The 72,089-nt window shown below is 42.0% G+C and overlaps 1 pseudogene; it reads left to right on the top strand.

Moving 5' to 3' along the window:
- Nucleotides 1–30,846: 30,846 nt before the first annotated feature.
- Nucleotides 30,847–65,996, top strand: LOC136357018 (uncharacterized; annotated as a pseudogene).
- Nucleotides 65,997–72,089: the final 6,093 nt, after the last annotated feature.

The following is a 72,089-nucleotide window of genomic DNA, read 5'->3' as shown; positions in this document are numbered from 1 at the left end:
TGTGTGTGTGTGTATATATATATATATATATATATATATATATATATATATATATATATATATATATATATATATATATATATATATATATATATATATATATATATGTTGTTGAGTACAACCTGTTTTGAAAACGATTAATGTATCCAACTTATAGCCCCTTCAAACGATTAATGTATAAAACTTATGGTTCCATGTTTAGCTGTACTATATGTCGTTCTCAATTTATATGGTTGAATAATTAAGATGTGGTTTGATCAATATACAAGCGATTTAATTAGATGCGATTGAAATTCATTTGTGGTTAAATAATTATATTTCTATGGTTGAATAATTTATTGGCATTAATCATATGGATGAATAATTATATTGATTAATTAATTAAGTTGTGGTTTATTAACTATAACCCTATTTAGTTATAGTTAAAGAATTATGGTTAAATAATTTATGGGTTTAATTAACTATAACTATATTTAATTTGTTGTTGAATAATTATATTGATTAATTAACTATATTTAGATGGGATTTATTAATTTATCTGCATTTATTTTTGCGTGCGGGTGGCTTAAGCCGCCCGCACGAAATAATATCATCCCGTGCGGGCTACTTAAACTGCCCGCATGGGAATATCGATTATCCGCAGGCGATAATATGGTTACATAAGCACCGGGCGGGCGGGCGAAATTAACACCGACGCTGCCCAGTTGTTTGCCGCCGCCGCCGCCGCCTCCTCGCTGAGCCCCAAACGCCGCCGGTGGCCTCCTCGCCTCACCAGCCTCCACCTCTGCCGCCGGCTCCTCTCGTCCTCGCCCTTCATGCTGGCGACGTCCTCTCCGGCCACCACCGATGCCTCCTCCTCTACTCCTCTCCTCCTCTCGCCATCAAGATCTAGGCCGCTGCTGCCTCCTCTCCTCCTCGCCCTCACGCCGGCCTCCCCGACCTCCGCCACGGCCGTCGTCCTCCCGAAACAACCAGCCTCCCCAACCTTTGCCGCCGCCGACCTCCTCCCCAAGCCGCTGGCCTTACCGACCTCTGCCGCCGGCCACCTCCTTCCCAAGCTGCCGGCTTCCCCAAAATCCGCCGCCGGCCACCTCCACCCCAAGCCGCTAGCGGTAAGCGTGTTTTAGGTTTTTTGTGAAAATTTGTGATATGTGCAATTTGTGATATGTGAAATTTGGGACTTAGGGTGATATTTGTGAAATTTGTGAAATGACAATTTGTCAATTTTGTGCGATGTCAATTTTTATTAAAAAATGTAGATGCAATTTTTTTATATGTCAATTTTGTGATTTTTGGGACTTAGGATATGTGGTAGATATGTAATTTTTTTTTATAATTATTCATTTATATATGGATTTAGTTCCTAGGTTATTAAATCATCACAGAATATGAGGTGCTCTAGGTGCCATCTTGGTTTCGTCGAGTTAGTGCATTGACGGAGCCAACCAAGACACCTTGGGGCGCCGAGGATCATATTATGTCTTTTATAGGAAATATATATGTTTACGGTTTTTTAGGGGTTTAGTGCAAGTATGAAATTGGGCTCGAATAATTTATATGTAACTTTACAATTCTAAAACACACACACAAAAAAAAGGTTAAAGTGCGTAGATATTTCCAAACGGCTAGCATGATTAATTGAGTTACAATTATTACAAAGATAGAAATAGATTTATCTAATATTTTTAAACAACTTCTATATAAAAAAATTTCACATTAAGTATTTTAAAATTTTGTTAACATAAATCGGGGTAAAACCAAAGAGTGGGGCAGCAGTCGTTACATGGGCTACAACGACTAGTACAATGCAGAACTATTAGTTGCTATTTCCTTGCTAGCTAGACCTCACTTCACCATGTTTGTTCTGACAATAGGTATAGGTGCAACTGTACAAGCTAGTGCAATAAGCATGGTCCGCATGCCTGCATGTCCCTGCATTATATCCATCTACATAATCCAAGGAAGCAAATTTGTATAGGTGATAATATATATGCATGAGATATGCATACACATATTATATTATCATCGATCAGAGAGCTAGCACTTAGATATTTTTATAATATAATTTAATTAGTCTATTCTTTACATCACTCAGCTGATAGTACTTATCTGATCACAATCACATGCAGCGAGATCACTCTACGTACCATTCGATCATTGACCTATCACGTGCCGACCGACTCTGATATACTGACGAACCTAATTGTATGGTTTGTACACCATTAGTGTATCATCCCACAAAATTAGTCTATCATTCATATAATAAATACCTATGAAAATGAAAAATCCATGGCTCAAATCTATTATCAATACACACCAATAAACTAACACATACATTCAATTGAATGCCTATAAATTAATTTATGCATATATTCATGCATTCATTTTTCAACTTAAAATTTTGAATAACACCTATATATCTGAAAAATTCTAAGAGCTTGAAGCAAGTTACATACAAGAACCAATACAAGCCTAAAATCCCACATTGGGAGGCCTAAAATTTGGGGGAAAAACGAAGTTTTTAGGGTTACTCTCTGATCTCTAAATATTTGACCAATTAAACGAAAAAAAAGAGGAATGGTGTAGTATATGCTGCTCTTCAACTTCCATGAGAAATTCCGAGAAAAATAGGTCCAAATCGACTGGAATTGAGGAGGAGAGGAGAGGGAAGGGAGAACTGCTCCTATTCGGGCACGGACTGGGGGGAAGGAGGGAGGGCGCACGTGACTAAGTCCTATTCGGATAGTGGTAATGATGCTGGTGCTGCAAGAGAGGAAGGGCGCCAATGAGGTTGATGCCAAAAAGGGTCTATTCCAGCAATTAGTTTGTGAAGGGGTCTACATAATTATCCTCTACCTCAACTCTGGTCATCACTGACCAGCTCATGAGCTACACTGTATTCTGGCTTCTCAAGTCCTTGCCAGTAATTTTCGCATGTGGTCCTCTTTAGACCTTGCCAGTAATTTAACATTTTTTTGCAGGCGAGGACTTAAGACGTTCGCCAGTAAATATAGGAGCGGCTTAAAAAAATTGGATCACAACCAACGAGCGCACCTTGCCCCTCCCACACCCTAACTGCTCGACCTCTCAGCCCCTCACCCATCTCAGCTCTCTCCCTCACCTTTTCCACTTCCCTTTCCACCACAGCCCCTCCACTCTCTTCCTAATCTGGCCAAAGGGGCAGAAGCTGGCGGCGGCTGCACTCCCTTTCCCTCCCTGTCCTTGATCTAGTTGGAGGGAAGGAGGGCGTCAGTGGCATCGACTAGATGCAGCTAATTAGGTGTAACCCCAACTATGTGATTAGATGAACAAACTAAACATATAGTCAAAGAGCAAATAAATCAACCAGCCGAGTGGTTTTATTAAAAAAAATTAAAGCATATGTGGTGTCAAATCTGACTTAACAATACTCATAATCACTCATACAAAATATCAAATAGGTGTTGCCACTATAGGTAACGGAAGTGATTAAACCGGCACCTATAGTGCTTTTCCCACCTTCATAAAATGAAAAAAAAAATAAAACTAACACCTTTAAACGAAGATAGGTGTCAGTTTTACAGAAAAACCGGCACCTATATTTTAGGTGTCGGTTCACCTATAATTAATTATAAGTGCCGGTTTTTAAAAAAACCGAAACCGATAAAATCGAGCCGAACCAGCCAGGGGAGATATTTTTCCTCCAGATGGGGCCCACACCCACACCGGCAGGAGATAAGGACGAGCCCTTCTCTCGGCTTCTCCTCTCTCTCTGCGGCAGCGGTGGGAGAGGTAGCAACGCTTCTCCTCTCTCTCTGTGTCTCTCTCTCTCTCTGCGGCAGCGGCAGGAGAGGTAGCGACGCCCTCCCGTCAACTAGATCGGGGGGAGGGGAGGTGCAGCGGCGGCGGACGACATGGAGGCGGCGGCCCGGACCCCCCCTCCCCCCGCCAGATCGAGCGAGAGAAGAGGTGTAGCGGTGGTGGCGGGTTGGACCTCGCCTCCGCCAGATCCGGTGGCGTGGAGGCAGCAAGTTCACACTAACTTCACTCAGACCATCACACAATAGCATCATATACGAATAGAAACCATCTAGAAGTCATATCCATAAAGCACTGTAGAAATCCCATGAAAACAATCCGAAACTGACTCCTACCTGGAGTCTGCTAATCTGACCGTTGGGCAACCCGGTTAGACCGGTCCAACACCACTGGTCTGACCGGCAGTCCCCGCCTGGTCTGACCAGCCACCAAGAGCCGACTACCGAAAACACTATTCACTGTATTTTCACAAAGCACTCACCTTTGACAATTGTTCATCACCACGATTAAATCATCACATGATTCTACACATATCTAGAGAGAGGAGGCAAGAGAAGGCAATAATATATGTTGGTAAGGACATAGCTACAGTGACAGAAAGTGATGATGAACTCCATCGGTATCGTTAGATTTGTGCTGATGTATATGTTTCTTTTTTCACAACAGCTTAGTGCCGTTTTCTTTTGATATGTCCTCCACGTGTGTTGTTGCTGTCAAGTGGCCATCGACTTAAATTTGCTAGTGTGTGAAATAATCACTGCTAGTATACAACATTAACTGGCAGCAGTACTATTATCGATTGGATACATGCGATTCTAAAATTTGGGTGTTGTAAACAGCTATACCCATAGGTTAGCCTAATGTGTAGTAGCGACATTTTTTTTAGTAAAATTTTTAACAGCCACCTAGCTACGAGGCCAGTACTACTAGCTATAGATGCTAGTAAGGCAGAAGATGCCATGTGATTAAGCTTCTATTTCTCATCACGTTCACCACATGGGCAGCAAAAGTTTTGCATGAAATGGGATCAGTTGCAGTCTACAGAACACAGTACACACTCGGTCTTCTATATTTCGCTGGATGATAGCAGGTAAGCATGTACCAAGCCATCCATATACATGTGTCATGCAATAAAGTAGCTTGGTCTCTAAACAAACAAATACAGAGAACATATCACCAATATAACTATTGTGAATTAAAATAACATAATCATCTCTATCATGCGGGTGCAGCTTGGGCATGATGTTGGCTTCAGCTATAAATAGACGTGTCGCACTCTCCAATCAGATGCACAACCACAAGACCAAGAAAGCAGTAGCCTTTCAGCCCTCTTGCTTTAGTTTGTTGATCCGCGACTAAATCTCATTGGAAAACAAGCTAGAAAGCATGGAAGGAGTGAAGAGTTTGATCATGTGTATGCTAGTGCTAGGCTTAGTCCTGCAACAAGAGAAGATCCAGGTGGAAGCAAAGAGTTGTTGCCCATCCACCACAGCAAGAAACGTCTATAACTCATGCCGTTTCGCGGGTGGCTCAAGAGACACCTGTGCTAAACTTTCTGGCTGCAAAATTGTTGATGGGAACTGCAAGCCTCCTTACGTTCACCATACCCTTCACCCAGAAGCTGGTAAATTAGAAACATTAGCTCTCCTTGTCTATATTTCTATCTTGCATTCACCACGCCCTTCACCCCAGCTAACCTAGGCAAATTAAAACATATTAACTCCCTTTGTGTAAACTTTTGGGCTATTAATTTTGTAATATCTATTGGTACAAGCATTTATTCATGCATATACATGATTTTGCAGAGGAATCGGAGGTAGTTGACTTCTGCAAGCTGGGATGTGCTTCGTCTGTGTGCAGCACCATGAGCACTCGTAAGCGAGAAAAAACATCAAGCTAAATTACCATTGATTTGCAACCAAAAAAATAAATATTCTTTGTTCTATATAGCTAATGTATAGATTGAAACGTTTGTTTTCCTTTTCAGTTTTTGGCAATGAAGAAGCCAATCATGCCGTCGATCGTTGCAACGAAGCATGCCGCCGCTTCTGTACCAAGGAAGCTGAGACTGTCACCGTTGTTTCCTAAGCAAGTGCAACATGCAAGCATAAGGGGCTTCACACATGGAAGCCCATGGTAGGCTATGCCACCCTGGAGTAGTCATAAATAAAATGGATATCATGATATCCAATCCAGTGTGCCATCGATCTCTCTTGATTTCTGTCACGTTGTATTTCCAATAAGCTATGATAATCACGATCTGCCATCATATATTATCTTTTCTTGAGGATGTGAGCATATGTAGAGTGATGATATCATTGCCTAAGAAATAAATCTTGTCATCGGGATGGATCCCTTTTGTTAAAGTTATATAATGCATGCTACATATATCGGAACTGAGGTAGCACTGAATATACATGATCAATTGAGCTAGATAGTCCAATACAGGTTTTATGAACATATACATGATGAAGAAAATAAATAATTTTCCTTCCTTAATTAAAAGGATACGTGACCAAAACACAATGAATGTTTAATTATTATCAATTGACCTCAGGAACAGAAGATTAAAAACACAGTTAATAATGTATAATGACTTACTATTCTATATGCTTGAGGACCATCCAAAATATTCCAAAGTTTTCTTGGCCACAACACAATGAGCTCAATAATTACCAGTACCAGGTAACCATATTTATATTCACCATGAGAACTTACAGATCCAACCTCTTGTTTATTACTGTATGCCTAAGGCCTCCTTGGGAGCATTATTATAAAACTATTACACTTACAAACCAGCAATGAACTTACACCTGTATTTAGATATACTCCTAAGGTTGCTCAGTACAAGCCATGTTGATGGATGTACTGATGCTTATTACCTTGAAGAACAGTATATACAGACATTATTTAATTGTTTTTTGTACTGCTTGTTTGGGTAACTCTTGTTCAGCGCTTCTCAATCGTGCTTGGCAGCTGGTAGGTATTTTGCTATAACCTCAAAACTAGGGATGGGGTCGATGTATGTTCAGCCCGACTGACTTCGTCCTGACTCCGAGCAACACTAGAACAAGATGATGGCAGGGATGTGACTGCCATTGGAGCTACGTGAAAGATGAGCAGAAACTACTATGAGAGATGTTGGTGTGGGGGGCTGGGCTTTGCAGTAAAAAGAAAAAGAAACAGGCCAGAACTTCATGTGAGGAAAGATGATGAATTTTAAAATCCTCATTAAAAGACTATTGCAGCTGAAAATTGAGGAAATTGTCAAACGCAATATCTTCGGTCTTGCTTTGGGGCTGTTAACAAATATGCAAAAGAGGTTTGTCATTCCTATTAGATGTTTTGATGAAGATCTGCAAGTAATTGTTAACTCGCTGCCTTGTAAGGTGAAGGACTTCCCTTGCAAAAGTGGTACAGTAGAGAAGCCTTCTAAAGCGGACTTTCTATCCCTTATTGACACAGTTGCTGATGACATACTCTCTTTGTGGAAGACCTCACTCATAAACAGGGCCAGTCGCTTAGTTACGGTGAAAGAAGTGCTCTCAACTATACCGATTTATCACCTTCTAAAATAGGTGACCAAACCTATAGACAAGAGGAGCGGCTTCTCACGGTCAGAGCAAGAGAAGGCCAATGGTAGCAATTGTTTGGTCGATTGGAATAGAGTGTGCCGACCCCACGCTTATGGTAGCTTAGGAGTTCTTAATTTAGAGTATATATATAGGTTGGGCTCTTCAAATTCGTTGCATCTGGTTGTAGAAGACAAACAATACATGGACTTGGCATGGATTACTGGAACAAGTGTCCGCGCGTCGCGTGAGTTATTCAATATGGTAGTAGAGATTGACATGTATTGGGGATGGCCTGAAGGCGGTTGTGGCTGGGCTGGGCCAGGCATTGTTTGGCCGAACCCTGGGCAGCCTCCCTGGCCCAGCACTTCCTCCTGGGATCTGGCAGGGAGTCTCTCCGTTCGCTTGTATGGTGAATGGGCCCAATTGTAGGTGTTTTGTTAGGTTTGTGGACCAAGACTCCATAGGCTTGGATATGAGTTTGATTCTCCTCCTTCTTTATGTATATTTCGCCTCAACTTTGATGGTTTATTACCTGCATTCAAATATACACCAATACTGTAGGAATCGTTAGAATTAAACCCTACCACTATGTTGGATGTTTTATCTTTTTATATTTATGCAGGTATTGACGGCGTAAATTTGGAAATTAATAACCGTCAAAAAACCCCGACACTTAGCTCTTTACTCGTCCCATTAAGGATTATTGTGGAATAAAATTCTTCAAGGTATATACATGTATACAATCTATTCTAAGCCATATATGTACCTGTGAACTTTGCGGTGTGTATCTTACAATCTTGGGCGATTGATGAATGAAACGGTCGTGACTCAAGTCGTTCCTTTTCCCCTGATACTCACTTGGGTTTTTCATATATTTTCACAAACTAACTATATTCCTTAGATGACTCTCTTGAATCACTCTTTTTTTATTTCTGGAACCTCACTGTAGGGTCCCAAATACTATAAGAATCTATTTAATCTGTGACGAAATTTGACGAAATTTTCATGATGTTTTTCAGAGATCGTCACGGATATGCAACAATGGATACAAGGCCCATAATACCATGACATTTTATCGATTTCGTCATAAACCGGCCAAAAACCTGTGACGTTATAGCAATTTCGTCGCAATTTACAAATATAATATTAAATACATCAAAACGATATAAGAGATATGTAAATTTTGTGAACAATGTTGCTATCACTTTATCGGATGAAGAAATGACCAAAATAAAAGTTATATATATTGATGATTTATACAACTTTGATGTTGATGACTTTTTCAGTTGAAATCATTTAGTATTTGAAAATGTTCTCTGAAGTTGTCATAATTTGAAATTCAAATTCAAATTATTAAAATAGAGTCCTATAGCAAAATGACCAAAACAAAAGTTGTGGATATGATGATTTATACAACTTTGTTGTTGATGACTTTTTCAGTTGAAATCATTTAGTATTAGAAAATGTTGTTTGAAGTTGTCATAATTTGAAATTTGAATTAAAATTATTGAAATAGAATCATATAGCGAAAGGACCAAAACAAAAGTTGTAGATATTGATGATTTATACAACTTTGTTGTTGATGACTTTTTTAGTTGAAATTATTTAGTATTCGAAAATGTTGTTTGAAGTTGTCATAATTTGAAATTGAAATTCAAATTATTGAAACAGAGTCGTATAGAAAAATGATCAAAATAAAAGTTGTAGATATTGATGATTTAAACAACTTTGTTGTTGATGACCATTTGAGTTGAAATCATGTAGTTTTTGAAAATGTTGTTCGAAGTTGTCATAATTTGAAATTCAAATATTATATAGGCTAATCAAACTCAGATGGACAAATAACCAAAACAAAATTGGTAGATCTCGATTTTTGTGTGTTACTTCACAATGGTAAAAAAAATAAAAGAAAAAAAAAGGTTAAACATAGATGGTATGAAACAAGGCCTGTTATGGGCCAGCCCTTTTGCTCTTCCCTCACCGAGAAGTCTATTTTGCCTCCATCCTTTCAATTAATTTCAAAATATTAAAACTTAGAATCGAGTTTTATCATACTAAATGAACTTGTGTGAAAAAGTTGTCAAAAACAAAGTTGTATAACTGATTGAGATCTACCTATTTTATTTTGGTTATTTCTCCATCTGAGTTTGATTGACCTATATAAAATTTGAATTTCAAATTATGAAAACTTTAAATAACATTTTTAAATACTAAATAATTTCAATTGAAAAAGTTATCGACAACAAAGTTGTATAACTCATCAATATCAACAAGTTTTGTTTTGGTCATTTTGCTATAAGACTTTGTTTCAATAATTTGAATTTGAATTTCAAATTATGGCAACTTCAAACAACATTTTCAAATATTAAATGATTTCAACTGAAAAAGTCATCAATAACAAAGTCGTATATCTCATCAAAATCTATAATTTTTATTTGTGTCATCTCTTCATCTGACGAAGCGATTTATAACATTGTTCACAAAATATACGTATCTCTTATATAGTTATAAACTATAATAGAGATATGTAAAATAAAGAAATGACCAAAACAAAGTCATATTTTGTTTTGAAGTTGTCATAATTTGAAATTCAAATTCAAACTGTTCAAACAAAATCATATAGAAAATTGACCAATACAAAAGTTGTAGATCTTGATAAGCTATACAACTTTGTTGTTGATGACTTTTTCATTTGAATTCATTTACTACCTGAAAAAATATTTGAATTTCTTATATTTTAAAATTCAAATTTTATATAGTTCAATCAAACTCGGATGGAGAAATGTCCAAAAGAAAAGTTATAGATCTCAATGATTTATATAACTTTGTTTTTAAGAAATTTTTCACGTAAGTTCATTTAGTATCTTAAAATTCAACTCGAAGTTCATTTATTATCAAATTAATATTTTTAATAATTATTTTCCTCCTCTTTCTCTTTCGCTCCTCCTTACTTCAAATTTTTTTCACCACCCCTCCTCTCTCTCTCCCAACAGATATTAACTCCCTCTCTTTTTTCATTTCCTCTCCTCTCAATCTCTCCCTTTCTCTCCTCTCAGTCGGGCAATGGTCGGGCGGCTCGGTGGCCGAGAGCAAGCGGCGGCAAGCGACGGCGGCCGGGGGGCTCAGCGGCACCGTGGCGGCCAGGCGAGGGTGGCGGCAGATCGTGTCACGCCCGGAATTTCTATCCAAAATTCCAAACGCTTACATGTGTGTGAACCCTCGTCCAGGAATCAACCGAGGCACACAATAACAAATTGATAATAGAGTACAAATATTACTCTAATTAATAAGCGAATAAAATGTCATTACAGAGGTAGATAGTTCCTCTCAATCAATAAAGATCTAAGCAGCGGAAAATAAATAAACGGCGCAGACGGCTCCACTCCACAGGCAGCTTGACCAAGGCTACACCTAATCCTCCACACCATCAGCCTCATTGTAGAACTCTTCCTCTGATGAATGATTGCAAGGTGAGTATATGACATACTCAGCAAGCCACGCAGCAAATATGCAAGTGCACAGGATAACAAAGGATGGCATAATAGGGTTGCATTTGCAAAAGCAGCATTTAGCAAACATTTGAGAATTTGATAAATCAGTTAAGTAATTAAACAATATTAATCCAACGCTATACAACATACCCTGTTGTATAGGCCCAACCATTCTGAACAACCACCCCGGCTGCACAGTTCTATCTCCAAACCAGGAATATACCATTCCAAACCAGGAGCTAATCAAATTATTACCAGTTAAAGCATCTTTTATAATGATCAGAGGTGTGAGACTAATCACGAAAGACATTGTTAGACCCGCCCATAACCGCGGGCACGGCTATTCGAATAGTTTTACTCTGGCCAGAGGTGTACCACTGTACCCACAAGACACAACCCCACATCATGTCACCATGTGCCTCAATACCACCACGGTATCTCGGAAAGGAGTTGTGACAATACCCCTCGCATAACACAATCCATTGCAGCGCACCTTCCTGGATCATAATCACCCCCTTATAAACAAGGCATGGACTCCCCAGCGACCCCCGTGGGCTTATCTCCGCCACTTCTCAGTCTGGTGCCCCGCAATGAACCATGCTATACAAAAGATAAATCCGTTGCCCATGCTGGCTTGTGGTTGGCACGATAAATGTTTCACAACCGAAACTCGTGAACCGGTCCTTAATTGTCATGAGCACGACCATCAAAACCATGTGCTCACAACCCACCATTACCAGGTTTTAGTTGGCACATTAATTAATTAACTAATCACGATTGACCATCGTGAACTATCAATAAGCCATCATGAAATATTAGTGAGTCATTAGTTATCCCGAATGTGTACTAATGTTTCTAAGCAGGGCTAAGCAATTATATCTAATATCTAGTTGAACCAATATAAATAAAGCTCAACTAGTCAAATTGTAATAACCCAAGGTATCAAGGAATAGAGTAATCAATGCAAACAGGCCATAACAAAGGAACAGGTTCACACCACCCGGTGACATTCGAAAATAAATGCACAGTTGAAATAAATAGAGAATTTAAATATAGGATCAACATGCTCAAAGGATTGTGTTTAGGATCTGTGTGACTTGCCTTGCTGGCCTTGGAACTCTTCAAACTCTTCTTCTGCGAAAACGGACTCTCCGGAAACGACGGAATCTAAGCAGAAAAGAGCAAAATCACCAAAACAGCACATAAACAAGCATGAACAGTACATGTGGATATTTTTAAAGTGTAAATCTCAATTTTAGAAAAATTTAGAGACTTGAACCAACTAAATCGGAGCTAAGATGAATTAGTTATGAATTTTTAAAGATTAAATCGGATTAAAACACTTAAATCGGTTTAAATTGAATTATGACGCAATAATGAATTATTTTTGAAAAGGAAAAGGGGATTTATTGCGTCAGCGGGCTAGGGTTTGGTGGACCGGGCGCACGGGCGGCGGTTCACGCGAACGGACGGCCGAGATCTAACCGATCCAAGATGGACGGCCGAGATCGATCGGGTCCACGGCGGTTCACGGCGGACGACCCTGATGACGTCAGCGGTGACGTCACCGACAGCGGCGGCGGCTCGGCAGAGGAGACGGCTCGGGCGGCGCACGCTCGCCGGCGAACGGCGGCGCCAGGACGCAAACGGAGGGCACCAAGACGTAGAGGACAACACGGCGAACTCACCGGTGACCTAAACGGCGGCGGAAGACCAACGGACGGCGACGGCGACGAGGAGGAAGCGGCGGGAACCTTCGGGTCAACGACGGCGAAGCTGCTCCGGTGATCTCCGGCGACGGCGAAGGGGCGGACGAGGACGGCGACGACTTGGCGAGCACGACGGTGGTCTTCCCGAGCGACGGCGACGGCTGAAACGACGGCGGCGCACGGCTGGAGCGGCGGCGGTGACGGCAAAGCTAGGGCACACGGCGCTAGAGCTCTTCCGGCGACGAGAGGTGAAGGCGAGGGTGGCGGCGAAAAGAGAAGACTCCGGGGATCCTTTTAAAGGGGCTCGGAGGCGGCGGCGAAGGCCCACGGCGACGGCAACGGCGAAGGAAACCTCGGCTTGGAGAGAAAGAAAACCGATCCGAATCGAACTCGATCCCAAAGCTTTCCAAAGCGATTTAACCGATGATTCCAAAGGAGAAAAGGTAGAGGAGATCACGGAGATTGTTTCCCCTCTTTTGATTCGACCGGAGAAGGAAAGAAACGGCCGGATTGGAAGGAAACAGCGGCGGTGGCTCGGCGGCGGCGCGCTAGGGTTTCGGCCCGAGGAAGACGACGGGCCTGACAGGTGGGACCCACCTGTCAGCGACCGAACGCGCGCGCGCGCGGGCGGCTGCGGACTGGGCCGGCTGGGCCGAGGAGAGAGAGAAGAGAGGTTTTGGGCCGACTTTCGGCCCAAAGCCAAAAGAAGACTTTTTAAAACCTTTTTCAATTTAAATTATTTCTTAAATGCAATTCCATTTATTAAAATACTTCCTTAGCTCAAATAAATCCCAGAAAAATCTAGGAATTATAGAATTAAGCAAAGTATTTAATGAAATTTTATCTGGCCACTTTTTATATTGGATTTTATTAATTAGAACTATATCTTCTTTTCAAGACTTTTTTTTAAAATAAATTCTAGAAATTCCAATTAAACAACAATTTATATAATTTGAATTTTTAGGGTGTGACAAACCTACCCCCCTTAAACAGAATCTCGTCCTCGAGATTCGGAAGAACTGGCAAACAGGTGCGGATGAGCTGACTTCAATTCATCTTCTCGTTCCCAAGTTGATTCTTCTTCCGAGTGATTACTCCATTGAACTTTGCAGAAACGGATAACTCGATTCCTGGTTCTTCTCTCATTTGTTTCCAGTATACGGATTGGTTTCTCAACATAAGTCAAATCCTCTTGGACTTCTATCTGCTCAATATTAGCTTCTTCGGTAGGTACCCTTAAACACTTTTTCAATTGCGACACATGGAACACATTATGGACTCCTGCCAAAGATTGAGGTAATTCTAACTGATAAGCAACCTCTCCTCTTCTACTGGCAATCTTATAAGGTCCCACAAAACGCGGTGCCAATTTTCCTTTGGTGTGAAAACGATGAACCCCTCGAAGAGGCGTGACACGAAGATACACATAGTCTCCTTCTTCAAAACTCAAATCTCTACGGCGATTGTCGGCATAACTCTTATGTCGAGACTGAGCCACTCGCAATCTTTCTTGAATGACCTTTACCTTTTCTTCTGCTTCCCTTAGGATATCCGTCCCGAAAACCTGACGTTCTCCCGTTTGATCCCACAAAAGCGGAGTGCGGCACTTCCGACCATACAGTGCTTCGTAAGGAGCCATCTGTAGACTAGCTTGATAACTGTTGTTGTATGAAAATTCTGCATAAGGTAGATTCTTATCCCAACTTCCACCGAAATCTAAAGCACAAGCTCTCAACATGTCTTCCAAAATCTGATTCACCCTTTCGGTTTGTCCGTCTGTCTGCGGATGGTAAGCAGTGCTAAAGTTCAGCTTAGAACCCATCTCTTCCTAAAGTTTCTTCCAAAAATTTGAAGTAAACTGACTGCCTCGATCAGACACTATCTTCTTAGGGACGCCATGCAAACACACTTGAAAACCCTTCTTTGGATCAGGCAAAATCAAAATAGGAGCTGATATTAAGCGACTTTTCAACTCTTGAAAACTCTGCTCACATTCTTCCGACCACTTGTACTTCACATCTTTCTGAAGCAGTCGTGTCATGGGCTTAGCAATCTTGGAAAAATTCTCTATAAACCTCCGATAATATCCTGCGAGGCCTAGGAAACTGCGAATCTCTGAAACTGTCTTTGGTTGCTTCCAATTGGTTACGGATTCCACGTTACTAGGATCGACGGCAACTCCTCCGGCTGAGATGACGTGACCAAGGAATTTCACTTCGGACAACCAAAATTCACACTTGCTAAACTTAGCATACAGTTGATGTTCTCGTAGCTTCTCCAATGCAAGGCGAAGATGTTCCTCATGCTCTTCTTTGGTTCGAGAGTATATAAGAATATCATCAATAAAGACCACCACGAACTTGTCTAGGTATTCCATAAACACCTTATTCATCAAGTTCATGAAGAAAGCAGGGGCATTGGTAAGTCCAAAAGACATAACAGTACATTCGAACAACCCATACCTAGTGGTAAAAGCTGTCTTAGGTATATCTTCCTCTTTGATTCTCAACTGATGATACCCTGATCGAAGATCTATCTTGGAGAAAACAGTGGCACCTTTAAGCTGATCAAACAAATCATCAATCCTGGGTAGTGGATACTTATTCTTGATAGTCACATCGTTTAGTGCACGATAGTCCACACACATTCTCTGAGTATGGTCTTTCTTTTCCACAAAAATAACCGGAGCTCCCCATGGTGATGAACTCGGTCTGATGTATCCTTTCTGTAGCAAATCATCTACTTGCCTCTTAACTTCTGCCAACTCATTGGCTGCCATTCGATAAGGTCTCTTATGGATCAGAGTTGTTCCAGGTACCAAATCTATTCTGAACTCTATATCCCTTTTAGGCGGCATACCAGGTAAATCATCTGGGAACACATCAGGATACTCCCGGACTATAGGAATCTCTTCCAAAGTTATTTGGTTCAGTCTTGACCTTAAAGACTCAGATGACAATGCATGAACAGTTACAACTCGACCATCATAGCTGTTGAGAGTTACTTTTCTGTTGGCACAGTCTATCACACCTTTATGTCTGGCTAACCAGTCCATCCCTAGGATGACATCAAGGTCTTTGGATTTTAACAAGATAAGATTGGCCAGAAATGGTACTCCTTGAATTTCTATTTTGACAGAGGGGCTACGTTGCAAAGAGAGTGCTTGATTGCTTGGGGTACTAACCATCAAAGGACGTCTAAGATCTTCTACTTCCATCCCATGATTTCCCGCAAAACTCATAGATAGGAATGAATGTGTAGCACCAGAATCGAAAAGTACTATTGCAGGAACTGAGTTAACAAGGAACGTACCCAAAATCACATCTGGAGCATCTTGAGCTTCTGCAGCAGCGACATGATTTACACGAGCCTTGGATGCTGGTACAGCAGAGTTATTCTGGGCAGGGACAACCTTCACGCGTCGGGGCTTCGGACACTTGTCAGCATAATGTCCTGGATCTCCACAGTTGAAACACACCACGGGCTTGTTGCCTTGCTCCCTCTTAGCAGGTTGTTGCTGTGGTGGAGCTGCAACAGGACGTGGAGCTTGATTACGGATGTTGTTGCCAGCATTGTTGTTGAAGAACTGACGTTGCGGACGAACAACAGACGAAGAACCTCCCTGTGGCATAGACTGGGGTCCTAAAGTAAGACGTGGCTTCTGATTATTTCCCTGTTGTGTCTTGAATTGAGCAATCCGACGTTTCTTCTGCTCCATGCGATTGTACTTGTCCTCCTGACGAATAGCCTTATCCACTAATTTCTGGAAATCAGGATAATCTCCAACCATGAGTGGGTAAGAAAGCTCATCATTAAGTCCTCCCAAAAACTTCTCCTGGCACTCTTCATCATTGCGCACATCTTCCGGAGCATAACGAGCAAGACGATTGAATTCGTGCAGATACTCCATAACAGAGCGAGATCCCTGAGTAAGCGACCTGAACTCCTTCTTCTTGAGAGACACTACTCCCGATGGTATATGCGTCTTCCGAAAAGCAGCGGTGAATTCAAGCCAAGTGATAGGTTCAGCAGTAGTCCTGTTAAGGCGGAAGTGATCCCACCATTCAGAGGCAGGGCCATGCAACTGATGTGATGCAAATGAGACCTTCTCCTGATCAGTACACTGAAGTAAATCCAACTTCTTCTCTATGGCATGCAGCCAATCACTAGCTTCAACAGGATTAGTGGTACTAGAGAAAACAGGCGGCCTTACACGAAGAAATTCTGCTAACTTATTCTGTGGAGGTACATGATTATTTCCTTGGTTTTGCTGATTCTGAAATTGCTGCATCATCATGTTCATAAGCTGTGTCTGTTGAGCAAGAACTTGAGCAAGAGTGGGATTCTCTCCATTGTTGTTGTTATTGGGGTTGTTGGGACCATTCCCATTGCTGCGAGTGTTCACCATCTGGCATGGACAGGGCACAAGAAGAGAAACCGGGGAAACTACTTAGGACAGAGAATTACTTTAACTTTTATTGATCTTAACTGAGTTTCATTATTACAAACTGAAGACTCTCACACCACTAAACTCACCAACTTCCTAACACTCAAAAGCAAACAAACACATGCAATTACATCCCACCACTGATGTAAATCACATGCGAGACCCACACACACAAGCAAACTTTAAGCAAGCAAACTAACACAACGATCTAAGACAACGACTTAACTAGTCACTCTAGTTCTTCCAAGCATCGGAGGTCGATTGAAGGCTCGTCTTCATCATCTTGAGTTGCTACCCACTCAATCTTAGAATTGTTGCGCTAGGATTCTTCTTCTTCATCACTACTTATGATGATGACCGGAGGATCCGCTTGAGCTGGAGCAACTTCTTTCTCCACCACACGAACCTTTGGCGCCAGTTGATAGCGAGGGACAAATAGAGCTCTCTTCCTTGCGGTAAGACGAATCCTGGCCTTCTGCGGCGGTGCTTCTCCCTTCAATGCGGCTAATTCCTTCTCCAAACGATCCACCTTGTCTTCTAACTTGCAAATCTTACCACGATTCCGGTCTTCACGATCTTGAGCGGCTAACACAGTCTCTGCACGACTTTCATCCATAGCCCACAACATCTCAACCAAATGCCTTGTGGTAGCATCATTCTCAATTCCTTCAGTCTCAAGGTAACTGCCACGGTCACTTCCCTGTGGTTGGCGAGGATGGTAGCGATACTCAGTGTCGGCCAATTGATCACTGTAGCGATCACGGAGCTCTCCTATGGCGATCCTTGCCACCTCCTGACATGCATGGATATAGTTTCTTCCTCCAGCTTCAAACATCACTGAGGGGATATCTTCACTATTACTGTTCAAGGTGACTTTGACTCGGCACTTCTCTTCATGACGATCATGAGGAATCTGGGCATAAAAAGGAGCAGTCCCAAATCCAATGACAAAGGACATCGTACGCAACTCCTGGACAAAACCCTCAACACCAAACAGGTACTCAGGCTTGTAACGCGGCATCTAAAGACAAGTGAAAGGAGGGAGTTAAGACCTTTATCCAATTAATAGCACAAGTTTTTGGATTAATTTGAATAAAGTTTAGAAAATCAGAGTAAAAAGGTAAGTAAATAAAGTAAACCAAGCTTTGCGAGATAAGTTAAAACAGTTGGAAACGAGGTCACAAATTTTGTAATTTTGAATAACTGGTTTCAAAAGAAATGAAAGAAAATTATAAAATCAACATGCTAAATTTATTTTATTGCAGCAAGATTAAATAAAACAGTATTGTAAAACTTTTGCTGGTAAATGAGCCATTAGTACAGTAATAGATGTACAGTACTAATAACACTGGAATAAATTTTTAATGAGAACCATTAAAAGAGATTATGAAGTGCATGTGCCATTAGTTTGGTTTAATTAAAAGAGAAAGGGAGGAGAACAGTTCTACTTTTCCAATATTTTTCAGAGGGCTTCTATGGGTAACCATTTGGCATAACCTAGGGTCAAAGATGCTCTGATACCAACTTGTCACGCCCGGAATTTCTATCCAAAATTCCAAACGCTTACATGTGTGTGAACCCTCGTCCAGGAATCAACCGAGGCACACAATAACAAATTGATAATAGAGTACAAATATTACTCTAATTAATAAGCGAATAAAATGTCATTACAGAGGTAGATAGTTCCTCTCAATCAATAAAGATCTAAGCAGCGGAAAATAAATAAACGGCGCAGACGGCTCCACTCCATAGGCAGCTTGACCAACGCTACACCTAATCCTCCACACCATCAGCCTCATTGTAGAACTCTTCCTCTGATGAATGATTGCAAGGTGAGTATATGACATACTCAGCAAGCCACGCAGCAAATATGCAAGTGCACAGGATAACAAAGGATGGCATAATAGGGTTGCATTTGCAAAAGCAGCATTTAGCAAACATTTGAGAATTTGATAAATCAGTTAAGTAATTAAACAATATTAATCCAACGCTATACAACATACCCTGTTGTATAGGCCCAACCATTCTGAACAACCACCCCGGCTGCACAGTTCTATCTCCAAACCAGGAATATACCATTCCAAACCAGGAGCTAATCAAATTATTACCAGTTAAAGCATCTTTTATAATGATGAGAGGTGTGAGACTAATCACGAAAGACATTGTTAGACCCGCCCATAACCGCGGGCACGGCTATTCGAATAGTTTTACTCTGGCCAGAGGTGTACCACTGTACCCACAAGACACAACCCCACATCATGTCACCATGTGCCTCAATACCACCACGGTATCTCGGAAAGGAGTTGTGACAATACCCCTCGCATAACACAATCCATTGCAGCGCACCTTCCTGGATCATAATCACCCCCTTATAAACAAGGCATGGACTCCCCAGCGACCCCCGTGGGCTTATCTCCGCCACTTCTCAGTCTGGTGCCCCGCAATGAACCATGCTATACAAAAGATAAAGCCGTTGCCCATGCTGGCTTGTGGTTGGCACGATAAATGTTTCACAACCGAAACTCGTGAACCGGTCCTTAATTGTCATGAGCACGACCATCAAAACCATGTGCTCACAACCCACCATTACCAGGTTTTAGTTGGCACATTAATTAATTAACTAATCACGATTGACCATCGTGAACTATCAATAAGCCATCATGAAATATTAGTGAGTCATTAGTTATCCCGAATGTGTACTAATGTTTCTAAGCAGGGCTAAGCAATTATATCTAATATCTAGTTGAACCAATATAAATAAAGCTCAACTAGTCAAATTGTAATAACCCAAGGTATCAAGGAATAGAGTAATCAATGCAAACAGGCCATAACAAAGGAACAGGTTCACACCACCCGGTGACATTCGAAAATAAATGCACAGTTGAAATAAATAGAGAATTTAAATATAGGATCAACATGCTCAAAGGATTGTGTTTAGGATCTGTGTGACTTGCCTTGCTGGCCTTGGAACTCTTCAAACTCTTCTTCTGCGAAAACGGACTCTCCGGAAACGACGGAATCTAAGCAGAAAAGAGCAAAATCACCAAAACAGCACATAAACAAGCATGAACAGTACATGTGGATATTTTTAAAGTGTAAATCTCAATTTTAGAAAAATTTAGAGACTTGAACCAACTAAATCGGAGCTAAGATGAATTAGTTATGAATTTTTAAAGATTAAATCGGTTTAAATTGAATTATGACGCAATAATGAATTATTTTTGAAAAGGAAAAGGGGATTTATTGCGTCAGCGGGCTAGGGTTTGGTGGACCGGGCGCACGGGCGGCGGTTCACGCGAACGGACGGCCGAGATCTAACCGATCCAAGATGGACGGCCGAGATCGATCGGGTCCACGGCGGTTCACGGCGGACGACCCTGATGACGTCAGCGGTGACGTCACCGACAGCGGCGGCGGCTCGGCAGAGGAGACGGCTCGGGCGGCGCACGCTCGCCGGCGAACGGCGGCGCCAGGACGCAAACGGAGGGCACCAAGACGTAGAGGACAACACGGCGAACTCACCGGTGACCTAAACGGCGGCGGAAGACCAACGGACGGCGACGGCGACGAGGAGGAAGCGGCGGGAACCTTCGGGTCAACGACGGCGAAGCTGCTCCGGTGATCTCCGGCGACGGCGAAGGGGCGGACGAGGACGGCGACGACTTGGCGAGCACGACGGTGGTCTTCCCGAGCGACGGCGACGGCTGAAACGACGGCGGCGCACGGCTGGAGCGGCGGCGGCGACGGCAAAGCTAGGGCACACGGCGCTAGAGCTCTTCCGGCGACGAGAGGTGAAGGCGAGGGTGGCGGCGAAAAGAGAAGACTCCGGGGATCCTTTTAAAGGGGCTCGGAGGCGGCGGCGAAGGCCCACGGCGACGGCAACGGCGAAGGAAACCTCGGCTTGGAGAGAAAGAAAACCGATCCGAATCGAACTCGATCCCAAAGCTTTCCAAAGCGATTTAACCGATGATTCCAAAGGAGAAAAGGTAGAGGAGATCACGGAGATTGTTTCCCCTCTTTTGATTCGACCGGAGAAGGAAAGAAACGGCCGGATTGGAAGGAAACAGCGGCGGCGGCTCGGCGGCGGCGCGCTAGGGTTTCGGCCCGAGGAAGACGACGGGCCTGACAGGTGGGACCCACCTGTCAGCGACCGAACGCGCGCGCGCGCGGGCGGCTGCGGACTGGGCCGGCTGGGCCGAGGAGAGAGAGAAGAGAGGTTTTGGGCCGACTTTCGGCCCAAAGCCAAAAGAAGACTTTTTAAAACCTTTTTCAATTTAAACTATTTCTTAAATGCAATTCCATTTATTAAAATACTTCCTTAGCTCAAATAAATCCCAGAAAAATCTAGGAATTATAGAATTAAGCAAAGTATTTAATGAAATTTTATCTGGCCACTTTTTATATTGGATTTTATTAATTAGAACTATATCTTCTTTTCAAGACTTTTTTTTAAAATAAATTCTAGAAATTCCAATTAAACAACAATTTATATAATTTGAATTTTTAGGGTGTGACAGATCGCGGCTGGGAGCGAGCGGCGCCAGATGGGAGCGGGCGACGAGCGACGGCCGAGCGGCGCGGATCCGGCGCAGGGGGCCCTCCCTCGCGCGGATCCGGCGGCGGCTCCATCCCCGACGACGACGACAACGCGGGTGGTGGCGGCGGCGGCAACCCCGACGACGTCGACATGTGGTTGGTGACACGGGCCTCGTCCTGCTCAGAGTGCCGCCGGGGATGGGGTCGCGGCGGGCGAAGGGGACGTGGACGTGGAGGAGCTGGAGATGATGAAGATGATGGGGATCCCCGTCGGCTTCGACTCCACCAAGGGGAAGCACGTCCCTGACGCCGATGTTAGCGGGGTGCACGTCGTCACCAAGCGGCAGCCACGGCAGTACATGAACCGCCGTGGCGGGTTCAACCGGCCCCTTCCACCGGAGCACAACCGCTGAGGACAGGAAGGTTTATATTTCCTTTTTCTCTTAGATTTTCTACATTTTTTTACATAGCTGCTTGCTGATCCTGAGCGCAGTTTTATTCTACTGAAGGCATGAGTTGGATGGAGTTCTTTTGCTTGTAGAAATCTGTGCTAAATTGTGCCTGAATCTTTTGGCTAACTGAATGAGTTATTTTACTAGCATCTTGGTATGAATGTTCTGAATAATTAGCAAAATACAAACATTATGCTTACCTACAATCCAAACCATTTTATATGGATTTTGTGGGTTCAAGATCTGTACCTATTGTTAAGTGCAGCGGCATTTTAAACTGTGATCAGCTATATTAAGTGCAAAACAGAACAAAACTAGTATTCAATTGACAACTTTAATTGCTCTAGCAATTTTGACAATTAATTTGCCACCTGGCTGCACCGCTTATAAACATAACTCTAACTAAACTAGTGCAAAAAAACATTAGCAAACTGAATTCCATGAATAAATTTACTACGGGGACAAGGAATTTGTTAGCATAGGTGAACTTTCTTGGGCGTAAGAGTAGATTACTTGTCCGAAAGCGAAAACATGGACTAAAGGGGAATATGTTTCCATAACTATCTTAACGAAACCTTTTCTTGATTTAAAGGGGAACTTTCTTTGTGTATGTTTATCCTTTTAGTAAGAAAAACTAAAAGGGGAACTTTCTTTATGTATGTTAAAGGGGAATTGCTACTCTTCTTCCAACAATTAATTAGTCCTTTGTTTGTGTGTTCTTTGGGTAAATGTTACAGGCTGAACTTCTAAAGGAAAAATATTACACAAATACGTATTGGACTTGATGTGCCAATTCCTTGATTAAATCTGTTGTCTTGCTTTTCTGCATTAAAGACCTATGTAAAGTTGCAGCATGGCGATTTTTCTTCCAGGAAAATACTATGTTTTTCCAACAAGGTGCAGTGCCCAATGTCCAAAAACACACATACATTCTGATGATCAGTTTCTAAGTATGCTTAAACTCTATTACTAGAAGTTCTCTGCTCCATATTTCTTTATATTAATAGAACTCATGAAAAAAGTGCCATTTTTTTGTTACTTATTTTGGTACATTACATGTATGCTGCTGCCCTTGACCCATCTTTTAATTTTTCAGATGATACCATTAGTCGTGATAAGTTACATACTAGGCATCGCTAGAACGTTATTTGATACTGGAACTTATATGATGTATTTCCTTCTGATGCAGATACAACTTGTAGTTCAAAGAAATGAGCAGCTCTTATACAACTTGTTATGTTTTTATAGAGTAATAGTTATAGTGATCATAGATATTATGGTACTATTACACTTTATAAATGTTTCAGTATTGCTTCCGTCTAAAAATAGTTATTGTGCACTTTGAAACATTGGAGTTGGATTTAGACAAATATGTATTTGCTTACCATGAATATGTTAGGCAGTAGCAACCCCAAAAGTACATGTTGGCTTCCATCCTAATGTTGTTGCCTCCTTTTATTTACCTTATTGGTCACGCTGGTCGGTGTCCAGCTTTCCCTTTTAGTTGGATTTTGAAATATTTGATATCCCCATTCACCATTTCTTCGTAATCCATTGAGTTCTTTATGGACCCATTGCAGGTGAATATTTGGCTTAACGGAGTGCATATGGTTGAACATGGACTTGCTATGCATTATTCCATGGGTGATGTAAGATTCTTTTAATTGAACCATACATTTTGTTGCTTGTTGTGGAACTATTGTTTGATTCTGGAAGCAGAGTATCTAAGACTCTGGTATTAGGTTGAACCTAAGATGAACTATTGTTTGAATACTGTTGTATTCTGATTAGGGCTGTCAATGAGCCGAGCTCGAGCGAGCTCATTTGCCCAAGTTCGAGCTCGACACATGCTCGAGCCGAGCATATTGCACCTTCGAGCTCTTAGGCAAGCTCGGTTTGAGCTCGAGCTCGGTTACCGAGCTCGGCCTAACCGAGCTCGGCCATAAGTAGTATAATATATATTTTAATAATAATCTGTTGATAAGTATAATTATTTTCTAGTTAATCACACTAATAACAGAGTAAAAAATGATTAAAATAAATATATTGTGCTAACACATGCTAATTTATTGTGTAAATAGATACATACACACACATATATATATATATATATATATATCTATTAGTTTATTATATTAAAGAGGTGAACATGCAATATAAACTATACACAGTCAAGCTCGCCCAGGCTCGGTAGAAGCTCGAGCTCGGCTCGGTAAAGCTCGCAAGCTTTTGCTCAGGCTTGGGTTCAGCTCGTTTGGTACTCGGGCCGAGCTCAAATCGAGCCTAGGACGAGCCAAGCTCGAGCTGCTCGCGAGCCTCGAGCTTTTTTGATAGCCCTAATTCTGATTGTATCTGTTATGTTATTAGTTGAATCTGAGATGGTATCTATTATTAGGTTTGAATCTGAGATGGTATGAAAAATTGGATTGAATTTGGTGGGCTCAAATTTAATGGGCCCGTTTAGTGGGCTTTGAACTGATAGTTCGTTGAAAATATGGGCCAGTTTTGAATTGGGCCTAGTTCTAAAATGAACCTATTTTAAAATGGGCTAGTTCTAAAAAATAATGGGCTGCTGTTAAATAATTAATGGACCAATGTAAAAAATTAATGGGCTGTTAAAAAATTAATGGGTCGTCAAAAAAATAATGGGACGTTTGAAAATATTTGCTGACGTTAGCTGCTACGTCATCAGTGACACGTCATCACACATGTGTCAACGACCACGTCACCTGCTATGTTGGCCACCACGTGGCAACCATATGTGACGTAAGGTCGGGCCTGGCTGGACTACACGAGCCCAAAAACATTTTATGACGGTTAAAAAACGTCATAGATTGTACTGATCCATGACGATTTCGGAGAAAACATCGGCAGATTTAATCTGTGACGCTCAATAGATGATGGTAAGTAGAATCGTCACAGACAAATTTCTGTGACGAATTTTCAGTGATCCATGATGAATTTTTTTGTCATAGATAAAATAGATTCTTGAAGTGAAAACTAATGATTCGAAAACCGGTATGTCTAGACTTTATCAAGCCCTAGATCGATTGATTGATACAGGTAACAATCTGGATCTTTATTGCATACAGTTGAACAAGGCTCCAAAGGGGATTTCTTTACATAAAATAATAGGGGAATTTACAAGCTTGTGGCTAACTAATCCAACAGAAGCTATAGAGGGACTCAACATGAATGTTTTACTTAGACTTAAACCATCTAACTAATCTAGACTTGAGAACTAGGTTGAAATGAGACTAACTTATATGATTGAACTCCCAGCTTCGGCAAGAACATCAAATTGACTCTGAAAAGGAGGGGTTGAAGCAAGAGTTGTACTCAGCAAGCTATTATATTGAGTAATGAATGCATGAAATAATAGTAATTGAGTAGGGCTATATTAAGTTGTAGAAAGCAGAGAATGTAGAAGAAGAAAGCCTGTGATGTTTGAAATGTGTCAGTATTTAATAAAATCTTGAATTAGGTTTCTAACCAAGATGCCATAGTGAGTCCCGATGCCCGATAACAACGAGCACGGCTATTCGAATAGTTTAAAGGATACTCATACTGCAGTAGATGTGCGCTTGCCAAACACATTAGCCTTGTCATGACAAAGCTTTTCGGTTTCTAACATCAGTGGTACCTGTTCCATGTACTCTAGTGTAACGCCCCGATTTTCGTTCAGGATTAAAAATCATTAAATAATGCATTTTTTAGGAATTAAATAAAAGTTAAAGCAATTTAATCATGTGACATTATTGAGGGAATTAAAAATTTTCCTTTAAAAATCATGGCCGAGGATATTTTGTAATATTCTTTGTGCCGTGATATATTCTCTGGAATTTCCCTCTAATTTTCGGATTTCTATTAATCAATTAAATAAAAAGAAAACAAATAAAATTTCCCCTCTTTGTCTTTGGGCCACTCCCGGCCCAATCCCCCTCCTTTTCCCCTTTTTCCACTCCAGCCATGCCTCTCTCCTCCCTTCTCCTCTTGGGCCGGCCCCTCTCCCTCGCCCCGCTCGGCCTCCTTCCTCTAAGTCTTTTTTGCCTCCGTCTCCCGTCTCCTCTCTCTTTCCCTCGCCGACAGGTGGACCCGTGGCCCCACCTGTCAGCCCCATCCCCAACCTCCAGCCGCCATGGCATCCACCCCACATCGCCACCAATAGACCTCGTCGCCCACTTTCCCTCCTCTCCTCCCCCACTCCTCCCTGCAAAATCAGCGCTGAAGCACCGCCACTTCGCCGAAGTCAGCGCTCTACCCCGTCGCCGGTGCCCCACCTCTCCCCACCACTGTCGTGCCCTCCCCGACCCTATAAATGCCACCCTCGACCTCCTCCCTCCTTTTTCCCCAATTTCCCGAGCTCACCATGCCCCTACCGTGGTCCCCACGTTGAACCGTGTGCCGCCACTCTCCGGAGCCCTCCAACCATGTGCCGCCACCGCTCCCGCCGTCGCCGTGCTGCGCCACTGCCACCACCAGCTTCGCCGCGTGGTGCCGCACCCCGGCCTCAGCTCCGTTTCCCCATTCCATCGCCAGAACCACCACCCCATTGCCAACCCGAACCACCACCGCAATTCGCCGCCTCCAGCCGCCCGCCACCACCGCTTCAACCAACGCCGCGGCTCACTGCTTGCGCCATTGGCTTCGCGGTTGCAAGAGCAAGGCCGGCCGCCACCTCATTTGCCCAGTCTACTGACGGAAACACCTCTTTCGCCATCGACCGAAGGCCGCCGCCGCGTTTGTCGCCTCCGGCAGCACTGTGTCGCCTCTCCGGTCGACTCCGCACCATGTCGCCGCCTCCTTCGGCTTCACGGGAGGGAGGGCCAGCTCGGTGTCCACCCCTTTTAGCCGGAAACCCGCCAGAGCTCCATCACCCTCTCTCGTTGGTAAGCTCCGCCGCTCTTCACCGTCCTTGGCATTGTTTCCTCGCCGCTCCGATCATCCATTTCCCTCCCTAATGCCTCCAATCGATTCCCCAGGTCCTGTCAGCTCTCGGCCGCCCCTCCTCCTTCACCAAGAGCCTCCTAATCGCCGTTGTCGTCATCTTGCTCTGCACCGTCCGCCACTTCTGGTGAGGACCCCTACTCTGTCCTCCTTTTCATCTTCGCTGGCCGTGCCACGCCGCCGCTTTTCCGCGTGCGCCGCCACCGCTCGTGAGCACCGCCGCCCTCTAGCCGCTCGCCGCCGTCCTGCGTCGCCGGCTGCCACCGCCGTATCGCTGTTTGGTCGGCCCGGCCGGCGAGCCGGCCTCTCCTTCGCTGTGGCCTCCTGATCCCCTTCAGGCTGATCCGGGCCATCCACGGGGCGTCCGCCGTGGCCGCCCGTGGCCCCGCCGCGTCGGCACCACATCGTCGCCACCTCGCCTTGCCTTGCCACTGTGGCCGCCATGTGACTCGTGGGGCCCGCCCGTCAGCACCACCCTTTGATGATGTCAGCAACGACCCTTTTCCTTTGTAAAAATAATTATTAATTGCGTCATAATTCGGATTTAATTATAGAAATTAATTTAAATGGCTCAAAACTTCTAAAATTCATAACTAATTCATACGAACTCCAAATTGAGCCATTCAAGTTGCAAAATTAATCTAAAATTGAGCTCTACATGTTTGTTTACTATTTATGTACTGTTTACATGGTTTTTATTAGAGTTTTTCCTCATTTTGCGTGCCAGCGTGTAGTTTCCTTCGTTTCGGAAGATCGCGGTCGCAAGGATCAGAGTTCAGAAGATTGTTTTGAAGAAGCAAGGCAAGTCACACATCCCCCCTTGAACATATTGAGCCTACTCTACAAACGTTTTACCGTTTGTAAATAAATATGCATGTTTTGCTAATTACATGGGAATAGGGTTTACCTATTTACTCGCTTGTGCCATATTACTTGATATCTGTCCTTTGCGAACCTTCGATGATAAATCGACTAGCTTGTGTTACTTGTGTTAACTCAGGTAGAATTATTTATGCTTAGCCATGCTTAATTACCACTAAAATTAAGTGGCCATGTTTCATTGGTCATAATTATCCAATTAAAATGCGACTGAGTGGTGTCCTGTGGGTGCATGGTTTTACTAGTCGCACCCATGGCAATTAATGACCGGTTCGCGGGATGCACTGGAAGACTTACCGCGCTTACCACAAGCGGGAATGGGTAACTGCTTGATTTGAAGTATAGCTTTCCTCTGGTTGACGTACCCTGGCTAGGGTGGGCGTGATGGAGTTTGGATGCGCCCTGCGACGGCCTTTGCGGCTTCCGGATCGACCGTGGTACGAGGGGGGCTGCCCGTTGCCTGCTGGGGATGGGGGTGAAACGTGTGGTTTGGTGCGATTGGTCAGAGGTGGTTATATGAAGGGTCTTGTCACAATCACTCAACATGGTGACGTGTCCGGCCAGGCGCGGTGACATGCCGGTGGGTTGTGTCTTGTGGGTACAGTTGTGCACCTCTAGCCAGAGTAAAACAATTCGAATAGCCATGCCTGCGGTTTTGGGCAATCGACCAGAATCACCGTGATTAATCTCACCAAATAAATCGATCCAATGCACTGTGTGGTTCAGGTGGGATGGTTGGGCCTGTACAACGTGCTGTAGCGTTGTTCAGTAGAGATTTAATATTATCTTAATTAACCAACTGCTTTACTGTTTTGCGCAATAAAATGCTTTACAACTTCCTTTATGCAAATTGCCACAAACCTCTCTTTGTATCCCCTTGCACAAGTGCATCATTTGTGTGGCTTGCTGAGTACGGTAGTTGTACTCAGCCTTGCTATTTCTCCCTTTTTTAGAAGTGTAGTGCTTCTGAGCTAAAGACGAAGTTAGTAGACCAAGGCTTAGACCCCAGTTGAGTTTTGCCTGTGGAGTGGAGCTGAAGTCCCGCTAGGATCGCCTTTTCCGCTGCTGTCGTTCCCTTTTGGTGTGAGGACTAAGCGCCTCTTATGTAAGTATATACGCTTTATTTACGTATCTATCTGTACATTATTTTGTTGTTTTGTGTGCCCTGACTGATTCCTGGACAGGGATTTAATTCCTCGAGGACGAGCTGCTCAAAAATAGGGGAGTAATGTCCTGGGCTTTAGGCCAGGCGTCCTAGGCCCATTGGATAGGCTTAGGGTTTGTTAGGATTAGATTAAGTGGTCCTCCATCTATAGAAGGAGGGATCCTATCATAGGTCAATTAGGCAATAGATCAAGATTTAATTTAGTGCCCATCGGCCTGCCTTCTCAGTGCGATGGAGAGCGTCGCGCCGTTTAGGTTTAGGACTGTTTCTTGTCATTTCATCTACTATAATCCAATCTATCCCCACTCATCCCGATTCTTCTCCACATAATCCTTGCTCGTGACATGTTCCTTTCTTTTGTTATTTAATTATTTAGTCTAAGTTATATTTCCATCTTTGCAGGTTCATTGTTTAGTATTTATACTAAGTGCTCTAGTACTAGGACTCCGGATAGAGAAGGAAGTTCTTGCGCAAGTATTAGAGTAATAATTAATAACTTAGGCGTAGTGTCTAGGTTAGAGATTACCTTTGTTTGTTGTGTATCCCACGGATTTGTCAGAGATAGGCGGCAGGTTGTGACAGCCCTGAATTCCGTCCTCGTAATCCTCCACGTTCGGATACATCATAGAGCTATAGCCAGAACCACGTTGGCAGACCAGCAGGGTCGGTGCCCGAAGCAACAGATAGGGAATTACCTTGCTTAGCGTAGATAATTAAAGCACATAGAAAGTCCTCTCTAGCCTGCCTACCTATAATTGTTGTCCTTGGATCATCTTAGCCTTAGATAGATTACACACGTTCCTTGAGTTCGATATCCTTTTGGGGTCACCCGAAGGTGAAGTGCTACAGCGGTATTCCGTGCGCTTGCGGATTTATCTGTGGTCATAAGAAATACCAACAAGCATTTCTAGCGCCGTTGCCGGGGAACGGTTGCTAATTTATCCGAGTCTAGGTCATCCTCGTATCTTTATTTTCATTTCTTCTTCTTTTATTCCTTTCCTTGATGGAGCAACCCACAATTCAAAACCTTTCTGCTCCTCGGGCGGATCTTTGTGAGCCGTCCTGTTCTTAAGAACCAATCCTATCCGATGGCTACAAAATCAGTCCTGGCTATATAGCCATGGTTCAAGAGAAAACCTTCTCTGGTAGTATCGGTGAAAACCCATACCTCCATCTTCGGGACTTTGAACTAGTGTGTTCATGCCTATCCATTGTAGGCATGACGCATGAAACTCTTAAGTGGAAATTGTTTCCTTTTTCTCTTGGACATGAAGCGAAGCAATGGTACACTCTGTCTGTCAAGAAATTCTACGGTGAAAGGGAGGAACTAAAGTGCAATTTTTGCCTTACTTTCTTTCCATTAACCCGTGTAATCAATCTTCGTGGAATGAGAAGGAATCTCTCGGTGCAGCATAGGCCAGGTTCTCACTGTTAATTCAGTCTGGCCTAGACTTGTCTTTACCCAACCATGTGTTGTTACAACATTTTCGGTACGGGTTAGACAAGGAGTCTTCTGAAAATCTCGATATTTCTGCCGGAGGATCATTCGCACACAAGACAACCGCCGAAGGAAGAGAATTCTTACATTTGATCTCAGAGAATGATTCTTTCGGATGAAGCGAAGCCGTCCCGGAGGTTGAGATTATCCATGAGGAATCTCTGCATGTGGAGTTGGAACCCGACTCAACTGTCGAATCCTCATCCTAGTTCATCCTTCAGAAATTCCATTCCAATTCGAGCAGGAGCTTTTCGAAGATTATGGAAACACCTCAAATTATTCCCGCGAGAAGAGACCACCGACCAAGGTCAAGTCTAATGATCCTCTCGATAAAGCTATGCTTAAAGAGATGGTGAAGAAGTTGACCACCATCATGAGTAACGAATGGTTAAGGGAAGGTGAGCTCTCATATGAATCGATTCAGATCCGATGCCCCACCTCAACCATTATGTGTTTCATTGGAGGTAATTTGGTCCGTGCTCTGTATTATGTCCGCAACATTTGCACTCGATTGCTTAGGGGACAAACCGTTGGAACCAACCGTCAAGACCTTCCAAATTTCCACAAACTCTACTACCGAAGGTTTAGGGATTATCTCTGGAGTGCCCACACTGCCCAACAACATTGAGGTCATCTTAGATTTCCATGTGTTTGACATATCTGATTTCGACATACTCATAGGCCATCCCAACTCTTAGATGTGCCCGAAACCAGTGTCCTCAACCTGAAAATAGGAAGAATCGCCACCTCCATCCCTATGTTGCAATCAACCAATTCTTTGACGGAGTCTCTTCCTGTTCCTGAGCCAATTGAGGAAGTGATGGCCGTTTCTCCATTCAAGGCCCAGAGTCTATTTTCGATGAATCCATTGAAGAATTCAATGAAGGGGAGGATAAATATGGGGAAACGATTGATTTGCCAAAAACGGATCAGCCGTCACAAGCCCCAATTGAGCTAAAGCCCTTACCTTTAGGCCTACGCTATTCATTTTTGAACGGCGATGCGGAGTCTCCTGTCATTATAAGTGACAAACTCTCTAAGAGGGAGACGACCCAACTTATCGCCGTTTTAGAAAAGCATCATAGTTTTTGGCTATTCCCTCCAAGACTTGAAAGGCATCAGTCCGACCCTTTGCACTCATCGCATTCCCTTAGAACCGTCTTGCACTCCATCTAGGGAACCTCAGAGGAGGTTGAATAATTCGATGAGGGAGGTCGTCAAAAAGGAAGTCTTGAAACTCCTACATGCCGGGATTATCTATCCCGTGCCATATAGCGAGTGGGTTAGCCCTGTCCAAGTAGTGCCTAAGAAGGGAGGCATGACAGTCGTTGAAAACTCGAACAACGAGTTGATCCCGCAATGAACCGTAACAGGATGGAGAATGTGCATTGACTATAGGAAACTCAACAAGGCTACTAAGAAGGATCACTTTCCACTGCCTTTCATTGATGAAATGCTTGAGCGGTTGGCGAACCATCCCTTTTTTTGTTTCCTTGATGGGTATTCTGGTTATCATCAAATCCCCATCCATCCTGATGATCAAAGTAAGACCACGTTCACGTGCCCGTACGGAACGTATGCATATCGCAAAATGTCGTTCGGGTTGTGCAATGCACCCGCGTCATTTCAAAGATGCATGATGTCTATTTTCTCTGACATGATCGAGGATATCATGGAAGTCTTCATGGATGATTTTTGAGTCTATGGTAAAACTTTCGATCAGTGTCTGTTGAATTTAGATAGGGTCTTACAAAGATGTCAGGAAAAGGACTTGGTACTTAATTGGGAAAAGTGCCACTTCATGGTGCGTGACGGAATAGTCCTGGGACATCAAATCTCCGAAAGGGGAGTTGAGGTGGACAGAGCAAAAATCGAAGTAATTCGACAGGTTCCACCTCCTGTCAATGTCAAGGGAGTCCGTAGCTTCTTGGGTCATGCGGGGTTCTACAGGCGCTTAATAAAGGATTTCTCCAAAATCGCTAGAGCCCTAACCGCCTTGCTAGCTAAGGATGTTCCGTTTGACTTTGATGATCAGTGTATGAAATCCTTCAAAATCCTTAATGAATCACTCATCTCAGCACCAATCATCCAACCCCCTGATTGGTCACTGCCGTTTGAAATCATGTGCGATGCTAGTGATTTTGCTGTGGGAGCTGTTCTTGGGCAAACTAAGGATAGAAAACACCATGCTATTGCATATGCTAGTAAAACATTGACTGGAGCTCAGCTTAACTATGCCACAACTGAAAAAGAGCTCCTAGCCATAGTGTTTGCCATTGATAAATTCAGGTCATATTTAGTGGGAGCTAAGGTAATTGTTTACACTGACCATGCTGCACTAAAATACTTGCTCCCTAAAAAAGATTCAAAACGTCGGCTGATTAGGTGGATTCTTCTGCTCCAAGAGTTTGACATAGAGATTAAGGATAAAAAGAGAGTAGAGAATTCTATTGCAGATCATTTGTCGCGTATGCAAATCACTAACATGCACGAGCTACCGATAAATGACTATCTACGAGACGACATGCTATTGAAAGTCATAGACTCTGACTCATGGTATGCAACCATCGTCAACTTCATGGTCGCGGGGCATGTACCCCCGGGAGAAAATAAGAAGAGGTTGATCTACAAGAGCCGCGGGCACTTGTGGTATGCACCTTACCTGTACAGAGTCTGTTCAGACGGTCTACTACGAAGATGCGTTCCGGTAGATAAAGGCATGAAGATCATTGAGAAGTGTCATGCTGCCCCATATGGAGGTCACTATGGAGCATTCAGAACACACGCAAAGATCTGGCAGAGCGGATTCTTTTGGCCAACAATGTACGATGACACAAAGGAATTCGTTCGGAGATGCACAAGTTGCCAGAAGCATGGAGGAATCACTGCTCGCGATGCGATGCCACTTACATACAACCTTCAAGTCGAGTTATTTGATGTATGGGGCATCAATTTCATGGGACCTTTCCCAAAGTCCTATGATTGCAAGTATATCCTGGTGGCCGTTGACTATGTGTCCAAGTGGGTAGAGGCAATGCCATGCAGGGCCGCAGACGCCAAGCACGCCCGCCTGATGTTCCATGAGATTGTTCCATTTCTCAATTGCTCAGGATCGCATGGTAGACACTACAAAGACCCACAAGTACATGTATGGCTTTGAATAATTTGTTTGCATGATTATTAGTAAGGAAGTTATAACTCTGTTGTAGAGTCCTTAGCCTTCACTCGGGACGAGCAAAGGTTAAGTGTGGGGGTGTTGTTGACGATCCAAAAATCATAATATTTGACTGTCAATACTTGCATATAATGAAATAAAATATAGTATCCAACTTAGTGGTAGGTATTATTACTAATCATTTCCACTAGTGTTGGTGAAACATGTGTATGCATGTATTTTGAGGAGAAAACACATCCGTCATGCGACAAAATGCACCTCCGCGCATTCAGGACGCGTTTACACGGATTGGAGGCCCCATAAGTCAATTAAACAACTCCAAATGGGCCCAACTATCATGCCAATGGGCTGAGGGCCTCAAAATTAGTGTCCACGATGGAAAAACGGGCCGAACGGAGCCGTCCCGGGTTACCAGTTCGGCCGAACCCTTTTGGTGGCCGTTGATCGCCAAATTTTGTGTGGACGGCCCTGATTACTTCCTGATGGCTGTTCCAGGGTAGTTTGGTCATTTCGCATAGGCTGTAACCGTCATACCTGCCTATATAAGGAGTAGTTCACTCTCATTTCCGACACACAACTTTGAGCTAAATTACAAGAGGCTCTATTGTATCTTTTGTACATTAGAATATGATTGAGAGTGATGGGAAGCTCTGGAGGAGTGCCCAGAAGTTTGGCGCTCATCCGACTTCTACGTCGACGAGTGTAGCTTCGTAGGAGGAATTCGGGAGGAGTACCGGAGCTGTTGGTACACTCTGCTCCGGGTTCAGAGAACTTCTTCTATTAAGTAAACATTCGTGTTTCTTTCTTTTGTTATTTAATTATTTAGTCTAAGTAAGTTATATTTCCATCTTTGCAGGTTCATTGTTTAGTATTTATACTAAGTGCTCTAGTGCTAGGACTCCGGATAGAGAAGGAAGTTCCTGCGCTAGTATTAGAGTAGTAATTAATAACTTAGGCGTGGTGTCTATGTCAGAGATAACCATTGTTAGTTGTGTATCCCACGGATTTGTCAAAGGTAGGCGGCAGGTGGTGATAGTCCTGAATTCCGTCCTAGTAATCCACCAGGTTCGAATACATCATAGAGCTATAGCCGGAACCACGCTGGCAGACCAGCAGGGGTCGGTGCCTGAAGCAATAGATAGGGAATTACCTTGCTTAGCGTAGATAATTAAAGCACATAGAAAGTCCTCTCTAGCCTGCCTACCTATAGTTGTTGTCCTTGGATCGTCTTAACCTTAGATAGATTACACACGTTCCTTGAGTTCGATATCCTTTTGGGGTCACCCGAAGGTGAAGTGCTACAGCGGTATTCCGTGTGCTTGCAGATTTATCTGTGGTCGTAAGAAATACCAACACTCTCTCTCTCACTCTCTCACCTCTCTATCCTTTCTCACTCTCTCACCTCTCTCTTCTCTCCTGGGCACGGCCGGCGCGGGCACGGCCGGCGGCGGCCGGCTGCACCGCCTCACTTGGCGGCGGCTCGGCGGCATGCGTGCGTCGGCGACCGAGAGCGGTGGGCACCAAGGCGTGTGCACGCGGCGGTGGGCAACCGGGAGCGGCGTCTCGGTGGCGCGTGCGCGCGGCGGACGACCGTCCCCCACCCGGATCCAGTGGAGGCAGTTTCCCCTCACCCGATTCTGGCGGCGGCGGCCGTCCCCCACCCGGATCCGGCGGCCTCGGATGCATGCGCGTCGCATCGCCCGGGGGTTGCAAGCGGGAACAGCTGGCGGGAGCGGCGAGCTCGGTGGCTCGTGCATGCGGCGGCGGCCGTTACCGGCCCGGACAGTGCGGAGGCTCCGGATCTGCTACCGCGGCGGCGACGGCGACGGCGACCGCGACAGCGAGGAGGCGGCGACGACAGCTTTAGGGTTGGGGTTTTCTTTTCTGGATTTTATATTTTTTGGTTTTTTATTTTTGCCTTCGGGCGACATAACCACTCCGCACGCGAAAATTAGATTTTTGCGTGCGGGTGCGCCACCCTCACGCAAAAATTTTACAGACCCTTGGTTCCAGACGGTTGGAACATGCGCACGCGAAAATCACTTTTAACCGCACGGAAAAAATCGTTTCTCTACTGGTGATTCTAGGAGAAAAAAATAAACTTTGATCAAAATTGAACTTGTAAAAAATAGCATACTATATATAATGCTAATTTCCGCACCGAGAGTAGGCTTCTGATAGGCTTCTCACACATTGGAGATACCAACAAATCACCAAGGATCATGCGTACGAGTTTTTTAAGTTCATTCTGAACCATGCATCCATCCCGAGAATGCAGTCCGCATGGCTTACGTGCCATGCATATGATATGCATATGGTGTGCTCTTTTGTCCATCCACGTACTCCCTGTTCAGCAATATATATATATATATATATATATATATATATATATATATATATATATATATATATATATATATATATATATATATATATATATATATATATATATATATATATATATATATATATAATTAACATGAGATATGCATGCACATAATAATTATTGACAAGATACTATATCTGTGGTTCAGCTAGCTAGACTAGGCAGGAATTAAGATCGAAGCCCAAGTACCGTATTGAATCTAAAATAAGGGGGAAAATCAGTGATGCAGGCGCTGCAGTCATTTGAGCGTGTCTGGTGGCATATTTGTAGGTGTGTAACTGTGGTGCACATAGTAGTTGCAAGTTTCTTGCCAGGCCAACTATGGTAATTCTCCATGTCTAATCTATGGAAATAAGTTTAAATGTGTTCAAAACAACATGGATAAGTAGGATCCATATCCATGATAAACATACCAAGCAAGGAAAAGCATTTGGTATAAATAAAAAGATAAGTAGATCCATTTGAGTACAAACAAGGTATTCTAATCATTCCTATCGTTCGAATATGTGCAGATTTTGTAAAACAACATGTTTGCCGAAAACATGAGGTTCAATATATTAAAAAAGGGAGGGAGGACACTTGCCTTGATTATGATCCTTAATCGGGTCAACTATATACTCAACCTCCTCATTGATGATGGCCACTGGTAAAAAAAACCCATGTAGGTGCCAGTTAGAACCAATTGGTGTCGGTTTCCTAGCCGGCACCAATTGGTTGGCACCAGTGACACTAGGTTATTAGTGTCAGTTATAGAACCGGTACCTTTGTGCTCTCCCTGATTTTTTTTTTAAAAAAAGGAAACCACCTCCAAGCCGAGCCGATGCTTTCTATGTCTCACATGTCATAAAACATTTTTGATCCTGAAGAGTTAGGCCCACTTCAAACATTGGCAACCGAGACAGCGTGTCAACTTGAGATGTTTTTCGCTCCATCTTACTCCAATATGATGGAGCATTTGATTGTCCACATCGTCCCTCGGATTATTGAAATTGGACCCGTATACCTACATCAGATGTGGGCGTCTGAGAGGTACATGTCGGTTCTGAAAGGGTATGTCTGTAACCCAGCTCATCAGAAGGGATCAATAATAATGGGGTACACAACTGAGGAGGTGGCTGGTTGAATGCTGTATAGATTACGTGAAGGACGCCACACCCATTGTTATAACCCCCGTTGTACATGAGGGTCGGTTACTTGGGAAGTGGACCGTAGACAAGAAAAGGTTCTATGATAACGACTACAAAGCTGTAGCGGAAGCTTTTAGCAGCGTGCCGCAACAACTAGCCATCCTTGAGCCATACATTGAGGGACACATGAACGAGATAAGAGCATGCAACCCTAGAAGACCGGCGACTTGGATCAACCCTAGGCGTATCCATCGATTACTACGGCCTTACGGTTGTGGAACGTAGTAAACAAAGCCACAAGAATATATATATGTTGTTGTGTACAACCTGTTTTGAAAACGATTAATGTATCCAACTTATAGCCCCTTCAAACGATTAATGTATAAAACTTATGGTTCCATGTTTATCTGTACTATATGTCGTTCTCAATTTATATGGTTGAATAATTAAGATGTGGTTTGATCAATATACAAGCAATTTAATTAGATGCGATTGAAATTCATTTGTGGTTAAATAATTATATTTCTATGGTTGAATAATTTATTGGCATTAATCATATGGATGAATAATTATATTGATTAATTAATTAAGTTGTGGTTTATTAACTATAACCCTATTTAGTTATAGTTATACAATTATAGTTAAATAATTTATGGGTTTAATTAACTATAACTATATTTAATTTGTGGTTGAATAATTATATTGATTAATTAACTATATTTAGATGGGATTTATTAATTTATCTGCATTTATTTTTGCGTGCGGGTGGCTTAAGCCGCCCGCACGAAATAATATCATCCCGTGCGGGCTACTTAAACTGCCCGCATGGGAATATCGATTACCCGCAGGCGACAATATGGTTACATAAGCACCGGGCGGGCGGGCGAAATTACCACCGACGCTGCCCAGTTGTTTGCCGCCGCCGCCGCCGCCTCCTCGCTGAGCCCCAAACGCCGCCGGTGGCCTCCTCGCCTCACCAGCCTCCACCTCTGCCGCCGGCTCCTCTCGTCCTCGCCCTTCATGCTGGCGACGTCCTCTCCGGCCACCACCTCCTCCTCTACTCCTCTCCTCCTCTCCTCCTCTCGCCATCAAGATCTGGGCCGCTGCTGCCTCCTCTCCTCCTCGCCCTCACGCCGGCCTCCCCGACCTCCGCCGCGGCCGTCGTCCTCCCGAAACAACCAGCCTCCCTAACCTTTGCCGCCGCCGACCTCCTCCCCATGCCGCTGGCCTTACCGACCACTGCCGCCGGCCACCTCCTTCCCAAGCTGCCGGCTTCCCCAAAATCCGCCGCCGGCCACCTCCACCCCAAGCCGCTAGCGGTAAGCGTGTTTTAGGTTTTTTGTGAAAATTTGTGATATGTGCAATTTGTGATATGTGAAATTTGGGACTTAGGGTGATATTTGTGAAATTTGTGAAATGACAATTTGTCAATTTTGTGCGATGTCAATTTTTATTAAAAAATGTAGATGCAATTTTTTTATATGTCAATTTTGTGATTTTTGGGACTTAGGATATGTGGTATATATGTAATTTTTTTTATAATTATTCATTTATATATGGATTTAGTTCCTAGGTTATTAAATCATCACAGAATATGAGGTGCTCTAGGTGCCATCTTGGTTTCGTCGAGTTAGTGCATTGACGGAGCCAACCAAGACACCTTGGGGCGCCGAGGATCATATTATGTCTTTTATAGGAAATATATATGTTTACGGTTTTTTAGGGGTTTAGTGCAAGTATGAAATTGGGCTCGAATAATTTATATGTAACTTTACAATTCTAAAACACACACACAAAAAAAAGGTTAAAGTGCGTAGATATTTCCAAACGGCTAGCATGATTAATTGAGTTACAATTATTACAAAGATAGAAATAGATTTATCTAATATTTTTAAACAACTTCTATATAAAAAAATTTCACATTAAGTATTTTAAAATTTTGTTAACATAAATCGGGGTAAAACCAAAGAGTGGGGCAGCAGTCGTTACATGGGCTACAACGACTAGTACAATGCAGAACTATTAGTTGCTACTTCCTTACTAGCTAGACCTCACTTCACCATGTTTGTTCTGACAATAGGTATAGGTGCAACTGTACAAGCTAGTGCAATAAGCATGGTCCGCATGCCTGCATGTCCCTGCATTATATCCATCTACATAATCCAAGGAAGCAAATTTGTATAGGTGATAATATATATGCACGAGATATGCATACACATATTATATTATCATCGATCAGAGAGCTAGCACTTAGATATTTTTATAATATAATTTAATTAGTCTATTCTTTACATCACTCAGCTGATAGTACTTATCTGATCACAATCACATGCAGCGAGATCACTCTACGTACCATTCGATCATTGACCTATCACGTGCCGACCGACTCTGATATACTGACGAACCTAATTGTATGGTTTGTACACCATTAGTGTATCATCCCACAAAATTAGTCTATCATTCATATAACAAATACCTATGAAAATGAAAAATCCATGGCTCAAATCTATTATCAATACACACCAATAAACTAACACATACATTCAATTGAATGCCTATAAATTAATTTATGCATATATTCATGCATTCATTTTTCAACTTAAAATTTTGAATAACACCTATATATCTGAAAAATTCTAAGAGCTTGAAGCAAGTTACATACAAGAACCAATACAAGCCTAAAATCCCACATTGGGAGGCCTAAAATTTGGGGGAAAAACGAAGTTTTTAGGGTTACTCTCTGATCTCTAAATATTTGACCAATGAAACCAAAAAAAAAGAGGAATGGTGTAGTATATGCTGCTCTTCAACTTCCATGAGAAATTCCGAGAAAAATAGGTCCAAATCGACTGGAATTGAGGAGGAGAGGAGAGGGAAGGGAGAACTGCTCCTATTCGGGCACGGACTGGGGGGAAGGAGGGAGGGCGCACGTGACTAAGTCCTATTCGGATAGTGGTAATGATGCTGGTGCTGCAAGAGAGGAAGGGCGCCAATGAGGTTGATGCCAAAAAGGGTCTATTCCAGCAATTAGTTTATGGAGGGGTCTACATATTATCCTCTACCTCAACTCTGGTCATCACTGACCAGCTCATGAGCTACACTTTATTCTGGCTTCTCAAGTCCTTGCCAGTAATTTTCGCATGTGGTCCTCTTTAGACCTTGCCAGTAATTTAACATTTTTTTTGCAGGCGAGGACTTAAGACGTTCGCCAGTAAATATAGGAGCGGCTTAAAAAAATTGGATCACAACCAACAAGCGCACCTTGCCCCTCCCACACCCTAACTGCTCGACCTCTGAGCCCCTCACCCGTCTCAGCTCTCTCCCTCACCTTTTCCACTTCCCTTTCCACCACAGCCCCTCCACTCTCTTCCTAATCTGGCCAAAGGGGCGGAAGCTGGCGGCGGCTGCACTCCCTTTCCCTCCCTGTCCTTGATCTAGTTGGAGGGAAGGAGGGCGTCAGTGGCATCGACTAGATGCAGCTAATTAGGTGTAACCCCAACTATGTGATTAGATGAACAAATTAAACATATAGTCAAAGAGCAAATAAATCAACCAGCCGAGTGGTTTTATTAAAAAAAAATTAAAGCATATGTGGTGTCAAATCTGACTTAACAATACTCATAGTCACTCATACAAAATATCAAATAAGTGTTGCCACTATAGGTAACGGAAGTGATTAAACCGGCACCTATAGTGCTTTTCCCACCTTCATAAAATGAAAAAAAAAATAAAACTAACACCTTTAAACGAAGATAGGTGTCAGTTTTACAGAAAAACCGGCACCTATATTTTAGGTGTCGGTTCACCTATAATTAATTATAAGTGCCGGTGTTTAAAAAAACCGAAACCGATAAAATCGAGCCGAACCAGCCAAGGGAGATATTTTTCCTCCAGATGGGGCCCACACCCACACCGGCAGGAGATAAGGCCGAGCCCTTCTCTCGGCTTCTCCTCTCTCTCTCTGCGGCAGCGGTGGGAGAGGTAGCGACGCTTCTCCTCTCTCTCTCTCTGTGTCTCTCTCTCTCTCTGCGGCAGCGGCGGGAGAGGTAGCGACGCCCTCCCGTCAACTAAATCGGGGGGAGGGGAGGTGCAGCGGCGGCGGACGACATGGAGGCGGCGGCCCGGACCCCTCCTCCCCCCGCCAGATCGAGCGAGAGAAGAGGTGTAGCGGTGGTGGCGGGTTGGACCTCGCCTCCGCCAGATCCGGTGGCGTGGAGGCAGCAAGTTCATACTAACTTCACTCAGACCATCACGCAATAGCATCATATACGAATAGAAACCATATGGAAGTCATATCCATAAAGCACTGTAGAAATCCCATGAAAACAATCCGAAACTGACTCCTACCTGGAGTCTGCTAATCTGACCGTTGGGCAACCCGGTTAGACCGGTCCAACACCACTGGTCTGACCGGCAGTCCCCGCCTGGTCTGACCAGCCACCAAGAGCCGACTACCGAAAACACTATTCACCGTATTTTCACAAAGCACTCACCTTTGACAATTGTTCATCACCACGATTAAATCATCACATGATTCTACACATATCTAGAGAGAGGAGGCAAGAGAAGGCAATAATATATGTTGGTAAGGACATAGCTACAGTGACAGAAAGTGATGATGAACTCCATCGGTATCGTTAGATTTGTGCTGATGTATATGTTTCTTTTTTCACAACAGCTTAGTGCCGTTTTCTTTTGATATGTCCTCCACGTGTGTTGTTGCTGTCAAGTGGCCATCGACTTAAATTTGCTAGTGTGTGAAATAATCACTGCTAGTATACAACATTAACTGGCAGCAGTACTATTATCGATTGGATACATGCGATTCTAAAATTTGGGTGTTGTAAACAGCTATACCCATAGGTTAGCCTAATGTGTAGTAGCGACATTTTTTTTAGTAAAATTTTTAACAGCCACCTAGCTACGAGGCCAGTACTACTAGCTATAGATGCTAGTAAGGCAGAAGATGCCATGTGATTAAGCTTCTATTTCTCATCACGTTCACCACATGGGCAGCAAAAGTTTTGCATGAAATGGGATCAGTTGCAGTCTACAGAACACAGTACACACTCGGTCTTCTATATTTCGCTGGATGATAGCAGGTAAGCATGTACCAAGCCATCCATATACATGTGTCATGCAATAAAGTAGCTTGGTCTCTAAACAAACAAATACAGAGAACATATCACCAATATAACTATTGTGAATTAAAATAACATAATCATCTCTATCATGCGGGTGCAGCTTGGGCATGATGTTGGCTTCAGCTATAAATAGACGTGTCGCACTCTCCAATCAGATGCACAACCACAAGACCAAAGAAGCAGTAGCCTTTCAGCCCTCTTGCTTTAGTTTGTTGATCCGCGACTAAATCTCATTGGAAAACAAGCTAGAAAGCATGGAAGGAGTGAAGAGTTTGATCATGTGTATGCTAGTGTTAGGCTTAGTCCTGCAACAAGAGAAGATCCAGGTGGAAGCAAAGAGTTGTTGCCCATCCACCACAGCAAGAAACGTCTATAACTCATGCCGTTTCGCGGGTGGCTCAAGAGACACCTGTGCTAAACTTTCTGGCTGCAAAATTGTTGATGGGAACTGCAAGCCTCCTTACGTTCACCATACCCTTCACCCAGAAGCTGGTAAATTAGAAACATTAGCTCTCCTTGTCTATATTTCTATCTTGCATTCACCACGCCCTTCACCCCAGCTAACCTAGGCAAATTAAAACATATTAACTCCCTTTGTGTAAACTTTTGGGCTATTAATTTTGTAATATCTATTGGTACAAGCATTTATTCATGCATATACATGATTTTGCAGAGGAATCGGAGGTAGTTGACTTCTGCAAGCTGGGATGTGCTTCGTCTGTGTGCAGCACCATGAGCACTCGTAAGCGAGAAAAAACATCAAGCTAAATTACCATTGATTTGCAACCAAAAAAATAAATATTCTTTGTTCTATATAGCTAATGTATAGATTGAAACGTTTGTTTTCCTTTTCAGTTTTTGGCAATGAAGAAGCCAATCATGCCGTCGATCGTTGCAACGAAGCATGCCGCCGCTTCTGTACCAAGGAAGCTGAGACTGTCACCGTTGTTTCCTAAGCAAGTGCAACATGCAAGCATAAGGGGCTTCACACATGGAAGCCCATGGTAGGCTATGCCACCCTGGAGTACTCATAAATAAAATGGATATCATGATATCCAATCCAGTGTGCCATCGATCTCTCTTGATTTCTGTCACGTTGTATTTCCAATAAGCTATGATAATCACGATCTGCCATCATATATTATCTTTTCTTGAGGATGTGAGCATATGTAGAGTGATGATATCATTGCCTAAGAAATAAATCTTGTCATCGGGATGGATCCCTTTTGTTAAAGTTATATAATGCATGCTACATATATCGGAACTGAGGTAGCACTGAATACACATGATCAATTGAGCTAGATAGTCCAATACAGGTTTTATGAACATATACATGATGAAGAAAATAAATAATTTTCCTTCCTTAATTAAAAGGATACGTGACCAAAACACAATGAATGTTTAATTATTATCAATTGACCTCATGAACAGAAGATTAAAAACACAGTTAATAACGTATAATGACTTACTATTCTATATGCTTGAGGACCATCCAAAATATTCAAAAGTTTTCTTGGCCACAACACAATGAGCTCAATAATTACCAGTACCAGGTAACCATATTTATATTCACCATGAGAACTTACAGATCCAACCTCTTGTTTATTACTGTATGCCTAAGGCCTCCTTGGGAGCATTATTATAAAACTATTACACTTACAAACCAGCAATGAACTTACACCTGTATTTAGATATACTCCTAAGGTTGCTCAGTACAAGCCATGTTGATGGATGTACTGATGCTTATTACCTTGAAGAACAGTATATACAGACATTATTTAATTGTTTTTTGTACTGCTTGTTTGGGTAACTCTCGTTCAGCGCTTCTCAATCGTGCTTGGCAGCTGGTAGGTATTTTGCTATAACCTCAAAATTAGGAACTAGGGATGGGGTCGATGTATGTTCAGCCCGACTGACTTCGTCCTGACTCCGAGCAACACTAGAACAAGATGATGGCAGGGATGTGACTGCCATTGGAGCTACGTGAAAGATGAGCAGAAACTACTATGAGAGATGTTGGTGTGGGGGGGCTGGGCTTTGAAGTAAAAAGAAAAAGAAACAGGCCAGAACTTCATGTGAGGAAAGATGATGAATTTTAAAATCCTCATTAAAAGACTATTGCAGCTGAAAATTGAGGAAATTGTCAAACGCAATATCTTCGGTCTTGCTTTGGGGCTGTTAACAAATATGCAAAAGAGGTTTGTCATTCCTATTAGATGTTTTGATGAAGATCTGCAAGTAATTGTTAACTCGCTGCCTTGTAAGGTGAAGGACTTCCCTTGCAAAAGTGGTACAGTAGAGAAGCCTTCTAAAGCGGACTTTCTATCCCTTATTGACACAGTTGCTGATGACATACTCTCTTTGTGGAAGACCTCACTCATAAACAGGGCAGTCGCTTAGTTACGGTGAAAGAAGTGCTCTCAACTATACCGATTTATCACCTTCCAAAATAGGTGACCAAACCTATAGACAAGAGGAGCGGCTTCTCACGGTCAGAGCAAGAGAAGGCCAATGGTAGCAATTGTTTGGTCGATTGGAATAGAGTGTGCCGACCCCACGCTTATGGTAGCTTAGGAGTTCTTAATTTAGAGTATATATATAGGTTGGGCTCTTCAAATTCGTTGCATCTGGTTGTAGAAGACAAACAATACATGGACTTGGCATGGATTACTGGAACAAGTGTCCGCGTGTCGCGTGAGTTATTCAATATGGTAGTAGAGATTGACATGTATCGGGGATGGCCTGAAGGCGGTTGTGGCTGGGCTGGGCCAGGCATTGTTTGGCCGAACCCTGGGCAGCCTCCCTGGCCCAGCACTTCCTCCTGGGCTCTGGCAGGGAGTCTCTCCGTTCGCTTGTATGGTGAATGGGCCCAATTGTAGGTGTTTTGTTAGGTTTGTGGACCAAGACTCCATAGGCTTGGATATAAGTTTGATTCTCCTCCTTCTTTATGTATATTTCGCCTCAACTTTGATGGTTTATTACTTGCATTCAAATATACACCAATACTGTAGGAATCGTTAGAATTAAACCCTACCACTATGTTGGATGTTTTATCTTTTTATATTTATGCAGGTATTGACGGCGTAAATTTGGAAATTAATAACCGTCAAAAAACCCCGACACTTAGCTCTTTACTCGTCCCATTAAGGATTATTGTGGAATAAAATTCTTCAAGGTATATACATGTATACAATCTATTCTAAGCCATATATGTACCTGTGAACTTTGCGGTGTGTATCTTACAATCTTGGGCGATTGATGAATGAAACGGTCGTGACTCAAGTCATTCCTTTTCCCCTGATACTCACTTGGGTTTTTCATATATTTTCACAAACTAACTATATTCCTTAGATGACTCTCTCTTGAATCACTCTTTTTTTATTTCTGGAACCTCACTGTAGGGTCCCAAATACTATAAGAATCTATTTAATCTGTGATGAAATTTGACGAAATTTTCGTGATGTTTTTCAGAGATCGTCACGGATATGCAACAATGGATACAAGGCCCATAATAACATGACATTTTATCGATTTCGTCATAAACCGGCCAAAAACCTGTGACGTTATAGCAATTTCGTCGCAATTTACAAATATAATATTAAATACATCAAAACCATATAAGAGATATGTAAATTTTGCGAACAATGTTGCTATCACTTTATCGGATGAAGAAATGACCAAAATAAAAGTTATATATATTGATGATTTATACAACTTTGATGTTGATGACTTTTTCAGTTGAAATCATTTATTATTTGAAAATGTTCTCTGAAGTTGTCATAATTTGAAATTCAAATTCAAATTATTAAAACAGAGTCCTATAGCAAAATGACCAAAACAAAAGTTGTGGATATGATGATTTATACAACTTTGTTGTTGATGACTTTTTCAGTTGAAATCATTTAGTATTAGAAAATGTTGTTTGAAGTTGTCATAATTTGAAATTCGAATTAAAATTATTGAAATAGAATCATATAGCGAAATGACCAAAACAAAAGTTGTAGATATTGATGATTTATACAACTTTGTTGTTGATGACTTTTTTAGTTGAAATCATTTAGTATTCGAAAATGTTGTTTGAAGTTATCATAATTTGAAATTGCAATTCAAATTATTGAAACAGAGTCGTATAGAAAAATGATCAAAATAAAAGTTGTAGATATTGATGATTTATACAACTTTGTTGTTGATGACCTTTCGAGTTGAAATCATGTAGTATTTGAAAATGTTGTTTGAAGTTGTCATAATTTGAAATTCAAATATTATATAGGCTAATCAAACTCAGATGGACAAATAACCAAAACAAAATTGGTAGATCTCGATTTTTGTGTGTTACTTCACAATGGTAAAAAAAATAAAAGAAAAAAAAGGTTAAACATAGATGGTATGAAACAAGGCCTGTTATGGGCCAGCCCTTTTGCTCCTCCCTCACCGAGAAGTCTATTTTGCCTCCATCATTTCAATTAATTTCAAAATATTAAAACTTAGAATCGAGTTTTATCATACTAAATGAACTTGTGTGAAAAAGTTGTCAAAAACAATGGTGTATAACTTATTGAGATCTACCTATTTTGTTTTGGTTATTTCTCCATCTGAGTTTGATTGACCTATATAAAATTTGAATTTCAAATTATGACAACTTTAAATAACATTTTTAAATACTAAATAATTTCAATTGAAAAAGTTATCGACAACAAAGTTGTATAACTCTTCAATATCAACAACTTTTGTTTTGGTCATTTTGCTATATGACTTTGTTTCAATAATTTGAATTTGAATTTCAAATTATGACAACTTCAAACAACATTTTCAAATATTAAATGATTTCAACTAAAAAAGTCATCAATAACAAAGTCGTATATCTCATCAAAATCTATAACTTTTATTTGTGTCATCTCTTCATCTGACGAAGCGATTTATAACATTGTTCACAGAATATACGTATCTCTTATATAGTTTATAATATATAATAGAGATATGTAAATTTTGTGAACAGTGTTACTATTACTTTGTCAAATAAAGAAATGACCAAAACAAAGTCATATTTTGTTTTGAAGTTGTCATAATTTGAAATTCAAATTCAAACTGTTCAAACAAAATCATATAGAAAATTGACCAATATAAAAGTTGTAGATCTTGATAAGCTATACAACTTTGTTATTGATGACTTTTTCATTTGAATTCATTTACTACCTGAAAAAATATTTGAATTTCTTATATTTTAAAATTCAAATTTTATATAGTTCAATCAAACTCGGATGGAGAAATGTCCAAAAGAAAAGTTATAGATCTCAATGATTTATATAACTTTGTTTTTAAGAAATTTTTCACGTAAGTTCATTTAGTATCTTAAAATTCAACTCGAAGTTCATTTATTATCAAATTAATATTTTTAATAATTATTTTCCTCCTCTTTCTCTTTCGCTCCTCCTTGCTTCAAATTTTTTTCACCACCCCTCCTCTCTCTCTCCCAACAGATATTAACACCCTCTCTTTTTTCATTTCCTCTCCTCTCAATCTCTCCCTTTCTCTCCTCTCAGTCGGGCAATGGTCGGGCGGCTCGGTGGCGGGAGCAAGCGGCGGCAAGCGACGGCGGCCGGGGGGCTCGGTGGCAGCATGGCGGCCAGGCGAGGGTGGCGGCAGATCGCGGCTGGGAGCGAGCGGCGCCAGATGGGAGCGGGCGACGAGCGACGGCCGAGCGGCGCGGATCCGGCCCCAGGGGGCCCTCCCTCGTGCGGATCCGGCCGCGGCTCCATCCCCGACGACGACGACAACGCGGGTGGTGGCAGCGGCGGCAACCCCGACGACGTCGACATGTGGTTGGCGACGCGGGCCTCGTCCTGCTCAGATCTGGCGGCGGCGGGCCTCGTCCCGCCCAAGAGTGCCGCCGGGGATGGGGTCGCGGCGGGCGAAGGGGACGTGGACGTGGAGGAGCTGGAGATGATGAAGATGATGGGGATCCCCGTCGGCTTCGACTCCACCAAGGGGAAGCACGTCCCCGACGCCGATGTTAGCGGGGTGCGCGTCGTCACCAAGCGGCAGCCACGGCAGTAGATGAACCGCCGTGGCGGGTTCAACCTGCCCCTTCCACCGGAGCGCAACCGCTGAGGACAGGAAGGTTTATATTTCCTTTTTCTCTTAGATTTTCTACATTTTTTTACACAGCTCCTTGCTGATCCTGAGCACAGTTTTATTCTACTGAAGGCATGAGTTGGATGGAGTTCTTTTGCTTGTAGAAATCTGTGCTAAATTGTGCCTGAATCTTTTGGCTAACTGAATGAGTTATTTTACTAGCATCTTGGTATGAATGTTCTGAATAATTAGCAAAATACAAACATTATGCTTACCTACAATCCAAACCATTTTATATGGATTTTGTGGGTTCAAGATCTGTACCTATTGTTAAGTGCAGCGGCATTTTAAACTGTGATCAGCTATATTAAGTGCAAAACAGAACAAAACTAGTATTCAATTGACAACTTTAATTGCTCTAGCAATTTTGACAATTAATTTGCCACCTGGCTGCACCGCTTATAAACATAACTCTAACTAAACTAGTGCAAAAAAACATTAGCAAACTGAATTCCATGAATAAATTTACTACAGGGACAAGGAATTTGTTAGCATAGGTGAACTTTCTTGGGCGTAAGAGTAGATTACTTGTCCGAAAGCGAAAACATGGACTAAAGGGGAATATGTTTCCATAACTATCTTAACGAAACCTTTTCTTGATTTAAAGGGGAACTTTCTTTGTGTATGTTTATCCTTTTAGTAAGAAAAACTAAAAGGGGAACTTTCTTTATGTATGTTAAAGGGGAATTGCTACTCTTCTTCCAACAATTAATTAGTCCTTTGTTTGTGTGTTCTTTGGGTAAATGTTACAGGCTGAACTTCTAAAGGAAAAATATTACACAAATACGTATTGGACTTGATGTGCCAATTCCTTGATTAAATCTGTTGTCTTGCTTTTCTGCATTAAAGACCTATGTAAAGTTGCAGCATGGCGATTTTTCTTCCAGGAAAATACTATGTTTTTCCAACAAGGTGCAGTGCCCAATGTCCAAAAACACACATACATTCTGATGATCAGTTTCTAAGTATGCTTAAACTCTATTACTAGAAGTTCTCTGCTCCATATTTCTTTATATTAATAGAACTCATGAAAAAAGTGCCATTTTTTTGTTACTTATTTTGGTACATTACATGTATGCTGCTGCCCTTGACCCATCTTTTAATTTTTCAGATGATACCATTAGTCGTGATAAGTTACATACTAGGCATCGCTAGAACGTTATTTGATACTGGAACTTATATGATGTATTTCCTTCTGATGCAGATACAACTTGTAGTTCAAAGAAATGAGCAGCTCTTATACAACTTGTTATGTTTTTATAGAGTAATAGTTATAGTGATCATAGATATTATGGTACTATTACACTTTATAAATGTTTCAGTATTGCTTCCGTCTAAAAATAGTTATTGTGCACTTAGAAACATTGGAGTTGGATTTAGACAAATATATATTTGCTTACCATGAATATGTTAGGCAGTAGCAACCCCAAAAGTACATGTTGGCTTCCATCCTAATGTTGTTGCCTCCTTTTATTTACCTTATTGGTCACGCTGGTCGGTGTCCAGCTTTCCCTTTTAGTTGGATTTTGAAATATTTGATATCCCCATTCACCTTTTCTTCGTAATCCATTGAGTTCTTTATGGACCCATTGCAGGTGAATATTTGGCTTAACGGAGTGCATATGGTTGAACATGGACTTGCTATGCATTATTCCATGGGTGATGTAAGATTCTTTTAATTGAACCATACATTTTGCTGCTTGTTGTGGAACTATTGTTTGATTCTGGAAGCAGAGTATCTGAGACTCTGGTATTAGGTTGAACCTGAGATGAACTATTGTTTGAATACTGTTGTATTCTGATTAGCGCTGTCAATGAGCCGAGCTCGAGCGAGCTCATTTGCCCAAGTTCGAGCTCGACACATGCTCGAGCCGAGCATATTGCACCTTCGAGCTTTTAGGCAAGCTCGGTTTGAGCTCGAGCTCGGCCATAAGTAGTATAATATATATTTTAATAATAATCTGTTGATAAGTATAATTATTTTCTAGTTAATCACACTAATAACAGAGTAAAAAATGATTAAAATAAATATATTGTGCTAACACATGCTAATTTATTGTGTAAATAGATACATACACACACACACACACACATATATATATATATATATATATTTATCTATTAGTTTATTATATTAAAGAGGTGAACATGCAATATAAACTATACACAGTCAAGCTCGGCCAGGCTCGGTAGAAGCTTGAGCTCGGCTCGGTAAAGCTCGCAAGCTTTTGCTCAGGCTTGGGTTCAGCTCGTTTGGTGCTCGGGCCGAGCTCAAATCGAGCCTAGGACGAGCCAAGCTCGAGCTAAAAAAGATTCAAAACGTCGGCTGATTAGGTGGATTCTTCTGCTCCAAGAGTTTGACATAGAGATTAAGGATAAAAAGAGAGTAGAGAATTCTATTGCAGATCATTTGTCGCGTATGCAAATCACTAACATGCACGAGCTACCGATAAATGACTATCTGCGAGACGACATGCTGTTGAAAGTCATAGACTCTGACTCGTGGTATGCAACCATCGTCAACTTCATGGTCGCGGGGCATTTACCCCCGGGAGAAAATAAGAAGAGGTTGATCTACAAGAGCCGCGGGCACTTGTGGGATGCACCTTACCTGTACAGAGTCTGTTCAGACAGTCTACTACGAAGATGCGTTCCGGTAGATAAAGGCATGAAGATCATTAAGAAGTGTCATGCTGCCCCATATGGAGGTCACTATGGAGCATTCAGAACACACGCAAAGATCTGGCAGAGCGGATTCTTTTGGCCAACAATGTACGATGACACAAAGGAATTCGTTCGGAGATGCACAAGTTGCCAGAAGCATGGAGGAATCACTGCTTGCGATGCGATGCCACTTACATACAACCTTCAAGTCGAGTTATTTGATGTATGGGGCATCAATTTCATGGGACCTTTCCCAAAGTCCTATGATTGCGAGTATGTCCTGGTGGCCGTTGACTATGTGTCCAAGTGGGTAGAGGCAATGCCATGCAGGGCCGCAGACGCCAAGCACGCCCGCCGGATGTTAGGGTCTCATTTCATCGATAAGACCTTCCGAAACTTTTTGCAAGAACTTGGGGCTCAGCACAACATTGCCACTCCATATCATCCCCAAACAAGTGGACAGGCAGAAACAAGCAACAAACAAATCAAGAACATTCTGCAGAAGACTGTCAATGAGATGGGGAAGGCATGGAAGAACAAGCTACCTGATGCACTTTGGGCATATAGGACTGCTTATAAGACGCCCATCGGCATGTCACCATACCAACTTGTCTACGGGAAGACTTGTCACTTTTCAGTAGAGTTGGAACACAGGGCGCACTGGGCTATCCGGACTTGGAACATGGATTTAACGGGAGCCGGACAGCACAGGAAGATGCAGCACTCTGAGCTAGAAGAATGGAGGGACAAGGCCTATCACAATGCCAAGATCTACAAGGATAGAACCAAAAGATGGCATGACAAGCGGATCAAGCACAAGGAGTTCAAAGCAGGGGACAAGGTGCTGCTGTTCAATTCTCGGGTGAAACTTTTCGGACATGGAAAACTTCGAAGTAAATGGATGGGTCCATATACTGTCGTCGACGCTTCATCACAAGGAGCCGTCACGCTGTGCGACAACGAAGGTAACATCTTTAAGGTAAATGGTCATCGTTTAAAAGTTTTCCTTGATCCGTTAGAAGTTGATTGTGACTTAGATGTTGTGAATCTAGTCTCTTTTAGCTTCTACCCGGAGTCTTTAGCTCCCACTTGATCCGTTAGTTTTCAATGCCACGAGTCCTTTGGCCTCCCTGTAGTTATCTTAGGTCTAGCTTTCATGGATAAAATAAAATAAAATAAAGTTGGCTACTTAGTCTTCCAACCAAGTGAGTCCTTTTTGCTTCACTTTTGTCTTTATTTTTCATTTTTGTGTCCAATAAAGAGCCCCATGTACAAAGTCAAGTGTGGGGGTGATCTTGCACATCAACGCCATAACCAAAGCAAGATCACCCCAGAAGTGATGAGCCATGATGAAACACACAAGGGAAATTGATACAGTCAGAACCAATGAATCGTCCTCTGTGTTATACAGAGCGCAGGTTTGCACAATTTTTCCTTTGGACATCCATTCTATCTTGAGTTTAATTTGATTACCAATTCTGAAACATCGAAGATAATTAAACTCAAGCTAGGGATGGTACAATTAGAGTTCATGGCCTCCCTAAAAATAACATGCATGCCTATTATTCTTTGCTCATTACTTGCTGCTTGTGGAGACATATTCAATAGGCACCCCATGCTATCTAGGTAATTGAGGATTGAGATATAGTCTGATGAAAGAAATCCTGCTCTTCATGTTGCACACTTGGGAATCTTATAAAAGAAAAAAAATAACGATGCTAAACTCCTCATTGATATTTTTATTCCCACTAGAGCCATAGGTTGATCATTCATGATTAGCTCGCTACATACGCTACTTATTAATACATTGAGCCTTGTCAAGTTTTGTGACCCTAGTGAAATGCTTTTCATACTTTCATGGTCAAGATCACACACATTCCACATACACACTTAAATGCTTGACTTCTACATTGGAAGTCAACATTGCTCATTTACCATTCATTTCATCTATAGTCCACAAAATAAATACTCCATGTCATTTATGCCTCTTCCTCCAAAGTTCTTCCAAAGAAAAAAAAAAGAAAAAGAGAGAGGCATGGCTGTGCAAAAAGAAAGAAAAAAAAAGTGCTCATAGAAGTATGGAGCATGATGGTGAAAAAGAACGAGAAAAAAAGAAAAATAAAAGAAAAAAAGGATAGCCATGTACTCTCCCAAGTTTCAAAAGAAAAAAAATAAATGGAGGAGGAGGTAAACAAAAGGAGTTATTTTTATTTTCCTTTTTCCACCCACAACTTCACCATACACATACACATGCACATTCTTGACCAGAAAGTATGTCTTGTCTTTCCATGGATGCAAGTAATGCTCTACTCTTTTCCATACCCTAGCTCCACATAAGCCTTATTAGATGGTAGGAAAAGAAAAGGCACAATCATATGCCTTTGTGAGGAATCATACACTTTGATGATCGAGAGAATCAATGGGGGAGTAAAGCAAAGTTATAGTTTTGTGTTACTTGAAAAAAAACCCCAAGTTGTTCTTCATGAAAAGTTAGGGTGACTTGAGTCAAGATTGTTCCATTTCTCAATTGCTCAGGATCGCATGGTAGACACTACAAAGACCCACAAGTACATGTATGGCTTTGAATAATTTGTTTGCATGATTATTAGTAAGGAAGTTATAACTCTGTTGTAGAGTCCTTAGCCTTCACTCGGGACGAGCAAAGGTTAAGTGTGGGGGTGTTGTTGACGATCCAAAAATCATAATATTTGACCGTCAATACTTGCATATAATGAAATAAAATATGGTATCCAACTTAGTGGTAGGTATTATTACTAATCATTTCCACTAGTGTTGGTGAAACATGTGTATGCAGGTATTTTGAGGAGAAAACACATCCGTCATGCGACAAAATGCACCTCCGCGCATTCAGGACGCGTTTACACGGATTGGAGGCCCCATAAGTCAATTAAACAACTCCAAACGGGCCCAACTATCATGCCAATGGGCTGAGGGCCTCAAAATTAGTGTCCACGATGGAAAAACGGGCCGAACGGAGCCGTCCCGGGTTACCAGTTTGGCCGAACCCTTTTGGTGGCCGTTGATCGCCAAATTTTGTGTGGACGGCCCTGATTACTTCCTGATGGCTGTTCCAGGGTAGTTTGGTCATTTCGCATAGGCTGTAACCGTCATACCTGCCTATATAAGGAGTAGTTCACTCTCATTTCCGACACACAACTTTGAGCAAAATTAGAAGAGGCTCTATTGTATCTTTTGTACATTAGAATATGATTGAGAGTGATGGGAAGCTCTGGAGGAGTGCCCGGAAGTTTGGCGCTCATCCGACTTCTACGTCGACGAGTGTAGCTTCGTAGGAGGAATTCGGGAGGAGTACCGGAGCTGTCGGTACACTCTGCTCCGGGTTCAGAGAACTTCTTCTATTAAGTAAACATTCGTGTTTCTTTCTTTTGTTATTTAATTATTTAGTCTAAGTAAGTTATATTTCCATCTTTGCAGGTTCATTGTTTAGTATTTATACTAAGTGCTCTAGTGCCAGGACTCCGGATAGAGAAGGAAGTTCCTGCGCTAGTATTAGAGTAGTAATTAATAACTTAGGCGTGGTGTCTATGTCAGAGATAACCATTGTTAGTTGTGTATCCCACGGATTTGTCAAAGGTAGGCGGCAGGTGGTGATAGTCCTGAATTCCGTCCTAGTAATCCACCAGGTTCGAATACATCATAGAGCTATAGCCGGAACCACGCTGGCAGACCAGCAGGGGTCGGTGCCCGAAGCAATAGATAGGGAATTACCTTGCTTAGCGTAGATAATTAAAGCATAGAGAAAGTCCTCTCTGGCCTGCCTACCTATAGTTGTTGTCCTTGGATCGTCTTAACCCGAAGGTGAAGTGCTACAGCGGTATTCCGTGTGCTTGCAGATTTATCTGTGGTCGTAAGAAATACCAACACTCTCTCTCTTACGCTCTCACCTCTCTATCCTTTCTCACTTTCTCACCTCTCTCTTCTCCCCTGGGCACGGCCGGCACGGGCACGGCCAGCGGCGGCCGGCTGCACCGCCTCACTTGGCGGCGGCCTCGGCGGCATGCGTGCGTCAGCGACCGAGAGCGGCGGGCACCAAGGCGCGTGTGCGCGGCGGTGGGCAACCGGGAGCGGCGTCTCGGCGGCGCGTGCGCGCGGCGGACGACCGTCCCCCACCCGGATCCAGTGGAGGCAGTTTCCCCTCACCCGATTCTGGCGGCGGCGGCCGTCCCCCGCCCGGATCCAGCAGCCTCGGCGGCATGCGCGCGGCATCGCCCGGGGGCTGCAAGCGGGAACAGCAGGCGGGAGCGGGGAGCTCGGCGGCTAGTGCGTGCGGCGGTGGCCGTTACCGGCCCGGACAGTGCGGAGGCTCCGGATCCACTACCGCGGCGGTGACGGCGACGGCGACCGCGAGGAGGCGGCGACCACAGCTTTAGGGTTGGGGTTTTCTTTTCTGGATTTTATATTTTTCGGTTTTTTATTTTTGCCTGCGGGCGACATAACCACTCCGCACGCGAAAATTAGATTTTTGCGTGTGGGTGCGCCACCCTCACGCAAAAATTTTACAGACCCTTGGTTCCAGACGGTTGGAACATCCACACGCGAAAATCACTTTTAACCGCACGGAAAAATCGTTTCTCTACTGGTGATTCTAGGAGAAAAAAATAAACTTTGATAAAATTGAACTTGTAAAAAATAGCATACTATATATAATGCTAATTTCCGCACCTAGAGTAGGCTTCTGATAGGCCTCTCACACATTGGAGATACCACCAAATCACCAAGGATCATGCGTACGAGTTTTTTAAGTTCATTCTGAACCATGCATCCATCCCGAGAATGCAGTCCGCATGGCTTACGTGCCATGCATATGATATGCATATGGTGTGCTCTTTTGTCCATCCACGTACTCCCTGTTCAGCAATATATATATATATATATATATATATATATATATATATATATAGATATATATATATATATATATATATATATATATATATATATATATATATATATATATATATATATATATAGATATATATATATATAGATATATATATATTAAGGTGACAATAGGCATCGATCCAGAGAGAGTTAATTAACATGAGATATGCATGCACATAATAATTATTGACCAGATACTATATCTGTGGTTCAGCTAGCTAGACTAGGCAGGAATTAAGATCGAAGCCCAAGTACCGTATTGAATCTAAAATAAGGGGGAAAATCAGTGATGCAGGCGCTGCAGTCATTTGAGCGTGTCTGGTGGCATATTTGTAGGTGTGTAACTGTGGTGCACATAGTAGTTGCAAGTTTCTTGCCAGGCCAACTATGGTAATTCTCCATGTCTTATCTATGGAAATAAGTTTAAATGTGTTCAAAACAACATGGATAAGTAGGATCCATATCCATGATAAACATATCAAGCAAGGAAAAGCATTTGGTATAAATAAAAAGATAAGTAGATCCATTTGAGTACAAACAAGGTATTCTAATCATTCCTATCGTTCGAATATGTGCAGATTTTGTAAAACAACATGTTTGCCGAAAACATGAGGTTCAATATATTCAAAGGGAGGGAGGACACTTGCCTTGATTATGATCCTTAATCGGGTCAACTATATACTCAACCTCCTCATTGATGATGGCCACTGGTACAAAAAACCAATATAGGTGCCAGTTAGGAACCAATTGGTGTCGGTTTCCCAGCCGGCACCAATTGGTTGGCACTAGTGACACTAGGTTATTAGTGTCAGTTATAGAACCGGTACCTTTGTGCTCTCCCTGATTTTTTTTTTTAAAAAAGGAAACCACCTCCAAGCCGAGCCGATGCTTTCTATGTCTCACATGTCACAAAACGTTTTTGATCCTGAAGAGTTAGGCCCACTTCAAACATTGGCAACCGAGACAGTGTGGGCGTCTGAGAGGTACATGTCGGTTCTGAAAGGGTATGTCTGTAACCCAGCTCATCAGAAGGGATAAATGATAATGGGGTACACAACTGAGGAGGTGGCTGGTTGAATGCTATATAGATTACGTGAAAGACGCCACACCCATTGTTATAACCCCCGTTGTACATGAGGGTCGGTTACTTGGGAAGTGGACCGTAGGCAAGAAAAGGTTCTATGATAATGACTACAAAGCTGTAGCGGAAGCTTTTAGTAGCGTGCCGCAACAACTAGCCATCCTCGAGCCATACATTGAGGGACACATGAACGAGATAAGAGCATGCAACCCTAGAAGACCGGCGACTTAGATCTCAAAGGAACAGAAGCGCAAATTTCCTGAATGGTTGAAGGAAAAAACATGTCGTTCGGTGAATCGCTTGCATAGGTTGGCAACTGGCCCAAGTAGCCTCGTGAACTCATGGCAATGGTACGACATCGGCGGATATACGTTTTACACGATAGGCAAGAACAAGAAAAGCGCAGCTCATAATAGTGGAGTTCGTGTGGAGGCGTTGGACGCAATAGGCGAGAAGAAGTCATACTATGGATAATACAAGACATTTGGGAGCTTGACTATGGCATTAACATCCAGGTCCCGGTGCTATGATGCTAGTGAGTCAAAGACACAACAGGCGTATCCATCGATTACTACGGCCTTACGGTTGTGGAACGTAGTAAACAAAGCCACAAGGATGATCCATGCATTCTCGCTGAATATGTTGGACAGGTTTTCTATGTGAAGGACCCATCCAATGAGCGGATGGACATTACTGTAGTGGGAAAGCAACACATTATTGGCATCGATAACACTAAAGACGTGTCAGATTACAACCAATATGACGACGTCCCATTATTCAAAGATATTCCTAACCAGATCAAGCGAATTGAGACAACCCTTGACGTGTGCGGAAGGATGGTGCTGCGAAAATTGTGAAACATTAGTATATATATATATATATATATATATATATATATATATATATATATATATATATATATATATATATATATATATATATATATGTTGTTGTGTACAACCTGTTTTGAAAACGATTAATGTATCCAACTTATAGCCCCTTCAAACGATTAATGTATAAAACTTATGGTTCCATGTTTATCTGTACTATATGTCGTTCTCAATTTATATGGTTGAATAATTAAGATGTGGTTTGATCAATATACAAGCAATTTAATTAGATGCGATTGAAATTCATTTGTGGTTAAATAATTATATTTCTATGGTTGAATAATTTATTGGCATTAATCATATGGATGAATAATTATATTGATTAATTAATTAAGTTGTGGTTTATTAACTATAACCCTATTTAGTTATAGTTATACAATTATAGTTAAATAATTTATGGGTTTAATTAACTATAACTATATTTAATTTGTGGTTGAATAATTATATTGATTAATTAACTATATTTAGATGGGATTTATTAATTTATCTGCATTTATTTTTGCGTGCGGGTGGCTTAAGCCGCCCGCACGAAATAATATCATCCCGTGCGGGCTACTTAAACTGCCCGCATGGGAATATCGATTACCCGCAGGCGACAATATGGTTACATAAGCACCGGGCGGGCGGGCGAAATTACCACCGACGCTGCCCAGTTGTTTGCCGCCGCCGCCGCCGCCTCCTCGCTGAGCCCCAAACGCCGCCGGTGGCCTCCTCGCCTCACCAGCCTCCACCTCTGCCGCCGGCTCCTCTCGTCCTCGCCCTTCATGCTGGCGACGTCCTCTCCGGCCACCACCTCCTCCTCTACTCCTCTCCTCCTCTCCTCCTCTCGCCATCAAGATCTGGGCCGCTGCTGCCTCCTCTCCTCCTCGCCCTCACGCCGGCCTCCCCGACCTCCGCCGCGGCCGTCGTCCTCCCGAAACAACCAGCCTCCCTAACCTTTGCCGCCGCCGACCTCCTCCCCAAGCCGCTGGCCTTACCGACCACTGCCGCCGGCCACCTCCTTCCCAAGCTGCCGGCTTCCCCAAAATCCGCCGCCGGCCACCTCCGCCCCAAGCCGCTAGCGGTAAGCGTGTTTTAGGTTTTTTGTGAAAATTTGTGATATGTGCAATTTGTGATATGTGAAATTTGGGAGTTAGGGTGATATTTGTGAAATTTGTGAAATGACAATTTGTCAATTTTGTGCGATGTCAATTTTTATTAAAAAATGTAGATGCAATTTTTTTATATGTCAATTTTGTGATTTTTGGGACTTAGGATATGTGGTATATATGTAATTTTTTTTTATAATTATTCATTTATATATGGATTTAGTTCCTAGGTTATTAAATCATCACAGAATATGAGGTGCTCTAGGTGCCATCTTGGTTTGGTCGAGTTAGTGCATTGACGGAGCCAACCAAGACACCTTGGGGCGCCGAGGATCATATTATGTCTTTTATAGGAAATATATATGTTTACGGTTTTTTAGGGGTTTAGTGCAAGTATGAAATTGGGCTCGAATAATTTATATGTAACTTTACAATTCTAAAACACACACACAAAAAAAAGGTTAAAGTGCGTAGATATTTCCAAACGGCTAGCATGATTAATTGAGTTACAATTATTACAAAGATAGAAATAGATTTATCTAATATTTTTAAACAACTTCTATATAAAAAAATTTCACATTAAGTATTTTAAAATTTTGTTAACATAAATCGGGGTAAAACCAAAGAGTGGGGCAGCAGTCGTTACATGGGCTACAACGACTAGTACAATGCAGAACTATTAGTTGCTACTTCCTTGCTAGCTAGACCTCACTTCACCATGTTTGTTCTGACAATAGGTATAGGTGCAACTGTACAAGCTAGTGCAATAAGCATGGTCCGCATGCCTGCATGTCCCTGCATTATATCCATCTACATAATCCAAGGAAGCAAATTTGTATAGGTGATAATATATATGCACGAGATATGCATACACATATTATATTATCATCGATCAGAGAGCTAGCACTTAGATATTTTTATAATATAATTTAATTAGTCTATTCTTTACATCACTCAGCTGATAGTACTTATCTGATCACAATCACATGCAGCGAGATCACTCTACGTACCATTCGATCATTGACCTATCACGTGCCGACCGACTCTGATATACTGACGAACCTAATTGTATGGTTTGTACACCATTAGTGTATCATCCCACAAAATTAGTCTATCATTCATATAACAAATACCTATGAAAATGAAAAATCCATGGCTCAAATCTATTATCAATACACACCAATAAACTAACACATACATTCAATTGAATGCCTATAAATTAATTTATGCATATATTCATGCATTCATTTTTCAACTTAAAATTTTGAATAACACCTATATATCTGAAAAATTCTAAGAGCTTGAAGCAAGTTACATACAAGAACCAATACAAGCCTAAAATCCCACATTGGGAGGCCTAAAATTTGGGGGAAAAACGAAGTTTTTAGGGTTACTCTCTGATCTCTAAATATTTGACCAATGAAACCAAAAAAAAAGAGGAATGGTGTAGTATATGCTGCTCTTCAACTTCCATGAGAAATTCCGAGAAAAATAGGTCCAAATCGACTGGAATTGAGGAGGAGAGGAGAGGGAAGGGAGAACTGCTCCTATTCGGGCACGGACTGGGGGGAAGGAGGGAGGGCGCACGTGACTAAGTCCTATTCGGATAGTGGTAATGATGCTGGTGCTGCAAGAGAGGAAGGGCGCCAATGAGGTTGATGCCAAAAAGGGTCTATTCCAGCAATTAGTTTATGGAGGGGTCTACATATTATCCTCTACCTCAACTCTGGTCATCACTGACCAGCTCATGAGCTACACTTTATTCTGGCTTCTCAAGTCCTTGCCAGTAATTTTCGCATGTGGTCCTCTTTAGACCTTGCCAGTAATTTAACATTTTTTTTGCAGGCGAGGACTTAAGACGTTCGCCAGTAAATATAGGAGCGGCTTAAAAAAATTGGATCACAACCAACAAGCGCACCTTGCCCCTCCCACACCCTAACTGCTCGACCTCTGAGCCCCTCACCCGTCTCAGCTCTCTCCCTCACCTTTTCCACTTCCCTTTCCACCACAGCCCCTCCACTCTCTTCCTAATCTGGCCAAAGGGGCGGAAGCTGGCGGCGGCTGCACTCCCTTTCCCTCCCTGTCCTTGATCTAGTTGGAGGGAAGGAGGGCGTCAGTGGCATCGACTAGATGCAGCTAATTAGGTGTAACCCCAACTATGTGATTAGATGAACAAACTAAACATATAGTCAAAGAGCAAATAAATCAACCAGCCGAGTGGTTTTATTAAAAAAAAATTAAAGCATATGTGGTGTCAAATCTGACTTAACAATACTCATAGTCACTCATACAAAATATCAAATAGGTGTTGCCACTATAGGTAACGGAAGTGATTAAACCGGCACCTATAGTGCTTTTCCCACCTTCATAAAATGAAAAAAAAAATAAAACTAACACCTTTAAACGAAGATAGGTGTCAGTTTTACAGAAAAACCGGCACCTATATTTTAGGTGTCGGTTCACCTATAATTAATTATAAGTGCCGGTGTTTAAAAAAACCGAAACCGATAAAATCGAGCCGAACCAGCCAAGGGAGATATTTTTCCTCCAGATGGGGCCCACACCCACACCGGCAGGAGATAAGGCCGAGCCCTTCTCTCGGCTTCTCCTCTCTCTCTCTGCGGCAGCGGTGGGAGAGGTAGCGACGCTTCTCCTCTCTCTCTCTCTGTGTCTCTCTCTCTCTCTGCGGCAGCGGCGGGAGAGGTAGCGACGCCCTCCCGTCAACTAAATCGGGGGGAGGGGAGGTGCAGCGGCGGCGGACGACATGGAGGCGGCGGCCCGGACCCCTCCTCCCCCCACCAGATCGAGCGAGAGAAGAGGTGTAGCGGTGGTGGCGGGTTGGACCTCGCCTCCGCCAGATCCGGTGGCGTGGAGGCAGCAAGTTCATACTAACTTCACTCAGACCATCACGCAATAGCATCATATACGAATAGAAACCATATGGAAGTCATATCCATAAAGCACTGTAGAAATCCCATGAAAACAATCCGAAACTGACTCCTACCTGGAGTCTGCTAATCTGACCGTTGGGCAACCCGGTTAGACCGGTCCAACACCACTGGTCTGACCGGCAGTCCCCGCCTGGTCTGACCAGCCACCAAGAGCCGACTACCGAAAACACTATTCACCGTATTTTCACAAAGCACTCACCTTTGACAATTGTTCATCACCACGATTAAATCATCACATGATTCTACACATATCTAGAGAGAGGAGGCAAGAGAAGGCAATAATATATGTTGGTAAGGACATAGCTACAGTGACAGAAAGTGATGATGAACTCCATCGGTATCGTTAGATTTGTGCTGATGTATATGTTTCTTTTTTCACAACAGCTTAGTGCCGTTTTCTTTTGATATGTCCTCCACGTGTGTTGTTGCTGTCAAGTGGCCATCGACTTAAATTTGCTAGTGTGTGAAATAATCACTGCTAGTATACAACATTAACTGGCAGCAGTACTATTATCGATTGGATACATGCGATTCTAAAATTTGGGTGTTGTAAACAGCTATACCCATAGGTTAGCCTAATGTGTAGTAGCGACATTTTTTTTAGTAAAATTTTTAACAGCCACCTAGCTACGAGGCCAGTACTACTAGCTATAGATGCTAGTAAGGCAGAAGATGCCATGTGATTAAGCTTCTATTTCTCATCACGTTCACCACATGGGCAGCAAAAGTTTTGCATGAAATGGGATCAGTTGCAGTCTACAGAACACAGTACACACTCGGTCTTCTATATTTCGCTGGATGATAGCAGGTAAGCATGTACCAAGCCATCCATATACATGTGTCATGCAATAAAGTAGCTTGGTCTCTAAACAAACAAATACAGAGAACATATCACCAATATAACTATTGTGAATTAAAATAACATAATCATCTCTATCATGCGGGTGCAGCTTGGGCATGATGTTGGCTTCAGCTATAAATAGACGTGTCGCACTCTCCAATCAGATGCACAACCACAAGACCAAAGAAGCAGTAGCCTTTCAGCCCTCTTGCTTTAGTTTGTTGATCCGCGACTAAATCTCATTGGAAAACAAGCTAGAAAGCATGGAAGGAGTGAAGAGTTTGATCATGTGTATGCTAGTGTTAGGCTTAGTCCTGCAACAAGAGAAGATCCAGGTGGAAGCAAAGAGTTGTTGCCCATCCACCACAGCAAGAAACGTCTATAACTCATGCCGTTTCGCGGGTGGCTCAAGAGACACCTGTGCTAAACTTTCTGGCTGCAAAATTGTTGATGGGAACTGCAAGCCTCCTTACGTTCACCATACCCTTCACCCAGAAGCTGGTAAATTAGAAACATTAGCTCTCCTTGTCTATATTTCTATCTTGCATTCATCACGCCCTTCACCCCAGCTAACCTAGGCAAATTAAAACATATTAACTCCCTTTGTGTAAACTTTTGGGCTATTAATTTTGTAATATCTATTGGTACAAGCATTTATTCATGCATATACATGATTTTGCAGAGGAATCGGAGGTAGTTGACTTCTGCAAGCTGGGATGTGCTTCGTCTGTGTGCAGCACCATGAGCACTCGTAAGCGAGAAAAAACATCAAGCTAAATTACCATTGATTTGCAACCAAAAAAATAAATATTCTTTGTTCTATATAGCTAATGTATAGATTGAAACGTTTGTTTTCCTTTTCAGTTTTTGGCAATGAAGAAGCCAATCATGCCGTCGATCGTTGCAACGAAGCATGCCGCCGCTTCTGTACCAAGGAAGCTGAGACTGTCACCGTTGTTTCCTAAGCAAGTGCAACATGCAAGCATAAGGGGCTTCACACATGGAAGCCCATGGTAGGCTATGCCACCCTGGAGTACTCATAAATAAAATGGATATCATGATATCCAATCCAGTGTGCCATCGATCTCTCTTGATTTCTGTCACGTTGTATTTCCAATAAGCTATGATAATCACGATCTGCCATCATATATTATCTTTTCTTGAGGATGTGAGCATATGTAGAGTGATGATATCATTGCCTAAGAAATAAATCTTGTCATCGGGATGGATCCCTTTTGTTAAAGTTATATAATGCATGCTACATATATCAGAACTGAGGTAGCACTGAATACACATGATCAATTGAGCTAGATAGTCCAATACAGGTTTTATGAACATATACATGATGAAGAAAATAAATAATTTTCCTTCCTTAATTAAAAGGATACGTGACCAAAACACAATGAATGTTTAATTATTATCAATTGACCTCATGAACAGAAGATTAAAAACACAGTTAATAACGTATAATGACTTACTATTCTATATGCTTGAGGACCATCCAAAATATTCAAAAGTTTTCTTGGCCACAACACAATGAGCTCAATAATTACCAGTACCAGGTAACCATATTTATATTCACCATGAGAACTTACAGATCCAACCTCTTGTTTATTACTGTATGCCTAAGGCCTCCTTGGGAGCATTATTATAAAACTATTACACTTACAAACCAGCAATGAACTTACACCTGTATTTAGATATACTCCTAAGGTTGCTCAGTACAAGCCATGTTGATGGATGTACTGATGCTTATTACCTTGAAGAACAGTATATACAGACATTATTTAATTGTTTTTTGTACTGCTTGTTTGGGTAACTCTCGTTCAGCGCTTCTCAATCGTGCTTGGCAGCTGGTAGGTATTTTGCTATAACCTCAAAATTAGGAACTAGGGATGGGGTCGATGTATGTTCAGCCCGACTGACTTCGTCCTGACTCCGAGCAACACTAGAACAAGATGATGGCAGGGATGTGACTGCCATTGGAGCTACGTGAAAGATGAGCAGAAACTACTATGAGAGATGTTGGTGTGGGGGGGCTGGGCTTTGAAGTAAAAAGAAAAAGAAACAGGCCAGAACTTCATGTGAGGAAAGATGATGAATTTTAAAATCCTCATTAAAAGACTATTGCAGCTGAAAATTGAGGAAATTGTCAAACGCAATATCTTCGGTCTTGCTTTGGGGCTGTTAACAAATATGCAAAAGAGGTTTGTCATTCCTATTAGATGTTTTGATGAAGATCTGCAAGTAATTGTTAACTCGCTGCCTTGTAAGGTGAAGGACTTCCCTTGCAAAAGTGGTACAGTAGAGAAGCCTTCTAAAGCGGACTTTCTATCCCTTATTGACACAGTTGCTGATGACATACTCTCTTTGTGGAAGACCTCACTCATAAACAGGGCCAGTCGCTTAGTTACGGTGAAAGAAGTGCTCTCAACTATACCGATTTATCACCTTCCAAAATAGGTGACCAAACCTATAGACAAGAGGAGCGGCTTCTCACGGTCAGAGCAAGAGAAGGCCAATGGTAGCAATTGTTTGGTCGATTGGAATAGAGTGTGCCGACCCCACGCTTATGGTAGCTTAGGAGTTCTTAATTTAGAGTATATATATAGGTTGGGCTCTTCAAATTCGTTGCATCTGGTTGTAGAAGACAAACAATACATGGACTTGGCATGGATTACTGGAACAAGTGTCCGCGTGTCGCGTGAGTTATTCAATATGGTAGTAGAGATTGACATGTATCGGGGATGGCCTGAAGGCGGTTGTGGCTGGGCTGGGCCAGGCATTGTTTGGCCGAACCCTGGGCAGCCTCCCTGGCCCAGCACTTCCTCCTGGGCTCTGGCAGGGAGTCTCTCCGTTCGCTTGTATGGTGAATGGGCCCAATTGTAGGTGTTTTGTTAGGTTTGTGGACCAAGACTCCATAGGCTTGGATATAAGTTTGATTCTCCTCCTTCTTTATGTATATTTCGCCTCAACTTTGATGGTTTATTACCTGCATTCAAATATACACCAATACTGTAGGAATCGTTAGAATTAAACCCTACCACTATGTTGGATGTTTTATCTTTTTATATTTATGCAGGTATTGACGGCGTAAATTTGGAAATTAATAACCGTCAAAAAACCCCGACACTTAGCTCTTTACTCGTCCCATTAAGGATTATTGTGGAATAAAATTCTTCAAGGTATATACATGTATACAATCTATTCTAAGCCATATATGTACCTGTGAACTTTGCGGTGTGTATCTTACAATCTTGGGCGATTGATGAATGAAACGGTCGTGACTCAAGTCATTCCTTTTCCCCTGATACTCACTTGGGTTTTTCATATATTTTCACAAACTAACTATATTCCTTAGATGACTCTCTCTTGAATCACTCTTTTTTTATTTCTGGAACCTCACTGTAGGGTCCCAAATACTATAAGAATCTATTTAATCTGTGATGAAATTTGACGAAATTTTCGTGATGTTTTTCAGAGATCGTCACGGATATGCAACAATGGATACAAGGCCCATAATAACATGACATTTTATCGATTTCGTCATAAACCGGCCAAAAACCTGTGACGTTATAGCAATTTCGTCGCAATTTACAAATATAATATTAAATACATCAAAACCATATAAGAGATATGTAAATTTTGCGAACAATGTTGCTATCACTTTATCGGATGAAGAAATGACCAAAATAAAAGTTATATATATTGATGATTTATACAACTTTGATGTTGATGACTTTTTCAGTTGAAATCATTTATTATTTGAAAATGTTCTCTGAAGTTGTCATAATTTGAAATTCAAATTCAAATTATTAAAACAGAGTCCTATAGCAAAATGACCAAAACAAAAGTTGTGGATATGATGATTTATACAACTTTGTTGTTGATGACTTTTTCAGTTGAAATCATTTAGTATTAGAAAATGTTGTTTGAAGTTGTCATAATTTGAAATTCGAATTAAAATTATTGAAATAGAATCATATAGCGAAATGACCAAAACAAAAGTTGTAGATATTGATGATTTATACAACTTTGTTGTTGATGACTTTTTTAGTTGAAATCATTTAGTATTCGAAAATGTTGTTTGAAGTTATCATAATTTGAAATTGCAATTCAAATTATTGAAACAGAGTCGTATAGAAAAATGATCAAAATAAAAGTTGTAGATATTGATGATTTATACAACTTTGTTGTTGATGACCTTTCGAGTTGAAATCATGTAGTATTTGAAAATGTTGTTTGAAGTTATCATAATTTGAAATTCAAATATTATATAGGCTAATCAAACTCAGATGGACAAATAACCAAAACAAAATTGGTAGATCTCGATTTTTGTGTGTTACTTCACAATGGTAAAAAAAATAAAAGAAAAAAAAGGTTAAACATAGATGGTATGAAACAAGGCCTGTTATGGGCCAGCCCTTTTGCTCCTCCCTCACCGAGAAGTCTATTTTGCCTCCATCATTTCAATTAATTTCAAAATATTAAAACTTAGAATTGAGTTTTATCATACTAAATGAACTTGTGTGAAAAAGTTGTCAAAAACAATGGTGTATAACTTATTGAGATCTACCTATTTTGTTTTGGTTATTTCTCCATCTGAGTTTGATTGACCTATATAAAATTTGAATTTCAAATTATGACAACTTTAAATAACATTTTTAAATACTAAATAATTTCAATTGAAAAAGTTATCGACAACAAAGTTGTATAACTCTTCAATATCAACAACTTTTGTTTTGGTCATTTTGCTATATGACTTTGTTTCAATAATTTGAATTTGAATTTCAAATTATGACAACTTCAAACAACATTTTCAAATATTAAATGATTTCAACTAAAAAAGTCATCAATAACAAAGTCGTATATCTCATCAAAATCTATAACTTTTATTTGTGTCATCTCTTCATCTGACGAAGCGATTTATAACATTGTTCACAGAATATACGTATCTCTTATATAGTTTATAATATATAATAGAGATATGTAAATTTTGTGAACAGTGTTACTATTACTTTGTCAAATAAAGAAATGACCAAAACAAAGTCATATTTTGTTTTGAAGTTGTCATAATTTGAAATTCAAATTCAAACTGTTCAAACAAAATCATATAGAAAATTGACCAATATAAAAGTTGTAGATCTTGATAAGCTATACAACTTTGTTATTGATGACTTTTTCATTTGAATTCATTTACTACCTGAAAAAATATTTGAATTTCTTATATTTTAAAATTCAAATTTTATATAGTTCAATCAAACTCGGATGGAGAAATGTCCAAAAGAAAAGTTATAGATCTCAATGATTTATATAACTTTGTTTTTAAGAAATTTTTCACGTAAGTTCATTTAGTATCTTAAAATTCAACTCGAAGTTCATTTATTATCAAATTAATATTTTTAATAATTATTTTCCTCCTCTTTCTCTTTCGCTCCTCCTTGCTTCAAATTTTTTTCACCACCCCTCCTCTCTCTCTCCCAACAGATATTAACACCCTCTCTTTTTTCATTTCCTCTCCTCTCAATCTCTCCCTTTCTCTCCTCTCAGTCGGGCAATGGTCGGGCGGCTCGGTGGCGGGAGCAAGCGGCGGCAAGCGACGGCGGCCGGGGGGCTCGGTGGCAGCATGGCGGCCAGGCGAGGGTGGCGGCAGATCGCGGCTGGGAGCGAGCGGCGCCAGATGGGAGCGGGCGACGAGCGACGGCCGAGCGGCGCGGATCCGGCCCCAGGGGGCCCTCCCTCGTGCGGATCCGGCGGCGGCTCCATCCCCGACGACGACGACAACGCGGGTGGTGGCAGCGGCGGCAACCCCGACGACGTCGACATGTGGTTGGCGACGCGGGCCTCGTCCTGCTCAGATCTGGCGGCGGCGGGCCTCGTCCCGCCCAAGAGTGCCGCCGGGGATGGGGTCGCGGCGGGCGAAGGGGACGTGGACGTGGAGGAGCTGGAGATGATGAAGATGATGGGGATCCCCGTCGGCTTCGACTCCACCAAGGGGAAGCACGTCCCCAACGCCGATGTTAGCGGGGTGCGCGTCGTCACCAAGCGGCAGCCACGGCAGTAGATGAACCGCCGTGGCGGGTTCAACCTGCCCCTTCCACCGGAGCGCAACTGCTGAGGACAGGAAGGTTTATATTTCCTTTTTCTCTTAGATTTTCTACATTTTTTTACACAGCTCCTTGCTGATCCTGAGCACAGTTTTATTCTACTGAAGGCATGAGTTGGATGGAGTTCTTTTGCTTGTAGAAATCTGTGCTAAATTGTGCCTGAATCTTTTGGCTAACTGAATGAGTTATTTTACTAGCATCTTGGTATGAATGTTCTGAATAATTAGCAAAATACAAACATTATGCTTACCTACAATCCAAACCATTTTATATGGATTTTGTGGGTTCAAGATCTGTACCTATTGTTAAGTGCAGCGGCATTTTAAACTGTGATCAGCTATATTAAGTGCAAAACAGAACAAAACTAGTATTCAATTGACAACTTTAATTGCTCTAGCAATTTTGACAATTAATTTGCCACCTGGCTGCACCGCTTATAAACATAACTCTAACTAAACTAGTGCAAAAAAACATTAGCAAACTGAATTCCATGAATAAATTTACTACAGGGACAAGGAATTTGTTAGCATAGGTGAACTTTCTTGGGCGTAAGAGTAGATTACTTGTCCGAAAGCGAAAACATGGACTAAAGGGGAATATGTTTCCATAACTATCTTAACGAAACCTTTTCTTGATTTAAAGGGGAACTTTCTTTGTGTATGTTTATCCTTTTAGTAAGAAAAACTAAAAGGGGAACTTTCTTTATGTATGTTAAAGGGGAATTGCTACTCTTCTTCCAACAATTAATTAGTCCTTTGTTTGTGTGTTCTTTGGGTAAATGTTACAGGCTGAACTTCTAAAGGAAAAATATTACACAAATACGTATTGGACTTGATGTGCCAATTCCTTGATTAAATCTGTTGTCTTGCTTTTCTGCATTAAAGACCTATGTAAAGTTGCAGCATGGCGATTTTTCTTCCAGGAAAATACTATGTTTTTCCAACAAGGTGCAGTGCCCAATGTCCAAAAACACACATACATTCTGATGATCAGTTTCTAAGTATGCTTAAACTCTATTACTAGAAGTTCTCTGCTCCATATTTCTTTATATTAATAGAACTCATGAAAAAAGTGCCATTTTTTTGTTACTTATTTTGGTACATTACATGTATGCTGCTGCCCTTGACCCATCTTTTAATTTTTCAGATGATACCATTAGTCGTGATAAGTTACATACTAGGCATCGCTAGAACGTTATTTGATACTGGAACTTATATGATGTATTTCCTTCTGATGCAGATACAACTTGTAGTTCAAAGAAATGAGCAGCTCTTATACAACTTGTTATGTTTTTATAGAGTAATAGTTATAGTGATCATAGATATTATGGTACTATTACACTTTATAAATGTTTCAGTATTGCTTCCGTCTAAAAATAGTTATTGTGCACTTAGAAACATTGGAGTTGGATTTAGACAAATATATATTTGCTTACCATGAATATGTTAGGCAGTAGCAACCCCAAAAGTACATGTTGGCTTCCATCCTAATGTTGTTGCCTCCTTTTATTTACCTTATTGGTCACGCTGGTCGGTGTCCAGCTTTCCCTTTTAGTTGGATTTTGAAATATTTGATATCCCCATTCACCTTTTCTTCGTAATCCATTGAGTTCTTTATGGACCCATTGCAGGTGAATATTTGGCTTAACGGAGTGCATATGGTTGAACATGGACTTGCTATGCATTATTCCATGGGTGATGTAAGATTCTTTTAATTGAACCATACATTTTGCTGCTTGTTGTGGAACTATTGTTTGATTCTGGAAGCAGAGTATCTGAGACTCTGGTATTAGGTTGAACCTGAGATGAACTATTGTTTGAATACTGTTGTATTCTGATTAGGGCTGTCAATGAGCCGAGCTCGAGCGAGCTCATTTGCCCAAGTTCGAGCTCGACACATGCTCGAGCCGAGCATATTGCACCTTCGAGCTTTTAGGCAAGCTCGGTTTGAGCTCGAGCTCGGCCATAAGTAGTATAATATATATTTTAATAATAATCTGTTGATAAGTATAATTATTTTCTAGTTAATCACACTAATAACAGAGTAAAAAATGATTAAAATAAATATATTGTGCTAACACATGCTAATTTATTGTGTAAATAGATACATACACACACACATATATATATATATATATTTATCTATTAGTTTATTATATTAAAGAGGTGAACATGCAATATAAACTATACACAGTCAAGCTCGGCCAGGCTCGGTAGAAGCTTGAGCTCGGCTCGGTAAAGCTCGCAAGCTTTTGCTCAGGCTTGGGTTCAGCTCGTTTGGTGCTCGGGCCGAGCTCAAATCGAGCCTAGGACGAGCCAAGCTCGAGCTAAAAAAGATTCAAAACTTCGGCTGATTAGGTGGATTCTTCTGCTCCAAGAGTTTGACATAGAGATTAAGGATAAAAAGAGAGTAGAGAATTCTATTGCAGATCATTTGTCGCGTATGCAAATCACTAACATGCACGAGCTACCGATAAATGACTATCTGCGAGACGACATGCTGTTGAAAGTCATAGACTCTGACTCGTGGTATGCAACCATCGTCAACTTCATGGTCGCGGGGCATTTACCCCCGGGAGAAAATAAGAAGAGGTTGATCTACAAGAGCCGCGGGCACTTGTGGGATGCACCTTACCTGTACAGAGTCTGTTCAGACAGTCTACTACGAAGATGCGTTCCGGTAGATAAAGGCATGAAGATCATTAAGAAGTGTCATGCTGCCCCATATGGAGGTCACTATGGAGCATTCAGAACACACGCAAAGATCTGGCAGAGCGGATTCTTTTGGCCAACAATGTACGATGACACAAAGGAATTCGTTTGGAGATGCACAAGTTGCCAGAAGCATGGAGGAATCACTGCTTGCGAAGCGATGCCACTTACATACAACCTTCAAGTCGAGTTATTTGATGTATGGGGCATCAATTTCATGGGACCTTTCCCAAAGTCCTATGATTGCGAGTATGTCCTGGTGGCCGTTGACTATGTGTCCAAGTGGGTAGAGGCAATGCCATGCAGGGCCGCAGACGCCAAGCACGCCCGCCGGATGTTAGGGTCTCATTTCATCGATAAGACCTTCCGAAA

This window comes from Oryza sativa, chromosome 6 (assembly GCF_034140825.1).
Source record: "Oryza sativa Japonica Group chromosome 6, ASM3414082v1".
NCBI classification, from domain to species: Eukaryota; Viridiplantae; Streptophyta; class Magnoliopsida; order Poales; family Poaceae; genus Oryza; species Oryza sativa.
This window is presented reverse-complemented; position numbering and strand designations above follow the sequence as displayed.